We start from the raw sequence: 72,089 nt of genomic DNA on the forward strand, positions 1-72,089 counted from the left end.
TAAAATACAACAACAAGACACTACTTACACAGTAAAAGTACAGCAGTAAAACATTATAATATACAGAACACGATATAACACAGGATTGTCACACAAGACACTGGGGTTCATTTCTTGTGTGAAACCAATAGTTAGCGTTGATTTTATAAGAAAGTATTAATTTTAACCCAAACCATGATCTTTTCCTAAACCATACCAAGTACTTTTAGGTGCCTAGACTTAACCAAACTGCGGCCATAACCTGAAGCTTTATTTTGAATGTCTAAACGTATGTTGAATATTAATCATGGCTAACTTAAATGCAGAATGCAGAAAGATTTAGAAAGCGAGACACTGCCATGGTGGGCTGCCATGTGTGTTACATGCTTTGCCATGATACCAGGTTGAACATGTTGGAGGTCATGCTAGACCATCAAGGATACACACATAGTGTTTTAGTGAGTAAAACTGAATGCAAGCATAACTTATGTTTGCTTACTACCATAGGTCAACATCAACAAACAAACATTTGTGTTCACTGTAACACACAACCAGAGACACCACTACCCAAACAAGTGTTTACTGTGCCAATATACTAACAAGATCAAGAGTCCAAAAATGTAAGATAGCAGCCACATACAAAGTATCAGAGAAACCAAATCACTGTACATGTTTAAGAGCATCTTAAAACCCTTTTTTTTCTAGATCTTATATTTTGCGTTTTTTGTGTGTTTTTTGTTCTTCTCTTAGATTCCTCTTTTCTGTTCTGCCTTCAGTAAAGCACTTTAAAGTGCACTTACTTATATTTCAGGGTTTTGAGTCTGAGTTATCTCTTCTGTTGGTTATTTGTTGCTCTAAAATTAAAATGTTGTCCACTGTTCTACTTTTTCAAATTCAGAGTGTGAGCTGAATGGCTTAAGTATAAAACTAAAGACTTCCGCCTCTTCATCCCACTGTCCCTCTAAACTTGCACATCAACAATAAAAGTATGAAATTGTCCAACATATCGGTTGATGGATCCTCTGATCTGAAAGCAGAGTTAAACAACAGCAATACATTCCCATCAATCCATAATGCCAGCACTGCACTGTGCAGTATTCCACCAGAGTCATCAAACATAAACACACACACACACACACGCAATGATAAATGAAATCTTTATTGGATATGTTGATAATTGTAACTATTGAGTCCTTTTTATTAAAAAAAGTTGCTGTTGTTTAGAGAAATACATAGTTATAACATATTTAATCATGTCAGAGCAGAGTCAGTTTTAAATTTGATTATATAGAGACATTATTAGAAACACAGTTTTCATTTTTCCAAGTGGAACCTTAAACCAAATGCTGTGTGCCTAAACATAACCATAAAAAACATTAATACTTAAGTACACTTGGTACAAATGAATAAGATGAATTAAAAATGTAAATACTCAGGTGACATTACATTTCTTTTCAAACATATATTTTAAATCAGTAATTTATAAATGTCATATCTAGGAGACAGGGTTGCAACTGTTAACTGAGCCAAGGCTGACATGTATGTACACTGTCATGTAACACTACATTGGAATTAGTTTCATTTCTTATATGTATGTGACTCTGTGACATCTAGTTTGAGTTTTAGACCAAATGTGAAGGAATGGAGGATGTTTTGTTTGGTATTTACAATGGATTAGTTCTCTGCTAAAGTAAATGGTCTGTACTTGATTAGCACATTTTTGTCTTTCCAACCACTCAGAAATACACATTGATTCACACACTGATGCCATCTGGAGAAATTTGGGGTTCAGCATCTTGCCCAAGGATACTTCAACATGCAGACTGGGGGCGCTGGGGATTGAACCACTGACCTTCTGATGAGAGCAGCTCTACCCCCTGACTACAGCCGCCACCAGGGATCCATTAGGTTAACAAGACACATGATTCTCTTAGTACTCTCTCAGTAATTTGAAAGAGTTGGAGAGGTTGACTGGCAGTAGTTGGTTCTGTAAAACAAGTCAAGTTAAATTGTGCTTAAAAGGATAATTCAGGTTTATTACAACTTGGACTCGTTTTTTTATAACACAGTCAATAGCTGATATCTGAAAACACTCAACATCACTACAATGTCTGATGGCAGCCAGTCAATCAGACAGGTTAGCAACAAGGCAAGAGTTTATCCAAATCCCCAAACCACTTCATTTTTATTTGGAGGTCAAACTGAAAGTGAGCCAAATAATCCCTCAGTGTACAGGAAACCGTTGGCCTTCCAAATAAGCTATTCTAACCTGAAGGTTTGTTTACAACCTGTCTGATGATCTGACTGCTCATGTTTCTTTTTCCTATCAGACTTATTGTAGTGATGGAACTGTGCTCCCGCATCTTTATTAATATTATTGATAAGAAAAACTACACAAAACTACAAAATAAGACCCATGTTGTGACTCTTCTGGTGTCCAACACACACACTTGCATTAGCATTAATGGCCTTCCACAAAGTATTTTATTTTTCTATACAGCAGCTGGAGCTGTAGCAGTTTTCATCTAGCTGTACATTTGGAGAGTTCGTATGCACAGCACGTACCTGGTGGCAGCGTCACAGAGAAGGCATCCTGTCAAGCAAACATGACAGGCCATGACAGTCACTGCTGGGGCTGATGAATAGTTTATTACCTACCTGCTGTCAAACATCAAATATCCATCTGCTCTTTCACCCACAACCAACTTCAATTCATTTAAACAAGCTGGGTGTTTTTATGTATCTTAATAATTCAGGCTACATGTTTGTTCTTTCATTATTCAAATTGTATCTTCCCTCTCCATCTCCTGTCTCTGATGGATGTTAACTTAATTCTACATTTGTCTGAAAGGTTTTCGGTTTTGACTATTTTTTTTTCCATTTACATATTTAAACATGTGATTCAGGTGATCAATTCCTGCTGCACCAGTTACTCACAGAGTGTGATAGCAGATTTTAAGTTTGGTCCCAGTCAAACAGTTTGATCAAATTTGGATTGCCTTTTAGATACCGGGCTCCAAAAAATATTCATGTTCCACTCCACCTGTAATGTTAAAACATTTTAGAAATCTATAGGTTACAACACAGACGTTGCTTCCATGTTATCTACATTCGTGTGGTTCTTATACTGGATGAAGTTCATAAATATGAATAAAAACATTCAAAAAGACACACATGTTTTGTTTGGAACCTTTTGTGAGTGTGAACCATAGATGTGAACGCTGTCCCCGTTTATATTGTGATGCTGTGCTTCCATCTTCTGGAGGACAGGAGAACAACACCTTCAAATTCGCTTTTGCCCAGTTTGGGTTTGTGATACAGGAATAAAGCTATTCAATATTTCAAGTATGTCTTAAAACAATAGTCAGGTGCCCATATGCACATTTAAACAGTTTCTGCTTGCTCCTGTTCATACTGGTCATTTAAAGACCTCCATAAGATGGTTCCCATGTGAGTGATGGGGGGAAAATCCAAAAATAAATACCACGTTTACCTGGCTGAAGTTAATATGAGGCTGCCTCTGTCAAAATTATACAAATTAAGGGAATATCTGCAGAATATCCTTTTTAGTATAAAATCCCTTATTTGTGTTAAATGCCCTCCACCTCAGCTCAGCAGGGGGAAACACACCCTTAAAAAAAAAAGAATACTTAGAGCAGGAAGAGCATTACAATTAATTGCATTTCATCTCTGTAAATAAAATAAAGCAAAACAACTCAAAACATGACCAGACATGGACAGTCTTCACACCACTAAGGTTTTTGACTGGTAGTTGAATAACATAAGATGTCACCTACAGTTATGGCCAATGTCTCACAATTTTTCTGCCATTTCAAATAATTAAACCATCGAAAACGTAATGGAAAACAAGTAAAATGTTCTATTTGACTTTTTAGTCCTCAACTATGGAGAAAAACAAATGAGAGAACATATTGAGTCTACTGGGAAAAGTGCATGTTGTCATCTCTTCAGTGGTTCAATAAAGTTTTCTCTTTCAAAAGCTATTTTGGGGTCATAGACTGAATGTGCAGAAAGAACTGCCCTTATATCAGTGTTAAACATGAACAAAGAGCCCTAACTGGCAAAACGATGGCTTTAATTAATGGCATTATATAAAAAGGCTTCTGACATAACATCATGAAACTGTTGAGCTACTCTCTGACAGCAAATCCTCAATGTCGGTCCAATGTTATGAAGAGTCATGAAGCAGCCACTGGATGGAGACTTCACCTCACAATCCCATAACATCACTTTCACGTCTGATTCATAGCAAACAAATTGATTCCTTTTTGTAAAAAAAAAAAAAATACAGCAATTTGAGAAAACAGCTGTGAGTCTATTCTATTCATTCATTTCATTTTTTTGTTTGTTTGTTTTTTTGTTTTTGTAATATGTTACAAAACACTGCGAAAATTGTTGTGTAAATCCAGGTTATGTAAAGTTAGCCAGAATCAGCTCGGCTATGTAGTTCCGGTTTATGGGTGAAGGCTACCTTCAAAACAAGAGCACATGACTGACACTGGGACAAAGGGGAAATCCATAACATGAAAAATAAAAACATACCACGCAAACTGTATATCATTCAAGATATTAATTTACCTAACTTGATTTAGTTTAACAGAGTAATAGTAACATTTGTGCCTTAAATTATCACAATTGTAAAAGGAAGGTAAAATTGTGGCTTATAGAAAACACTTTACTTTGAGTGATTGTATTGATCACAGTTTAGGTATTTATCATATTGGTTTGTTGGTAGAGTGACACCTGGACCGAACTCTTATCTATACTGTCTTAGACTTTATATCAAGGACTATGGTGCAAACAAATCTTGGACTTTAGTGTGTTATCATGTTGTTTCTTCAGTATGACTCATTGTCTCATTTTCTATTATTTGGCTCATGTACATTCAATAAATTCTAGATATTTTTAACACATCTAATAACATTTTTAAGAAAATAACAAAGGGTTTTGCAGCTCAAGTGTCTAAATTAATATGTTAAATTCTACACATTTGTCACATTATCAAATACTTTAAGGTTTTACACTATTACAATTATTAGTACCTCTAAACTTAAATGAATTAAATACCAGTGTTGAATTTAAAACTGAACAAGTAAAATTTAGAAACTATTATTCTAATCTGGTGAGCAACTCAGTACAATAGCCTTCACAATAGCCAAATTACTTACTTGCATTATACATGTAAATTTACATTTATTCATTTAGCTGACGCTTTTATCCAAAGCAACTTACAATTGCTATATATGTCAGAGGTTGCACGCCTCTGGAGCATACTAGGGGTTAAGTGTCTTGCTCAAGGACACATTGGAGGATGGGTCACAGTGGGGGATTGAACACCACCAGCAAATAATGCTAAACAAAATAAACGTAGCTTAGTTTCTAAATTTTATAATAAGTGTTGCAATGAGTGTACTTATATTCATTATGTGCACTATTGTTATGGTTTTTCATACAGACTAGATGTGATAGGGATAGTACTTCTGTTGGTTTTACTCTGACAGTTGTGACCGGGTGGTCCCGTGTACAATTCACTTCACACAGGCTTTTTATTTTGAAGGTTGAAACCGGAAGGATTCTGTGTGTGGCTCGACACTGGTCCGGGCAGGCAGCTCCTTTCAGCTGAGAGAACTGCAGAGAAGATGGCGGCGCTACGAGTTGTGGCGTTATCGGGGAGCGGTAGGGCTCTCCTGAGCACGCCGAAAACTATCAAGACCCCGATGGTAGGTCGATAGCTCAAGTAATATATTTACCACTCATGGCAGAGTGTGTTTATAATCAGATCTAACAGTTTAATACAAAAGCGCTGCACCGAGCTACTGTTAGCCTGGCTGCTGTGAGCGGGGTGAGACAAGGTCACTCGTGTTCCCATACATTTTTAGGATGTCGCCAACGACTGTGGCAATAGCTCCTCGGATGTGTGTTCGTTCTTAATATATAGAGGTCGATATGATGTCAATAACTGTTGTAACACACGCAACATATGTCTAAAATCTGGTTAGCCATCGCTATGTGCAGCGAGCTTGCCGGTTAGCTTACTCATGAAACCAACCGGCAGGTGGACAGGTTCAGTAAAATTAAACTTCTTTCTTAGTTAACGGTACAGAGATATGAGTCTACACGCCGGAGTGTGTGAGCGTAGTGTTTGTTATTGTTTCAGTCCGTATATGAGTGACGTTGCGTTCATATTTTTCACAAACACCAGGGGATAAAGTAGGTGAGCTAATCAGCTTGCTAACGAGTTAGCATTTCAAGGACTGTAAGGACTTCCGGTGAAGAAAGCTCTTTTTAGCCCTGTACCCTTCATCTGTTAGCTTACTGTCCTGAGACGTGTATGTGTGTGTGGACCTTTTTATATACAGTCTATGGTGTGGACGCTTAATGGGATTGAGGGAAACAACATGAAGCTATGTAAACTTAATACATGATGTCCTTATGTCATTTTCCAAGTAGCATTGGTTGTGAACTTGTGGCCTGGTTTAGGTACAAATAGAAACTGGTCAGCATTGATTATGTAGACTCCTGTTTGTCTGAGCTTGTTGAGGTTGTTTAAATTTGAACAAAAACTCCATGTACATAGATCACAGCAAATTGTGTCTACTACAGAAAAGTGGCTGATGGTATCGAATTCTTGTAGGGCTTCAATCAACTAAAGATCTTCCTAGTCAACTAGTAGTCGTTACTTCAAGCCATTAGTGGAGTAGTTGTGGCACGTGTATGATGTTAATTTTATTATTTAAATATATGTTTTGGGTGCATCAGAAAATGGTTTGAGGTCGAGGGCTAAGAAGGAATGTTAAAGTAACACTGTGCTACATTACAGAGAAATAGAAACGAGTGTTGAAACATTAAAATATGAATATTACAAGGGGCAGGAAGCGAGCCACCTCTCAATGACAAGCCAGAATGATTCTGAATGTGTCAGAACAGCAAGTCAGGAGACCAAACATTTTCTTAATTTATTTCAATACAGTAGACATCACGCAATTCTTCTTTTAACTTCACTAGAATGTATTCTCGGATTTAACAACACGATGGATGATGTGTAACATTACTTACAAATTAACTCACTCCTCCTCTGCTCGATGGCTCTCCTGTCCCAGCCTGAACCCCCTTTGTCTTCGCCGTCCCCGGAATCAAATTTATGGTCTCAAACCAGATCGTCTGAACTGTCCTCCATCGGTCTTGGAGGCTGTGTTCAGTCTTGGTTCTTGATTACTGGGAGGCTGCTGAGCCCGGTTCCAAACACCAACACCAACACTCCCCTGGTACTTGTAAGCTCCCAGTCCAGGCAGAGACAGCTAATAGGGCCACTAACTGAGCTAATCAGCTAATGGCAGAGCCTACTTTTAGCAGCAGTGCTATGGAAGTAATATATCTTAATTCTTAATGCATCTTTCGTGTTACAAGAAAGGATTTCGAACCATCTTAATTTTGCAACACAGAAAACTCACAATAAGACCTTTATAAGATAGAATAAGATTATAACCTTTAAAAAGAGGTCTGAACATCAGGAGCTTTTTGTTTTCCAACTCTGAAACCAACTATAGGTGCTTTCACACTACCTTATTTTCCGGGATTATTATGCTAATATGCCGGTTCACCGCGCTGGATGACGGGTTTGGAGCTGGAAAGGGGGGTCAGATTTGATCCTCCTCTGAGACAGGAATTTTGGCACTTGGTAGTAACAGAGGCGGAGCGATGTCTGTGAAGATCCATGGAATAGGTGTGACATTTCAATGCTGTTGTGTTACAAGTCAGGATCTTTATTTTTTCACAGTCTAACCAGGAAAGCCGGTTGCGGGATTATGCCGCAATATTTTGTTCAGTATTGCCACTTTCACACTGCCTTATTTTCCCAGATTATTACGCCAATATGCCGGCTCCCTGCGCTGTAAATCCGGTACGGAGCTAGAAAGGGGGTCAGATTTGATCATCCTCTGAGCCTACAATGTTAACAAAGCCGGAACGTTGTCTGTGTGTAAAGCCACAGAACAAGTGTGGCATTTCAACGGTCTAAGCCAGATCGCTACGTGAAGCACACAGAAATGCGGCATATTGGCGGACATTCTTCCTGCGTTTATTGCGGGATCTTTGTGTGACAGCAGTTTCTGTCCACACTAATGCAGAGGAACCAGATGTGCCTTGCACATGAAGAGTGCCACTTAAGGAGATCTCCTTATGTGGCCTTTGTAAGGTTTCCTTGCCTGTGGCTGCTCTGAAGTTGACAGATCACTGCACCCCTGACACTCTGGTTCCTGGGACTGCATAGATTCATCTGAAATCCAATGAAAACAATGGTAATATTTCCATTGTAATTCTAACTGTATGTACAGTATAAGTTGCTGATGGAAATAATCTGAAAGCCAATGTAAGTGGCTTGAGGATGGGGATTAATCAATCTTGCTCTCATATAAACATTTTAAAAAGTGTTCAGGTGGTATACAAATACAGTGGCCCTTCCTGTGTATAAACAGTCTGTGGCATGAAAGACGCATCTGCTTTCCATGGTTTCACTTATGTTTTTTTTTTTTCACCATAAAAATTGGACCAATTACTCCTTTAATGTCTCAGCAAGCCACAGGTAAGTTGCAGCTGGCTCACATTTCACAAATATGGGAAGCTTAGATTGGCTTCCAGATATACTCCAGCTGGTCAAAGAGTTGGGGGGTGTGTGTGTGTGTGTGTGTGTGTGTAATGATATAGGGATGATGTCATGTGACGCCGACTGCCTGGTTACAGAAGCACTAGTGTAGGGCAGTTTCATAAGGACAACCTGCGTGCACACTAAAAGCAAGGGCATTATGATGAACTGCACTTTCTAATAAGAAAAACTGTGTCTGGAGGTAAATTATGACTTGACATGCGAATGTTGTTGGAGCAGCAATTAGAGATTCATGCTTTTCAGTCCTGAACATTACTGTTAAATTGATGGACACAGAGTTAAACATTTTTATAATACTAATAACAATCTTTTAACCTGTCATAAAATAAGCAGGTTGAAGATGTCACATCTTTGAAATCTTATATATACCAACCCAGATTCTAGAGTTTATCAAAGACTACAAGTCTACAAGATTAGGGCTGCTAACCTTTCAGTTATTAGTTTGTTTGTAAGTTTCAGAAAATGGTAAAATTGTGCATCAGTGTCCCAGAATCCAAGGTAATATTTTTAGATTACTGCTTGTTTAGTCCCTCCACTAACCCAGAATGGAAAAAAACAGCAAATACTAACATTTTGGTTGCTAAACAGTGAATTTGTGTCATTTTTGACACAAACAAATCAACTAATAGATTCACCAACTAATGGTTTCAGCCCTAATCTCATTCTTATAACAGAATGTTAATCGGATGTCTTATAATAATCACCTGTACATAGGGCTGGACAATAAAACAATAAGAATAATTTCCGCGATATAATTTTTTTTCAATAACAATATAATAAATATTCAATAAATGTTTGATTTTATTCACTTCATACACGAAATAAGACTTAATTTTTTTTTATTAAGATGTTTATTGGTGTTTGTTGAGGAAAAAGGACTGGAAAAAGCTTGTACTTAATTTTACTCATGCATATTTGTTGACAAAGATTTTATAATTGTTTTGAATTTTCTACCTTAGATTTGTAAAGTGATCCACATCAGGTGTTGCCCATGAAGAAGAGTTTAAACCACAATTAACCTTCAGGTTTCTTCAACTTTCACTCAGGAGCAAAAATCTTCAAACTTGAAAGAAATAACGATTTGATATTTATCGTGATAAATATCGATACGAAAACTTTTTATCGAGAACATTTTTGGCCATGTCGTCCAGCCCTACCTCTACATTATTGCACTGGTATAATTTTAAGAAAGTAACTTACTAGTGTCTTGTTGTGCTCTTGTTCTCTGTAGGCCAACATGTCCTTTGGCAGCCTGCCACGGAGCAAGAAGGTTGCCTTGACAACACTAGGTGTGGTCACAGCTGGTGGGGCGGGGCTCGCTCTGATGCTGCACCAGTCCGTTAAAGCCTCCGACCTGGAGCTTCACCCACCTCAATACCCCTGGAGCCACTCCGGACCTCTGTCTTCTTTAGACCACGCTAGGTGTGTGCACACACGCATTCTCCAGAGTCTGCAGTTATAATCACTGTGAGGAAATGAAAGTTAAACTAGTACTTCAAATGACAGAAGAAATTATTTCACTATTTTGTGACATTTAAAACTATGAAATTAGCTTGTATAGCCTTTCATTAACCTGATGGGCTGACAAGTTAGTTGCACAAAGGAAAAGATTTTACCCAAACAGACAAAAACAGCGCTCTCTTTTCATTTCACCTACATCAGAGTTTTCACTTCTGGAGTTGATGTTATACACATACCTGTCAATGTTTTGACAAAATTCCACTGATCTACAATGTGCTAGCAAAGGCAGGGAAGAAGAAGACTGCCAGCAGAGAAACATTGCTGGGTTTAGCATACGTAAAACCTTAGCATAGCTAATGCAAGGAAATTTGTTGGAGCTCAAGGATATACACAGAGCAGTTTGGTGAGTAACACTGATTGTAAACATAACTTTTGTTTACAAGAAAGCTCCACTGGGCACCTTTTTAAAGTAGTGCGTTATCTTTGCAAGTGTTTTACTGGACATTTTTCACCCTAAGTGTCTCTCCATGCTTTCTTTATCTCTCACTTTCTCCGCCCATGCAGTATTCGTCGTGGTTACCAGGTATATAAGCAGGTGTGTTCAGCCTGCCACAGTATGGAGTACCTGGCATTCAGAAACCTGGTGGGAGTGTCGCACACAGAGGCAGAGGTTAAGACCATTGCTGAAGAGGTAATGATGTGTCTGTGTGAGCATAGGTGTGATAAGGAGTTAGTCAAATTGAGCATATAACACTGGTTTTGTATCTTACTTTATAAATATTTTAAAAGACAGTCATAGGTTTAATTTATTTTTAGAATCAAACTGTTCTACCAACAGGTGATGACACCCGGCTGTATCTGGTGTTTATATTTTTAGGTTTTTGGCCATATTTTAAAGGTGTCTTGTGTGTTGTGTTCAGATTGAAGTAGTGGATGGTCCCGATGAGAGTGGAGAGATGTTCACCCGGCCAGGAAAGCTGTCGGACTACTTCCCAAAGCCTTATCCCAACCCTGAGGCAGCTCGTGCTGCCAACAACGGGGCCCTGCCTCCAGATCTCAGCTACATTGTCAATGCAAGGTAAATCCCGAATAACCTAAAACATATACAGTCTTCAAAGTCATGAAATTTGCATATTCTTGGTGTTCACTTGTTGTGTCCGCTTGCTTTCTTCAGACATGGAGGAGAGGACTACGTGTTCAGCCTGCTGACAGGATACTGTGAACCTCCAGCAGGAGTGTCGGTGAGAGAGGGACTGTACTACAACCCATACTTCCCTGGCCAGGCTATAGGCATGGCTCCGCCCATCTACAACGAGGTGCTGGAGTATGACGACGGTACGTAAAATGCAAAAAACAAAATCTGGACAGTTTAGTTTCTAGTTTGCCAAGATAGGCTGATCTTGTGATTGTAACGATAGTAGCAGGAGAGTTGTGAATATCGCTGTCTTGAGCTGGTGTGCTGGTTCTGAGACCATCTCGTACTCCTCTGCATGTTAGCTTCACAGCAGCAGCAACTGTAGCAACAGAATGCAAACCCTTAACTTAGCTAATGTTAGTCACATTTCTTGATGTGTCGATGTTCCCTTTATATCATTGTATTTGTCATGGTGTTGGATTTCTCCACCATCGCATACCCGACCGTTAAATGTTTAATATGGTGTTGATTAGCCAAAAACAGACTTATATAAACTTAGTTAATTAATATCAAATGCTAATTGTTTGTAAAAAATACTGTGATAGAAGATTTAACCATATTACCCCCACACACTGTGTCCAGGAGAGTGCATTACAGTTTGCTGTAGTAAAAATCGTTGTGCTGATAGTTGTTGTATCTTTTGCCATAGGAACCCCTGCCACCATGAGCCAGGTTGCTAAAGACGTGTGTACTTTCTTGAGGTGGGCTGCCGAGCCGGAGCACGACCAACGTAAACGCATGGGATTGAAGGTTTGTTTCTCTACAAAACCCCTTTTTCATTTGAAAAGAAGCCAGTGTTTTCAGATGTTTAATGACAACACAATTAACCATGCAAGAAATATGCCCAAATTTAATATTGTCTAAAATGATTGAAATCAGTAAATATATTAAGAAATAAATTAAAAAATTTCATGTCTGATCAGACATTTCATGCAAAAGAACAAGATGACTGATGTAGGCCTACTGAACATATTACTGAGAAACAAAAAAAAACGTTCTGAAAAACTGATTTCAGCGAACTGCTTGTGATTAAGTTACCATGTTTGGAATGCATTGGATTATCATTATCAGAGCATATAAACAACACAAGGTAATTTTACCTTGATCATCATAAAACGCATCATTCTAACTCAACAGAAACAACCTAAAACTCTGCAAAACCATCTTTGTTTCACTGTTCCATCAATCACCAACTGTGGTTTGGTCAAAATAAACCCTTAATTCACCACATTTAATATGTGAAAATATTCTTGCTCTACACTGTTTCCCTGCTGCCTCTCTGCCGTTTCTCAGCGTCTTGGTGCAACTGGGTTAGCTCGCTGAATGAGTCTGTCGCTCTGATTGGCTAAATAAAATGACATCTCTCCCCAAAAAGCCAACAGGTGACCCGGTTCATGTCACTGTCTCCACCTTTGCGTCTCTGCTCTGCTAAGTTACACCAAAATGTTAAAGTACAGATTTAAAAAATGGTTATGTCTGAGCTTATCAATACTTTAGTCCTGTGGTCTTTTTAATGCCAGGTTTCAGTACACATCCCTACTTGCCTGATCATACAATTGCATGAGGCATTCCACTTGCCCAAACACAGAGGTTACTTGCCTCAGGCAGATGTCAATGTCGAGCCCTTCATACACAATGGAGCAAGTGGAAACGGGGTGTAAACATGGAGCTTGTTGTGACATTAATTCTCTTCTTCCTCTCTTTCCAGTTGCTGATGGGCTCGGCCATTATCGTCCCTCTGCTCTACTACATGAAGAGACACAGGTGGTCTGTATTGAAGAGCAGGAAGATCGCCTACAGGCCTCCCAAGTAAATGGAAACAAACACACCCCTACCTGGGCTTAAACCTACCAGAGAGGGCTGCGTTCAATGACCCCACAACGCTCACCTCCCAATGATCATGTGGACACAGAACAACTGACTAACACACACACGTCTTTCTAAGAGGGGGTGGAAAAATAAGAGTATAAATACTATGTTTATTCCTACAGAAAAATGCCTTTTTTTTAAGTTGTTGGCGTGGTAGAACTAATTGTGACAAATTTTCCGACACCTGGAATATTGTGGTGCGAGAGTTGTGGCGTTGTTGAACGCGCTTTCCACAAAGTTTTTTTTTTTTTCTTTTTTCTGCATCAAGTCATTGCTGATAGCAGTTCCCGTCTTGACATCTTGTATCAGACACTTTGTCACAATTGACTGATAAGTTGATTGATTGTCCATCTTTATAAGATACTCATAAACAACAGGAGTGCTGAGAAATGGTTGCCCTCAAAGTTTGTAACATCTTGGGTGTTTGTTAATCCATCCTCCCCTGTCTTCTCCACACAGCCACTCAGTGGATCAAATGCAGCCTCTGAACCTCTGTTTTACTGTACAAAATAAATTATCTTAAAGGAAACTATTCTGTGTGGCAGTTTATTTTGTTTGAAGCAGAAGTAAACGACAACTTTTGTAATGCTGCTTATGTCTGACTTGTAGAATCTGCAACTACACTTTGTTTTGTAAATATTCAATAAAGAGGTGAGTGAACAAACTTTCTTATGAGGCTTTAGTTTGTGGACCTCCAGAGGGGAACATCACAAATGTTTTTGTTTATGTTTATTTGACAGGGGCAAACACAATCTATGTACAGTACCAGATATAGCTAAAAGTTTATTCCCATCTGCAGTCCCTGAGGCAATATATTACAATGAAAAAAATTAAATAAATCCCAACACATTTAATAAAAAGCCGACCAAATCAAACCACATATAACAAGCTTAAAAACTGATCCAAACATACCAAACCTCCTAAAACAATAACTTACCATATAAAACACAACATCACAATCCCAATGCAGAAATACACAAACCATGCAGGAATGAGAGGTCTTCAGCTCTCAGCTCCTCCTCTGTGGCTCTGATTGTGTCTGAAAGAGCTGCTATCTCTCTGCTAAGAGACTCAGTCTTTACCTTCATCACCCAACTCTTCTGCTGCTCTTCCTCCCTCACAGCAGTGATCCTGGCTTTCTTTCTCTCGTAGAAACTGGCGAAGCTTCTTAAACTGCTCCTTTATCTGACTCTGTGTGTCGGGCCTGGACCTTAATGTGTTCTGCTGTTTGATCACAGTTTCCTTTAACTTGATCAAAGAGCTTCAGTTCCTCCTGTAAGGGTTTCAGGGATTTCTGGAGCTCCTCTCTGTGATCGTGTGCAGCTTCATAAATGGATCTGAATTTGAATCCAGTGTGTGTTTCTGAATGTAGACAGGCAAGAACACTGGCTGCTGAACCTCAGACACTGCTAAACTACTCCTCCTTTAGTACGATGGTCTCACACAGCTTCTGCATTTGCAAACTGGACACTCCTGTATTTCACTCTTTTCAGATGTGTGACCTCATCTCCCCTGAGCCAAGCCACCCTACAACAGAAACTCATTTTGTAACCATGATCCTACTCTTTTGATTATATATTGCTACCTCTTCACCATGCACCAATTCACATTCCATCTTGTCCTCAAACGTTAATAAAACCCACAGGTACTTGAGCTCTGCAATTCAGACAGCGACCCAAAGTTTAGTATCCACACAGATTATCTATTCCAGAACAGGTTGCACTGCAGTTTATCAATATCAATGAAATTACATTTTATGAATGTATTTCTTACTACTTTGGCTTTATATGTATTTTAGTTTTTATAAATATATATGTTGATAGGGATGCAGTCACTCATCTGGTGTATTTTAAGAAATGGATGGGTTAAGAATAGACTCAACATGTTAATGAGTGAGCTTTACAGGTTTTGGTTGATATATTTTTGAACTCTGGAGAAAGCCAAGTTATCTGTTTTCACCTACTTCTACTTTTTACGCTAAGCTAAGCTAAACCAATCACCACCTTGCCACAACTTTGGACTTAACACACAGACATAAGATTGAAATATATACTGTACATAATATTCATTTTCCCATGTCACTCTCGGAAAGAAAGTGATTAAGTCTATTTCCTAAAATGTTTACATATTCCTTCAACTGCACCAATCACACTGCTGCTGAGTTGAACTGGCCTTCCTTTCTGCCTGTAGTCATCACGTCCTTACATCCATCCTGCCTTTCACTGAGGGATAAATAAACAAGTGTGCTGTTAGTTTAAAGCTGCTTCAGGCCTTCATTAGGAGCTAATCTGGTCCTGAAAAGGTTTTCCTCCCTGCTGCTCCAACCTGCATTCAGACACTACGAGCTTCATCTGCATCACAACACACACAGATTAGGCTAATAGCATTACTGGATCACTATTATTGCCATCATTATCATTATTATTATTATTATTATTAGATTAAACTCAGTCTCAAATGTGTAACAGAGGGACAGCATTTATTACTGTGAAAACTAAACAGATGTTCTACTTTGGTAATTCAGAAGAAAAGGGTGCAATTATGCTTTGTGTTTGTGTGACACTGGTGACAGTTTTTAAAAAGGCTCCTCATCCTAATCTCACACATTCAGTCATCAGTATATCGCATGAGGGAACACTCAGATACACACACACACATTTGCACATGCTCACACACAAACTGCAAAGTTAGCAAATGCTCTCTTTTTGCAGAGTTGTAGCATTTGTCGTGAAACAAGTAAACTAAAAATGTAAATATATGCTGTCCCTCAGTAGAACACACACACACACAGCAGAGATTAGCTGTTGTATGGAACCACGGGGACTCTCATTCACATGGAAAACCACTTCTTAATTCTAATTGGTGGCCAGTGTAAATCCTCCACTCCCATTTAAACCAGCAGTCAGCTGTTTGTATTCCTGCTGCTTCACATGTACCTCAGACTTAACCATCCATTCACGTTGATTTTAGACCACAGGTCCACAGTATAGAAGCTGTAGTAGCATCAAGATTTGTCTTCAAAGAAAATCGACTAATGGAACTGTTTTTTTTTGGAGTGAAATCAGAATAACTTTGTTTTGGTTGTTGTCGGTAATTTTGTTGGCACGCCCGGGGATTTCTGCTGTCAAGCTGTTTATTGATCAGTTAGTCAGATTAATCATTATGGCTTCCATGATGGCTCCTGTGACAGGAGAAAACAGGCCGGCGTTTTCCATCGAGCGGATTCTGGGTGTGGAGCTGAAAAGACCTGGAAACTGCCTGAAACTCCACCGACCCTGGGCAGGTAAGGAGCAAAATGTGTGAATTTTAAGCCTTTTCTTTACAAATTAAGTGAAGAGTCTGTTTCTTATTGATAAAGCACCAACTGTCAGTTTAAAATAAAAATTAGACATCAGTTGAAGTTTAGCAAAATTGTTATTGTAAACATCATGTAGTTTGATATTAATGTTTATATAACAGAGCCCCAGAATATCCTGATTAAATGTATAAAAAATATTTTCAGAGTAAAAGTAATAAGATGTTGAAGTTTGTGGCTCATTTGTGTAATTATATAATTTCTGAGCCAAGTATTTCTATTGATATTGATATTAGCTGCAACATTTACATTAAGAAGTTAACAAGTAAATTGCCTAAAAATATTTCAATTAGCATTTTTATTTTGGACAAATAATAACCAATTCCAGCCATTTTTTCCAGCTGTTAATATTAATAACCATAGTATGCAAACAAACACTCAAACTCTTACTTGTTCTTTTCAAAAAATTTTTAATGATTGATAAGGAAAAAAGCTAAACAAAAATAGGTAACCATAATAGGTAATTTTCCATACAAATAGTTTTTCTTTTTCTTATTAAACTGATCACTGTTAAGTTAACCATCAATGTTAATATTATTCCATTTAAATATATTACATGTTATGAAATAGAGGCCTATTAATATGTGTAAAATCTTTTGTTTGGTCCAAAGGTCCTGCATTTGGTTTAATGCTCTGAGAACAAATTGATTATTTGTCATGTTTTAATTATGAAAGGTTTATAATATGTGATCTTCTTCTATTATGTTTGTCATCCAGAGATTGAAGCAGAGAAGGAGAACAGAGGAAAAAGTATGTTCTCTCAACAACAACAACAACAACAACATCCTCATCATCCTCAGCAGCTGAACTCTCCCAGGCCGACATCAAGTTGGTATATTGGACGCAGACCACGAACTGCCTTCACTAACAGCCAGGTAATCACTGAATCTGTCAATTCGTCATTCAGACAAATAGACCTGAAGAAAGGACTCTCTGTCATAAAGTTGAGGACATCCAGCATAAAGGTACAACACTGAAAGCAAATACAGGTTTGTCTTTAGTCTGTTAATGTCTTTGTGTGTTTGTGTTTGTGTTTGTGTGTGTGTCCTGCAGGTGAATGTGCTAGAGACAGTGTTTCGGGTGAACTGCTATCCAGGTATCCAGCTGAGGGAGCATCTGGCAGGGAGACTCAACCTGGACGAGGACCGCATACAGGTTCAGACAGAACACACAGAGAATTTAATGAATTTAATATAGCTCTTCTGCTTCTGCTGCTGTTACTACTTTTAACTTCTTCATAACCCACTGGGTGGGTGTCTGTCTAAACTCAGTGACCCTAATTTTAAATTTCAACTTTCCAAAGATGAATATGTCGTGCTGATTTTAGGAGAAATGTGTGTAAAGTCATTCACAAGACATGCAGAATATTTCCAGCCATAAAACTACATATTCCACCAGGACATATGTTTAGTGTTTGTAGTCCCATTTCACTCACTCATGTCGTCTAATGATGCCTTTAAAGAAGAACTCCACCGATTTTACACCTCAAGGTCTGTTTACAGGTCTACTGCCACTAACAGGTCGATAAAGGGTGTGTGTGCAGCACCCTACCAGCCACAAAGCTTAGTCAGCAAGCTTAATAAATTATTTATAGATAATATTTATATATACCTATATAGTTTTAACTTTTTAAGTATTTTAATATTACTTACTTCTTGATTTTACTTCTATCTAATACATGTAAGTAGGTCTAAAAAAGGAGCAGAAGACAGTAGCCTCGTATGAAAGCATGTTGTACGTAATGACAAGTAGCTATTATACTGTTAGCTCTGCCACCTTAATTTTCCTCTCTCTCTCTCTCTCTCTCTCTCAGATCTGGTTTCAGAACCGGCGGGCCAAGCTGAGGCGTTCCCTCAGAGAAACCCGTCTTCAGCTGGTTCAGACAGCCGTGGCTGATCTTGGGGTCAGACATGAGGTCATAGGTCAACTGAAGCAGGATGCCGCCCAGCAGCTCGCCTCTCATCTCCAGCTGGAGGTGGAGGAAGGGGAGGAGTGATTCTGATGACCTCGTCCTGTTTCTGATGTCAGGACTGGCTGTTTACATGAACATTGATTCATCAGCTTCTGACAGCTTCTGTATTTCTTCTTCCTTCCACATATCATGAAAAAACACAACTGTGGACAACAAATTGTGACAAATAAAAGTCACAGTTTGCTTACAAACCACTAGTAACACAGTGTTTATTGGCGCATCAATGTTTTTTGGATATTTGACATCTGTGCTTTTTGGTTATCAGGATTTAATGCTTACACGAGGTAACACAAAACAGGTTCCTCTATCCAGCATACTGAGGAAGTATGTCTTGCAAGTTGTGAGATTCGCTTTGGATAAGTTTGTTAAACGCTCTGTAATGTTCAAGTGTCTTATTATGTGAATAGGTTTCTGTTTTCTGAACTGTACAAAGTCTAATTAAAGCTAATTAAAGTATTTGAATCTTCTGTCTGTTCCTTGGATGACTTCACCACAAACCCCGCAGTAGACAAAGTATTCACATCCTTTTCTGAAGTAAAAGTAATTCTACACTTTACTCTGTTGTAAAGTAAAAGTACTGCTCTGAAAATGTTTCTTAAGTAAATGTATGTTAAGTATCAGGAATATGCACTTAAAGTGTTAAAAGTAAAAGTACTCAATGCAGAAAAATGTACCTGTGACTGTAGGGACTTTCCAGTATATTATATCATGAGATTATTATTGTTCATACATTCATGTAAAAGCATCTTTTACTGCTGTAGCTTATTTTGAACTATTTTGTAACAGACTTCAACTAATAATTATTGTCATTATTATATAATCTGCTGATTATTTTTGCCATTGATCGATTGACTGTTCGTGAAAGTTCTGAAAATAGTGAGAAATGCCGTCGCATTTACCCAGAGCTTCATAATGTTTGTTTTGTCCAACCAACAGTCCAAACCTCAACACTAACACCACATTCAGATAATTCAAATAAATTAAAAGTAAAAGCAGCAAATCTTCACATTTGTGAAGCTGGAACCATAAAATATTTTGCATGAAAAATGACTTAACAATCAAAATTGCCAAATAACTTTTTGTCAACCACTTGTTCATTTCAGCTGTACTTGCATAAACTGTTGGGTAGTTCATCTGCATCACAACACACGCAGATTAGGCTAATAGCATTACTGGATCACTATTATTGCCATCATTATCATTATTATTATTATTATTATTAGATTAAACTCAGTCTCAAATGTGTAACAGAGGGACAGTATTTATTACTGTGAAAACTAAACAGATGTTCTACTTTGGTAATTCAGAAGAAAAGGGTGCAATTATGCTTTGTGTTTGTGTGACACAGGCTGATACACATTCAGTATCAGTACTCTTCATAGATTTTGTAAAGTTTGTAAAGTAACTACTAAAGCTGTTAGATAAATGTAGTGAAGTAACAAGTACAATATCTCCCTTTGAGAAGTACCTCAAACTTGTACTGAAGGACAATACTTGAGTAAATCTAATCATTGTTATATACACAGGTTATTACTGGTCAGTGAGAAAATAAGCAAAGTATTCACCCAAACTTTGAATAGTTTCAGACAATCAGCACTCATCTTAAGTCATCATTTTGATTTTCATTTATTTATAAAACTGAACATTAATAAACACGTGCAGGTGAACTTAAAAATATACCGTGTTAATGTGAAACTGTGTGTTATTTTTACTTTGTCAAAAAAAAAAGAAGAAGAAAACAAAATTACGCGGCCGACGCTGATTGGTCCAGCCGTGCCTCGTGTGTGTCCCGGAAGTGAAAGCCGAGGACTAATGTAAGTCTGGAGTGTAGGAATCTGTCGGTAACATTTGTGTTCAGCGGTGGTGTTTTCTGGTGTAGAAAATGGACACGTTAAATAAACTGAAGCAGTTTGACGCTTATCCCAAAACTCTGGAGGATTTCCGAGTGAAGACGTGGGGAGGAGCGACCGGTGAGAGGCTTTAATTAGTCAGAGAGCAGCAGCCATTCAGACACACAGGTTGTTAGCTGCTGCGGCTAACAACAAGGCTAACTGAACAATTTCTCCTTTAAATCATTAAAATATAGAAAACACATCAAGTTACAGTCTTAACGTTATCCATATACCTCTAAGGAAACCCCAACAGCAGCAGAATAGACACCGTTAATATTTACAATTCAATAGTTAACAGCAAAACGGCGAGGCTAGTGATGAAAATTCACAAATATACATAAACAAGAGATGTTTTTTCAAAGAAATGTATGTGCTGTCATTTAATTTTGAGGTGATTTTGCAGCATGTTTTCTGTACCAGTTGTTTTTCGACATTAGAAAAGCTGTATCAAATATATACATTACACTACATTAACGTTAGACTGTCTGAATTGTGCAAGTTGGCAACTCTGGAAGCCATAACTATAACTAACTATATAAATATAGTATAGGTATATTATATAGTAGAGCTGCAGCTATTAATCTATTAGTTGTCAACTACTGAATTAATCACGAACTATTTTGATAATCGAGTAATTGCTTTTTTAAAGAAAGAAATGTCCAAATTCTCTGGTTCAAGCTTCTCAAATGCAAAACATGTTCTGTTTTTTTTCCTCCCGTATGACAGTAAACTTAATATATATTTGGGTTGTGGACAAAACAGAACATTTGAGGACGCCACCTTGGGCTTTGGGAAACACTGATGGACATTTTTCCATCATTTTTATAGACCAAACAACTAATCGATTAATCGTGAAAATTATCAACAGATTAATTGATAATGAAAATAATCGTTATTTGCAACCCTAATATATAATATATTAATAATAAAGACAATATACATAATAATAATGAATACATTGTTATGAATGGTATGTGCAGTATATGCAATATACACACTATACAGTAGAAAATACAATGATCTTAAATATATAATAGAAATGGAAGAGAATACTGTGATATAGTACAATGATAAAAACACAGTAATTACAAAATATAGCTGGAATATAGTGTTTTTAAATAGTGACACAAGAAATATAATGCTATGACAATAGTGTTAGAAATGTTACTAACATAGTATTTTAAGCTATCATGCTGTTGAAACTTGCTTGTTGTGTAGTGCATCACAGTGAACATGACCTGTTTTATGTACATGAGTAATTGAGTTAGCCTGTTGATGATTTGACTAGAGCTTAAAGGCTTAATCGTTTAGTCGATCAGTGTCGTTTCAGTCATTCATTTTTGCAAAGATGCCAAACTGTTGCTGGCTGTTTTTATAAATTGTATAGACAAAGCTATCAATCGATAATGAAATAACTGTTAGTTGCAGCCCTGGATTTGATACAAGCCTGCCTAAAGACGGATTTGGTTGTCAGTTAATTTACAGGAAGAGTGACAACTTGATCTTATGTTTGTCTCATTAGTATGTAACCTTCAGGAAGCCTTTCACTTGGTGCTCAAATGATTATTCAAACAGTTGATCAAAATAAAACTAATCTACACACATCTTTTTTGCAATTTATTTCCAGCTTCTCAAATGTATAGATTTGCTGCTTTTCCTTTTTGAATTGTTGATTTTGTTTATGTGTCCATCCTTTACTGTTGAACATCATAGAACAGTGGGTTTTGGGTGGGCAGGAGTCATTTTCAACATTAACACTCCGTCCTGAATGAATTAGTATCTTAATTAAGTTTGCTGACGGTATGATCCTTGCCCAATAATATTATGAGAAGTCACTCACATGATAGTGTCTTTAACAAGGTGAAAAAATTAATCTATTGCATCTCTGAAAATGTTTCTTGCATTTGATTATAAAACAAAAACAACACTAGAAGAGGATTTCTAACATACACACTTCCTCTGTGTCTCTGCAGTCACCATCATCAGCGGTGTCATCATGTTAATTCTGTTCGTCTCTGAGCTGCAATACTATCTCACTAAAGAGGTGAGTTCATTCACATCACCTGATTATGGTTCTCACCCTGGGGGCTGCGAGACAATTTCATGGTTACAAGCAGCATAGAAGGAGGAACAGCTCTCAGTGATTTTAACCCTTTAATGACATTCATCACAGGGGACAAGAAGTCAAAAACACACTACATACTCTGTTATTATACATGTTAACAGGCCCAGTCACCTTAGTAATGTATTTTTATCTGTTATTCTTTAAGGCCTAAAGCAGACATGTTGAATGTTTCTTCAGATTATTCTGTGGGGGTCACGACTCTGAAAGGTTGAAATTCCCTGCTCTGGTGGGCAGAAGGCTCCAGGTGGTCACTCCACTGTAGCCTTTCCAGGCGGGCCAGCCCAAATTTCATACAGCCTCATTTACTGATTATACAATACGATGTTTTGTCCACTAGCTACTAAACTTGAAAAGTCTTTAAAAGCATTGACTTCAGTTCCCTCAAATAAGGCGTTAGAAGGTAATAAATTAAAGAGGCCCTGAATATTTTTTTCTTGCCTTCTGTAGATAGTTCAGTACTTTAGTAACCTGTAGCAAACACTGTCACTATGGCTAGCCACAGTAGCATATTATTTTTTTTATTGATTACTCCATCAGTTTTCTGACACTTACCTGGGTTCAGGTTGCGATAATTATATTCCCAGGAATTATTTGTAAAATTACAGACAAAAATGTAAGATAAATGTCAATAAATTAATTTACTTAATGAATAATTGTAAGCCATATGCCCTTATTGAATTGCGTTTGTGGCAATAAAAAGGTCTTAAATTTATTAAACTTAGTGAACACTGCAGAAACCCTGTACCACTTACCTGTTTGAACAGACCAAACAATCTTAACAATGTCTACTTACCAGCTCGTTCCCAAGCTTTAGACCATATCACCTTTCATTAGCAGAAGGAGTTTGCGCAGTTGTCACGGATCACTTTTAAGACTCCTCATCAAGGTCAACTTACAGGCCAACATAGACAAGAAGTCCCAAGTGTGTTTGTATTTTCAGTCGATCAAAGTCACAGATTGGTGAACTATCCAAAATGAATTAATTATGAAAATAATAAAGACTGCCTTGGGTTAACATTAAGCAGCATCCTGTGCGTATCCTGTCAGTCCGGTCTGATTAGTTCGACTATACAAACAGTGAAACTTCTATATGCTGAAGGCTCAGAGTTATAACTGTTAATCACAACTGTAACACTAGTTTTCACCATTGTGTTTCTCATAGTTGTTAATCATGATAACTGTATGTATAATGTACATGTTTTTAGTCACCTTTAAAGTTACAAGATAATGCACCTCGTCCTGTTTCCCTAAATAGTTTCAGTTAAATGTCTTCAGTGTTTGTGTTTTGGCGTGCTGTTCGCTGCAGGTTCACCCTGAGCTGTACGTCGACACGTCGCGGGGAGACAAACTGAAAATCAACATCGACGTCATTTTTCCTCACATGCCCTGCGCGTGTAAGTAGCACTGCTGTTATCTTGCTGCCTTAGCAAGGAGCTTCAGGCCGATGTGCTGTCACGCTAATGATTATAAACACCCCCCCGGCTTACCCCATTCATCTTTTTTCCCCTGCTCAGATCTCAGTATAGATGCGATGGACGTGGCCGGTGAGCAACAATTGGACGTTGAACATAATCTGTTCAAACAGCGGCTGGACAAAGACCTCAAACCTGTCACCCAAGAGGCTGATAAACATGGTAAACTTAGACTTACACTCTGACATATTACCTCATGACACTGATCGACAGTTCTTGACTGGTATTCAGGCCAAAAATGGCGCTCCATTCACAAATCGAAACGGCAACAAAAGTGCAAGGGGCTACACTGATATGTTACAGGTTATCTGTGAATAGAGGAAAATATGACCCAGGGAGGGATGTTTGAGCAACACATCCATGAGGTCAAAACACTGCACAGCATTTTATAAGAGTAAGACAGGCAGCAGCAGTTTGCTCCTCTTCCTTAGTGCTTGTGAGGTTAGCAGACATTAAACACTACAAGGTTCTCACTGGAAAGTTTGGGTGCACATTCTTGACTTTCCTTTTTGATTGTGCGTTAACAGATATCACTGGAATACATGACAAGAAACGTAAGTTTTTTGCTGGGCAGCCCTGCGTTTTTTTGCCAGAGCCTCTGCGACGGGAATTTCTGAATCGTTTGTTGGTGGTGGAGGAGGAGGAGGAGGATGATGATGATGATGATAATGATGATGGTGATGGTGATGATTGTGTTGGGGGGTTTTTTGTGTGTAGAACTTGGTAAAGCTGACGATGGTGAAGTGTTTGACCCCAGTACACTGGACCCAAACAGATGTGAGAGCTGCTATGGAGCTGAGACTGAAGACCTCAAGTAAGACACCAGCACACACAGGCCTTTTCTGTCTTTGTGTTTTCTGTATAATCTTGTATTTACATCCCTTGGTGTTTGTGCAGATGCTGTAACACTTGTGATGATGTGCGAGAGGCGTACCGGCGTCGAGGCTGGGCGTTCAAGAACGCCGACACCATCGAGCAGTGTAAGAGGGAGGGCTTCACACAGAAGATGCAGGAGCAGAAGAATGAAGGCTGTCAGGTTTACGGCTTCTTGGAGGTCAATAAGGTACTCCAATTCTTACCTGTGAATTATTGTTGGTATCACAAAAATGTCAGTTTTTCAACAAAGAGCAACAACCTTGTTTTTCATTCAGTGTGATTTGGGGGAAAATAAAAAGTTCAGAGCAACATGTGAAAATATAAAAATTCAATGACATGTAATACTTTAGCCAATACTAGGAACTCCTCTGATAATAGTACTTTAGATCAAGCTGCAAAATTAAAGTGGTATAATTTTATGATTTGTTCAAACAACTCATAGACAAACAAACACACGTTTAAACTCTTCCTCAGACTGTCATTGCTACTCAAAATGAAATTCTTTCTGTTAAATTTGAGAGTAAAGGGGATATATTTTGAGAACAAGGATGTCATATGTGAATAAAATTGTAATTTGAAGAAAAAGATAAGCTTTATACCTGTCACTGGAAAGGGACTTCAGTCCAAAATATATATCATATCTTGCAAGGAAAAATAGTGTCAAAACTGTCATATATGAACTATATTAAGGATTGCTTAATAACATACAACACTTTGTTCTTAAAATACAGTAACCTTCTGATAACTATGAATTGAACAGTGAATTTTTGCAATGTTTTTGACTTTTTTTCTCAAAATTTGATATGATATATTAGTTTTTCTTTCCTGACAGTGGCCCTAATACTATATTGATTGGATTATTTGTATTTACCCTCTCATCCTCTTTGTGTCTCAGGTGGCAGGAAATTTCCACTTCGCTCCAGGAAAAAGTTTCCAGCAGTCTCATGTCCACGGTAAGACCTGCTGTTTATCCACTCTCTTCATACACACAAACACACTGAACCATTCAAAGGCTTTTAAACACCCTGCGGTAGATTCCTGTAGCAGACAACGTACTCTGGATATTTGTTCTATAATTAAACGCCAGCCTTTCTACATGTTTCTAACTTATACAGTGGTAGCCATTTTAAAACTACCTTTAGGTCTTTGTTGGAAGTTTTTTTTATAGGTGAAGACGCACTACACAGCTGTCATGTTGGGAGATCAGGCACAGTAGTCCAGGGTAGTCGCACTGTATTTCATCTCTATACAGTGTGTCTTTGAGTGAGACTCCAGTTAAAGACTGAAATCACAACATGTTATAAAAACTGCTCTTTATTGACAAGTAGCCAACTGACATAATGACTAACTTGCAGCTCTACAGCAAAAGTCTTGCACAAAATCACAGCTGCAGCAAGCTGTACCAACTCCAAATTTGTTTGGGGTTAGTGAGGAAAAGTGTTTAGACAGGTGTTAATGTGTCAGGGAAACTGAAACTAAATAAATAAAACAAAATAAAGGGTGTTCAGAAACGTTTGACTGGTAAGTGTGTTGATCAGTCTCTGTTCATTTATCAATTCATCATCCCTCATCATAGATCCAACATCCACACCCATCACATCCATTAACAAAATCATTGCATGTTGAAATTTTCCAGCAACAATTCATGTGTGATTTTCATTCAACATGTTTCAATGCTTGTGAACTAGAAATTACATTTTGTCAGTATTTTTATTTAAAACATCCATGGTAGTTTAGGGGTAAGAGGTTATCGCAGTATAACATCTCAGAAAATATCACAGTTCACATTATAATTATTGTCATCATGAGTTACAATGACCCTTAAATAAATGAAATACTCATGCTTTCTTAAAATTTCACAAAACATTATGTCCTGACAAAAGTTGTAAAAAGTTTACCTTTTGAAAATAAATAAATAGATGCGCAGGTGAGATTGCTTTTTTTTCTTCCAATACCGTTAAGAACCGTTAACTGTGAATCCACTGCAACCCCATTATGGTTGAATCCTAAAGGTGTTGTTTTAGGGCACACAGTATTGTTTTGAGCGTCTGTTTAGCTCTCTGTTGTACAGTTTGACTCGCACAGGTGAAGGTTGGACACCAGCTCACAGATGCTTTATTCACTCTGTTGAGGTTGCGTTGTTAGACATATCTTCAAACCCAGCATGTTGGACTTATTATTAACTCACCAGGTGATCTGGTACAGATTTGTACAAATGCTTTGGCGCAGATGTCTGATTTGATTGAGTCCTGTGATGAAAGCTCAAGTCCTCTGTGTGCAGGTCCAAGTAATCAATATTCAAGTACCAGTCTAGTCGCATGTTCATTTAAAATCAGATCTCTTGCTTAAATATGCACCACCAGTGCTGGAATTAGTTGTTGTGTTTTTCACCCTTTGAGGATTAATGCAGCCGTCTAGACTGGGTGTTTATTAATTTATTTAGTTAGTTCATTATTTTTTGCCCACTTCTATGTTTGCTTCTATGTTTTCTGTGACCTTGAACACTGGGACGATGAATGGATGTCACATGACACCATGTCATTCCTTTCATTTTTCAAACAACGCAGGAGAGTTTGACTGATACAAGGTTTCTAAATCTGATGCCAGTGTTATATGATTGATGTAGTATTCTGTAAGTGTAAAATCAACTATTTTAATCAAAGTCTGTCATGATTAGATTTCTATGGCTCTATTCTTACACCAAAACTAAATTCATACAATTGTTTTTCCGAAGATGACAAATAAAATCAGTCCCTTTAGAGTATCTGCTCTGACTGGCACATTTTTGTGTTTTCTTATTTACTACAAAAAGAACATTATCACTAAATCACTTGATTATGCATTAGTCTAACTCCATTTTTTTGCATTTCCTCATTCCTCTGCATTTCTCTACATTTTTATTTCTTTCATCCTTTAACTTCTGTTGTCAACTTTTGCTCTGCCATCATTGTGTGTCACTTTTGGTCTTTGACTGGACTGTTCTGTTTTCCCTGCCTGCTAAAACTTTCCCTCATCTGCAAATTAAAGAGCAGGAAATTAACAGTATCCATCCATCAAATGCTTAAATGAATCGTCTCTAACAGCCACTTCAGCAGGAAAAGCGCCACAATTTATGTGCTGCTTCTAATTTGAACAAACAGTAGTTGGCTTCTAAAATGGAAAACGTGGTCAGTAAGTTAGATTCCTGTTCAGGTCTGAACTGAACATACTGTGATGTGGTGCCAACCTGGTTGGTTGATAACATATTACAAGTGGCTTAAGTCTGAGCTGCACTTACCAGTGTTGCTGTTAGTTTCCTACCCTGAGAATCCTCTGATCTCTGGCTCTGGGTTGGGAGATAAATTAATCGGATTGAACTTATTTAAATTATGTTGTTTGGCGTTACATTTCAATGCTTGGCTGCAGAAACAAGAGACAAGAATCACTCATGCTGAGTATTTCACTAAATGCGGTTGAAATAAATCGGCCATATTCTGGTCCCAAACCCCCTTTTAGTCTGGACTGACCTTAAAGTGTTGAACACTGCATCATGCGTTTGGGGCTGCACGATTAACCCGACAGAAGTTATACAGACTATTTTCTAAAGCTCTTTTTCTTTGGCACAGAAAAAAAATAATCCTCCTCAATGAGATATTCTGCGAAACCTCTGGATTGTAAATCAATTCATAAATTGGACTTGGAAATCAACCAAAACATGAGCACAGAAGCCTGAGGGAAGTTTGTCCTCCATAAAATTAGATTTGTAAAAAACATATTGAGCATAGAAAATATGAAACATTTTGTCAGTGTTGTGCAGCCCCTACCGGCACCCTCCCACCCATTAACATAACATGGTTTGTTGTCTACCTGCATCATTATAGTGACTCTTCTCTCTTCTTTCTGCAGTGCACGCTGTGGAAAGTAAGTCCATCTTTATTTGCAGTTTTATTTTATAAATACCTCTAATAAGAGCCTCATTAAAGTACAGTAACTTTTTATTGATATATGGGAAAGTACTAATGGGAATATTTTGTAAAATTAAATGAAAATGACTTGGTTTAAAAACGTTGAATTTAAGTACAGGATCATACTCGCTGTAGAAAATCCAGTTTCCACGTCAGAAGAAAATCTCTGGTCATTTGTTAAATTTACAATTCTGATGTGATCATATTCACAAGACACACCCATAAATTACTTAACACATAGTAACATAAAACCAGTTAATATACCTAAATATTATTGTGGTATCTTCAGCATGTAATTTGGCATAAAGGGCTTGTTCCAGTTCCGACTTTTCTCTCACATGACCTTCTGCACATTAGCCTTGGATCTCACTGTAGCACTGTTCTGCATCTGCAGACGTATTCAGAACTTTTGATTGTGTCAGTCACAGTGTGAAATTCACACCATTGACCAAACCAGAACTGTCTTGTTAGAAAATAAATGTGTCTCCGTTTAGAGGCTCATATACTTTTAATTATTAATAAAAAAAACTAAAGTTTTATCCTGAACAGACTGAACACCTGCTTTGTAATTGTGTTTTTGTAGTACTTTCCAACAGAAAACAAAAAAATAAATAAAATAAATCTGCTGTTAGCTATATTTACTATATTAGCTGACACTTTTACCCACTTACTGTACGTATTTAGTCAGACATCAAATCTGAAGTCTTTGATTGGGGTTATTTAGCCAGTTTTACATTTACATTTATTCATTTAGCTGACGCTTTTATCCAAAGCGGCTTACAATTGCTATTTATATCAGCATAGGGGTTAAGTGTCTTGCTCAGGGACACAGTGGTGGATGGGTCACAGTGGGGGATTGAACCCAGATCTCTCACACCAAAGGCAGGCATCTTATCTATTGTGCCATCACCACCCCATCAGTTTTAGCATTTTTAGAAATGTAGTTAATATTAGGTATGTGGACAGGTTTGCAGCCAATCAGATTTTAGATAGTGGGAAGAAACACTTCATATTAACACTTGCTTACACAGTATACTTAAAAAGCTTACACTATTTAATGTGAAGGAATAATATCATAAAATGTCAGCATGCTCAGGCATTTCTGAATTTACTGAAGGATTCAAAAGCAAACCAAATACTTTGTGACTGTTTATAAATACAACCAGCAACATTTAAGGGATGTCAGATGTCACCATAGTACCCTGAGAAAAGATGTTACTGATATCAACTTGTGTGTGACTTTTGGCTTTGGATTATTTGCTTCCTTTCATCTACAAACTGATCTGACCGAATCAATATGCAGTAATCAATCACAACCAATCATCAATAACTCACATTTCTGACAGATCCTTTTTCTTTACTAAATCTATTTGAAGTTAAGTGATGTGTTTTGTTTGTGTTTGCAGTTCATGACCTGCAGAGTTTCGGCTTAGACAACGTAAGTAGCACAACTGATTTTCTGTATCTAAGTTTGTGTTACTTTACGATTTCAAAAATATTAAAGATTATAGATTTGTATGAATTTTTTCTTTGCTTACTTAAAGATATTGTTTCTTTTTTTTGTTGTTAGTTTGTATAATTTAAAAAAATTTCAAACCTTGAATTGACTGTCATATTCAAGACTATATATAGTAATGCTATATAAACACTTCACATTATATAGTAATACTATATAAACACTCAATATAGGGCTGGGCCGTTATCGCAATACCCTCAATAGCAATATAATACATTTTCAATATATCATCAAACATTTGGTTTAATTCATTTGAATCATGAACAAATTAGCACTTCATTTTCTATAAAATATTATTTTGTTGAGGAAAAGGGACTAAAATAAGATTTTACTTAACTTCACTCATGTATTTGTTGAAAAACAGGTTTTATCATAATAGTTTATAATGTTATACCTCAGATTTGTTAAGTGGTCCGCTGTTTGGCATCAATTGTTTGTCGCGTTGACCGTAAAGAAGAGTTTAACCACACAATTAACCATCTGGTTTCTTCAATTTTCACTCAAGAACAAAAATCAGCCTTTAAACTTGAAAGAAATAATGATTTGATATATATCGTGATAATCATCTATATCGAATCATATGAACTGTTTTATCGTGATAACATGTTTGGCCATGTTGCCCAGCCCTAACTCAATATTATGTGTCTCTTATTATAAATACTAAGGAAAGACTTTAGAGTACAAGCAGTTATGTGATCTTATTTTGTGTTGGGCGTCTGATACCATGATCTTTCACAAACAGCTGGGAATGAAGACATTTTTAATAGACAAAGGTTGCTAAAGTCTGTAAACTTCTAATCTCTGTTATGCTCCAGATAAACATGACCCATCTGATAAAGCACCTGTCGTTTGGTAAAGATTACCCCGGCATCGTTAACCCTCTGGACGAGACAGATGTCACAGCGCCACAAGGTCAGTAATATAATGGTTTTACTGTTTTCACTAAGCAGCAGTGTAACACTAATGTTTGGTTTTCTTGAAATACATCTGAAAATACATGCATTTGATCTAAAGGTTACCATTCCATCATGTTAATGCTTAGTTCAAAATTTTACCTCTTTTGCTTGAAAACCCTACCATGACCTACATTTTCCTCATCTGCTTGTTTATGTGGACGTTCATGCAGTGCCCATAACTTATGACCATGTGGACTGTCCCTGTCTACCACACATGAGCAACAAGAAAGCGCTTTTATTAGCTACACATAACTGCATCTGTCATAATCAATGCATAATTTCACGGGATGCTGTAAACATGGCATTTGCTGTCGTAGGAGTGCACTAACTCAAACTGAAGTGGCCACCAGTTAAACCACAGTTGTTTCCGATTAATGTGGAGCACTGGAAGAAGCGGTTACTGGTTCAGCTTCTGGTTACCTGTTAAGAATTTTAACCCAAATAGAAACAAGAGATTTGAACATTAAGGCAAAATCCCACTTGTGGTTTCACTCAGTTTCATAAGAAGACCAATGTGATGATTACACAAACAAAGCGTGCTGTGTGTGCAGGTGGAATTTTCCTGCAAGAAATAAGCATCAGAAAGTGCAACACATCCACTCTAAAAGAACATCTGACGAATCCGAACTTTTTATTGACAAAACTAGGCTGTCGGTTGAGAGAGTGGCGACATCGAGCAGACAGAGAGCTGTAGTTGTAATTCCTGGAAGAGTCCCATAGCTGTACAGTTGTGTGGAGGTTGTTACTCGTCAGCAGCGGATGCCCATACCAATGGCCATGAAGGTGCCAAATGTACCCCCGCTCTGCATCATGGTCTTCCCTACTCCTCCCATCAGCTCCCTGCCACGCATGCCGATCCTACAGACAGAAGAGACGGCTTTTATTTAGTGTCAACTGATTTGGGAAGACAGTTTACAAGCTGTTCCCTCAGGAAAGTGACCATCAGTCTCCAGTTTGAATGTTGGACTCAACTGTAGGTTGAAATGTAGACTTGTAATCTAACATGTAAATAACAGAGTCAGGTGGTGTATTGTTTAAACTTTTAGGATACCAGTACCAAAACCAGTACCCTTACAGTGATACTGATACCAAGAGTACTTCATTCGATACCTTGCATAAAATGCCACCTGTTGAAGCCATAGTACTTGATTGGTAGCCTATTATTATTTTTATTGTTGTTATGGACAAGCAAGGCTCTTTCTGCTGTTCTTGTTCTCTATTTTCTTCTCGTTTCAAATAACTGTTACATAAAAGTATTGGGAAACTGTATCAGATCCTCCTCATCCTAATTAGTTCATCCTCACGGGTAGTATTATACGGGAAAAGACTGCAGCTTGCGAATTCTTTTATATTTGAATGAGAGGAGGAGTGAAATAGTTTTTAGGTAATTTTTTGATACGTGTGTTGAAAGTAAACAACAGAAAAAACTTTCGATGAATTGAAAGATCTCCGCGAGTGTTTTTTCCTTTAGTGGTGAGTCACAAACCTCCAAAAATGACAGTCACAAGTATAAAATGAGAATGGAGTCTGTTTAAACAAGTCACCATGAGTAAAATCAGCTAATTGTTGCTGTGCTACAATAGTGTTTAATTGATGTGATGGAACGCAGTGATCGATTAGTGACAAGTGATGTGAATAGCAAATAAAATGTGCAGAGAAGTGTTAAATGATACCAGAAGATGAAACCAATGCAAAGCCAAGCTTGTGATGATAAACTTGCAACAGTGAAACATGCCTGAGACCGCAGCTGAAGGTAAGCGGCTGTTAAAATCACGCATTGATTTGGCGCGTGCAGACTTTAGACTCTCTTTCGTGTGTTGTTTGCATGTTTGGCTTCAAGCAAAACCATACAAATAGTAATATTTTTCCGCGATCTGGTTACAAAAAGAATAGAATGAAGTACTGGTTTGATTGGATTCTACTCGATACTGGGCTGTTTCGGTCGATACCCATCCCTAGTGTCAGGTAACTCTGAGTCGATATGGCTGATCCATAACAGTACACACTTTGAACTACTGGAGAGTGCCATTTATGACCATTACTGGTGGATACTAAGAAACAAATAAGTACTCCTGAATGAATCGAAACTTGAAAGCCTGTTGCACCAGTGATACGCAAGTTCTATCTTAAGTTAAGGTGCAAAGTCCACACTAAACAACACGTTGAAACTAATTAGTTTGAGAATTAAGCTGTGTCGATGTTTGGTTGCACCACCGTCGTAAGGTTCATCTTAGCTACTCTGGCGTAAAGTCCATACTAATCAAAATATTGAAAACAGAAAGTTACTTATTATTATAAAGAGGCTAACTGCTAAAAGTAACAACAAAACACCAACAAAAATGTAAACAAGGACAAAGAATTATGATTAGGTGATAACTATGAAACCTTAATGTACAGCTAGTCCAACAGTGACAGAGTGGTAATACACTGTAACATTACCTGTAACGTACCGTATAACGGGCATATGAAATTGTAACATAACTTTTAAACGCATAGGAGCCATTATACATGGGGGCACATGTCCCCCTATTTCAAAATCTGTGCTAAGCTTCAAAGTCCAATCGGGTGGCTGCTGAGAGGAAGGCTCACATTATTCTGCTTTTTAAAAGACGCCGTTTTACAGTAAAGTTACTGAGAGGAAAAAAGTTGTGCCAGTTTTTTTTTTATTTGACAGAAAATGTAGAATAAATCACCCACCAGCCCCCAAAGTGACCTGACAGTTTAGAATAATGAACAGGGTGAAAATGACAAATTAGTTATTTAAAAGGCTGGCTGTGGCTATCAGCATCATGGATATAACAGTTGCGTTTAGGGGAAATGATTTTTCATGTGTATGATATGCCAATATTTTAGTCTGAATGTTTGGGGGGCAGTTATGATTGATTGGTCCGTTGAACAGCTCACAATGGCCCCCGGACTGTAACAACTGATCTTAACGGAAAGTTAAAGTTACGGTTTCATCAGTTGCTTTTTCTATAAAGTCAGAATAGTTTGGGGGCACACTAAGTTCAGAGTTACCTGAGACAGGAGAAAGTGCCAAACATGGCACCAGCAGCCATTCCTACTGCAAACCCCATCATGAAGCCCATCTTGACCCGGTCAAAACAGCTGGGCTGGGTCTGGCCATATGGACCTACAGCCACTGGCATCTGGAGGGGGAAGACAGACTCAAGACAGGTTAGAGATGAAATCGATGGAGCAGTAGGCGGTTAATATTTTCAAAGTGACACACAGTATGATCTGATAGCATGAGGAACAAAATAGCCAGACCACATCCTGATACAGTATGGCTTATGATCTACTCTGTTCACATGTGTGACTACTACCAAAAACGTGACTATGTGAAGAAGCAGTGCTACTTCATAGTCACGGAAGCTGTAGCCTAATTCATGTTACTTCAAGGGCCCTTGGTTCACTGTGTGGCAAGTGGTTTGTGGTAATAATAAGTTTGGAAAAGATAAAGGCCTTAAGCTGGATCATGCTTGATTACCTGATCTTGAGGTTAACGTTCTAGCTAAAAGTACAGCTGCTATTAGTGCCTACACTTTAAAGTACCACTGCCAAGTCTGTTTAAAGAGACTGCAAGACATTTATTTTTGTTTTCTGGTGTGTTGCTTCTATTTCGTTTGTGCGTTGTGGAAGATTAGTGCAGCACTACATCAGCCACACATTGAAATCAAGCACTTTTTACTTGGTCTTTTTTCCATGTGAACTTACTGGAAGCCTGCCAATAGTTAGTATGTAGTATGGATTTGGGTACACTCAATGTGTAATGCTTTAAACATCACGTTTGAAAACACATTTTTTGAGTTTTCTAAAAGTCAGACATTTGACCTTTATATCTATCTTGCTAACAACGGTAATTCTTTTACCAGCATGTCATGTTTCTACTGTCCACTTAAATCTACCAGCGGTGCCTTAAATACAGACGACTGGTAGTTAAGCTGCTGGTTGACACTGGCCTTAACGTTAATGATTAAGTTGTGTTGCTAAGCCATGAAGTGTTAAGCTAAGCTAAGCTAAGCTAACCGCAGAGAGCACACTTATGTTCACGTTTGCAGACAAAATAACAAGCGGGTTGTTTAACTACAGTCGTTAAATTGTAACTATATAATACCATACAGAAACGTTATTTCTGTTAACATTTCACTATTTATCCCACCAGATCTTTTGTTGTGCTAGCTTAGCATGCTAACTAGCGTGCTAACGTCACCTGTGGCCTTGACAAGTAAACACGGCACGTTTTCTGCCACAAATGGTGTCTTTCATCAACACATTCTTGAAAATCCGTCTAAAATTGACCCTTACCTTGAACTATCTGTTTAAAATAAGGTTCGTTTTCTGGTTCCTAAATTGGAGGACTGTCGTATTTTTGAGCGCAGGTGCGTTTAAATCATAGACTGTATATAAGAAGGTTTCAGCAGACCTCCATAACCAGATAGAGGAAAGAGAAAGGGAAGCAATTAAAGAGGAGAAATAGCGCGCAGGAGAAAATGAACAGCGCCACCCGAGGTTTATTTCAGTCAGTGTTATAGATTTTAACAGTGGTGGACAGGAGCTAAGTACATTCAATTTGAGGTACTTTACTTGAGTATTTTCTTTTCATGCCAATTTCTTTTTCTACTCTGCTACATCTCAGAGGGAGATATTGAACTTTTTACTTCACTACATTTATCTGACAGCTTTATCAGTTATTTTGCAAATGAACATTTTTACACAAAACATATGTAGAGCTTATAAAATATGATGTTTTGTTATAAATTAAACTACCCAACAATTTATACAAGTACAGCTGAAACTATTAAGTTGGCAACTCTTCTGATTCATTTAGTCATTTTTCATGCAAGAATATCTCATGGTTCCAGCTTTACTGTTGTGAAGACCTGCTTTTGCTTTTATTTTAATTATTTGAATGTGGTGTAAATAATGTTGAGGTTTGGACTGTTGGATGGACAAAACGAGCATTATGAAGGTGTCATCTTTGGCTCTGGGTAACTGTGACGGCATTTCTCACTATTTTCAGAAATCATAATCAGCAGACGAATTCACAATCAAAATAATTATTAGTTGCAGTTTGATACAAACTAGTTCATAATGAGCTTCATCTTAACAACTACAGCAGGAAAATATTGCTTTTACATGAATGCATGAGAAAAAATAATCTCGTAAGATAATATATAATATTAAATATTATATTAAAAAACATTTTGATCTTGAGTGTCTTCTGTGCGTCTGCATTCATATTTCAGTATAATTTCCTTTCTCTTCCCACAGCATCAATGATGTACCAGTACTTTGTGAAAATTGTTCCCACCATATATGTGAAAACTGATGGAGAGGTGAGTCCATAATTGTATTAAGTTTATTTTACATGAGGTCTGAAGATTTTGATCCTCTTCTTTTTGAAACATTGTCTTTAGTAGTTTATTCAGCATTTAAATGAGACTTGTTGTGTACCATGAAGCAAACATTCATTTATCTTTGGTGTTTGAGTTTCCCCAAAATACTCCATCTATCCTAACACAGTATTTTGTTGTCATTATTTTTTTGCAGGTAGTAAAAACAAACCAGTTCTCAGTCACCAGGCATGAGAAAGTGGCCAACGGACTTATAGGAGACCAGGGCCTGCCAGGCGTGTTTGTTTTATATGAGCTGTCACCCATGATGGTTAAATTCACAGAGAAACACAGGTAGGAGACAATTGAGGTACTCTCATAATAAAAAGCTGCCAGTTACAGCACTGCTAAAACTTTTTTTTTACACATTAAGCATGTGCAGATGGCTTAGCAGTGTACTTATCCAGCAATATGGTAACTGTGTTGTTGAAACTGTATAATACAGGAATAATGCATGAGCTGTATCTGTACGCGAGCTGGTTCTGATCGTGTTGTTGTCAGAAATCAAAAGAACCACTGTTGGTGGTCGATCCTGCAAGACATTTGGATCAGGCTGCCTGGTACCTTTTGAGTTTCTGATTCTTGTGATCAGCAACGGCATGTATTGTGGTCCAATTCACAATATCTCGGATCTTGTGGCTTCTCATAGATCATACCAGCTCTAATTGCAAAAAAGCTTTGTTGAAACTATCACAATGTAATTTTACGAACTAGTAGAGAGAGTGCAATGAATTGGTCAGACTGACAAGTTGACAATTAAAGACCCGCTCAGTATGTATCTTGGTCACAAATTAAATAAACCCAACAACAAATCTAAGGTATCTCTTTCAAGATTGTGTTTATGTTTTTAAAAAAACAACTATGGGCTGATATATCGTTATCAGATTATTTAAATTCCCAAATATTAAAATCCAGTACCGGGCCGCGGCGGTCTATAGTTCAAGACATCCTTATTTGTAACATGGAGATGTAATGATTCAAGCAGTTTTTAAAAAGGACGGGGTGTTTTAGGTTTGAATACTTCAAGTGTCTGATTCATACGGCTTTAGGAACAATTTTGCAATAACATGATTTAGAAAAAATAACCAGATACTACATTAATAATTAAAATAATAGTTTTAAAAAGGGTAATAAAAGAATAAGTACATTTAAATTGCCAGTCTGTCACATCTTTAAGGAGGATTTTACTGACAGTTATGTCAGTTAAGAAAGAATACAAGTTTCTCTAAATGTTAATAACCAGAACACTCTCTCTCTCTTCAGATCATTCACACACTTCTTAACAGGAGTTTGTGCCATTATTGGAGGTGTATTTACAGGTTAGTCCCTCAATTTGACGATGTCATTTGACACTGTGTGTTACCTGATAATATATCGCAGACTGAAATTATATGGATATGAATAGAAATTTAGTGTGGATGAAATCTGACTCTCTTCTTCTGTTCTTTTTCTTCCCCTCTTCTGTTACTTCTCTTTCATGCAGTGGCCGGTCTGATCGATTCGCTCATTTACCACTCAGCTCGGGTTATTCAGAAGAAGATCGAGCTGGGCAAGGCGTCCTAACAGTGCCCCCTGCTGGCTTCCACGGTGCAACACAGACCAAGACACGGACACGGAGATAGAAAGAAAAGGGACAGACAAACGGACAGGAGTAGAAGTTTGGAAACAGAATCAAGCAGTTTGTTTTCCTTCAGTCTTTCTGTCAGATTGAGTGAAAGAAATACAGAGAGATGTTTTGAATCAGCCAAGTTTTTAATTCCTCTGTCTCTCTTTTCGTTGTGACAAAGCACTGGAGAGGAACTTGTGGGCTTTTTCTGAATTTTGCTCTCCACTGTTAAATTCGTTGCCAACAGGACAGAGTCAGAATCAGACACTGACCAGAGACTTTGAGACTGAACTCCAGCAGAGACGAGGACACCAGGCTCCAGAAGTTCCTTCATGGGGAACAGGAACTTCCCTCCCTCCCTCCTGTTTATGACCTGCTTCAGCGCCGTTCAGTGCTCTAAACACTACACTGAATGCTCGTCAGAGGATCTATGCTCAAGCGTTTGTTCCAGAGGGGTGAGGATGAGAGGGCAATGAGACATTTTAAAGGAATTTGTCACCCACATGTTTAATTTTCCCATCAGTTACTGACCCCATGTAAACCTGGACTGCTTGATTGGACTCGCCTTTCTTAATGCAGCATCACAGAAATGTTTTCTAATGAGTACAAGAAAATTACATTGTGATATCAATGTAACAGATGTATTGAGATCACAGAGTGATTGGTTTGGCTGTAGGTTTAATGATGTCTGATGATATATTTCATACTTTTCTTTTTTTTCAGCAAATCCCATGAAAAAAGACAACAATAATGTATTTAATATAAGTATTCTAATGATCCAAAGCCTGATATATTTAATTCTTCTGGGCCACACAGTGAGCCACACTGTTGCACTGGGTGAGCACACACACTGGATTTTTTTTTGTCTCAATCCCACACACACTACTGTGCTGCTTGAAATGCTCACTAGAGCACCAAAAAGTAGTCACCAACAAATATACTATTTTGTCGTTGTTTGAGTAACTTTTGATAAAAAACTACAGCTGTTTAAGGGGAAAAATCCTGAGCCACCTTTAAAGATCTGTGGTTCAGTAGGAACAAGTGAGCTTGGGTCTTGGAGAGCCACAGACATGATGGAGACGTCAGAAAGTAGAGCGAAGGACTAACGCATTGTTGGTTCTGGTCTTTTCATGGGATTTATTGACACTAAGAACAATACAGTATTGTCTGCCTTCTAGTTCTCTCCACACGCACACTGTCTGTTTTTTAGACAAATCAGGAATTTAGTGTTTAAGTGTTTAAATGTATTAACCTTAAATAAAATTCCACTCCTTCAGATAAACCCACGTTCAATGCCAAGCAGGATCTGAAAGGAGTATTAGAATACAAGTTTGCCAAACAAGTCACTTGTTTTGATATTGTTGAAATCTCTCGCTCTAATCGCTCTGTTCTCTGTGAATGTGAGAAAGAAGTCATCCGGTACTTCAGGCATCAAGTTGTGAGTAGTTGCAACGAAACATTTTGGGTGACAAGTTCCCTTAAAGACTTGCTGTATTCAAAATGCGTGAGACCAGCTGATTTTCATTTGAAACAGCTAAAACGACAGCACTTTGCAGGCATATTTTTTAGCCCTCGCTTGTTTTAAAGCTACTATGTGTAGGATTTTGTAAGTTGAGACAATCCCAATGGAGGTTGGTGCAGCCTGGTTTGCATTGGATCTGTGGGTGGTGGTGCATGTTAGTCTATCCTGATAATCGAACAGAATTTTGTTTACGTCATTATTGACGTGTTCCTGTCTGATCCAGGATTCAAGTCCAGCTCGTCAACACAAACTTATGCAGATCGTACACATAGTAGCTTTAAAAAGAAGTTGCTTTTAAGACTAAATAAATGACTAAATGACTTGAACCATGAAGGACTACCTGCAGAGTGCCAAATTCTTTCAGTGTTGTAAGTGTTATGGCAAAACCAACATGTGGCTCAGTTTCTTTTGTCCCCCAGCTTTCTTTATCTCAGAATATAAAAATGAACCTTGACCAGAAAAATCAATGTAGCTTTTCCGACTGTGCTCTGCTTTTCTTTCTCCCCTTTCCTCGGCATCCATCCTCAGTGACCAACACCTCATGTTTTAAATTGTTTGCTACTAGAAAATGTATGCAAATTCAGGCACAGTTTTTGGGAAAGTTGCCTCCCTTATTGACAAAATGACCCTTTTCCTGACTTTTCCCTCAACGTGATCATGCAGCTATTTGGAAATGAACACTTCACATGATTTTGCCTTTTTTTTTGTTTAACCTTCAGAGTGTAAATACTGTACAGACACATCCACCACTGCCTCAGAGAAGGGAGGGAAACTAAACCGTATATAACTCCCAACAGATGAAGTGTTATGCTGCACTGTGTCAAGTGTTAAAATGCACTCAGATTAGGTGAGATTCATTTTTAATATAGGGAAAAGGGCTGCTTCTATTCTGCCTATTTCATTCTTTCATTCGCTGGGATAAGAGAACACCCTGTTAGACTGCTGTCAAACAACATGCTTATGTTTTTGTATTTTAGTTTTGTATTTTGTCTGTGGTTGTAAGGAATGTTAATAGGACCATAACACAAGCAGTTGCTTAAGATGATGCTCCTCCCCCTGTGGTCCTGTGAGGTCTCAAAAGTGTTATTCTCATCCAGAAACTCATTCAGATAATGACAGGGCCGGCAGGGAGGCAGCAGGAAGCTCCCGACCACAAGAACACAGCGTGTAAATGTTGGGTTGATTCTGACCATATGAGACCCAGATGTTTCTGCTGGTTTGATCTTTGCCTGTTGTTTGCCTCTGTTTATTTTGACCGTCCTGAGTGTTAGATAGACAGAAACAGACTCAGCAAGGTGAGAATGTTGCTTTAAAAGGAATTTGTCTGAAAAGACCACAATGGTGGTTTCACATGTTTTTGCCCATTAACCACAAATCAGGCAGTGTATATCACAACCTTCCAGTTTTATTTTAATATAATATCCGATATTTACAGATTGGAACTTGGTTCATGAGTCGACTGCCTAATAATTCACAGTTTTTGTTCAGAAGTTCCAGATCCTGAAGGCTCCTCTTTCACCTGCAATACACAATATCAGTCTGTCTAATATTCAAATGCTACAGGTGCTTTGCTTTTTACTGGGAAACAAATAGGGCTGAACACTATTTTCTTGATGCATCAATACATTAATTCTAATCACTTTGTCATTTGATATAGTATAAAATGTCTGATTGAAAAAACCCTCAAAGGGTTCCCAGAGCCCAAGGTGACACCTTCATTTGTCTTTTTCCGGCCAGCTGTCCAAAACCCAACCATGTTTGGTTTACGAGAGCAGCAAATCTTCACATTTGAGAAGCTGGAATGAGAGAATGCTTGGCATTTTTGCTTGAAAAGTGTTATTATCAAAATAGTTAATTTTCAGTTGATCCATTCTGATTGGTTATCCAAAACAGCAATAACAGGTTTCAGGTGACACTTTCAGTTTGACTAAAGGCAAGTGAAGAGGTTGTCCATTAAATAATTGGTGCTTGGTCTTTCTGAATAAACCACCAGTTTAGCCAATTTAAATCACCTGTGCGTTTTGATGATGTTTGATTTAATCTATGTGGTGCTCTTTTCTTTGTGTGAAGGAAGTCATGATGTTGCTCTCAGTTCTTCTGTTTCTGTCCTAACAAACTAGAACCACGAATGTATCAGCTCCTGCAGGTTGGAGGATTTTAATCCCAGTAATGGTGTAGATTTCTTAAAATATGTCATAGTTTATTGCTTTAAGGACAAAATCAACCTTGCAACATTGACCAAAACTTCATTTTATGGTTTGAACAAAACTGAACTTCTGTTTGGCTCTTCTCTAGATTCACTAAGTTGATAGACAAATACAGTATGTAATAGTAGATATAGTTAACGTCATGATGAAGTTCAGTGATGTTCAGAGTGAGTCTGAGACTGAAGCCTGTGTGACTGTTGCAGCTAACAGCAACATGAAAAAGAGTATTATGACTGCAAAAAGACACAAAACGTCTGGTATTTCTTCTCTGTGTCTGTGTTTAAATAACTTCTGAAATCAGATACCGTGATGATACAGTTTGATCATGAAAGTTCCTGATGATTCAGTTGTTGATGGTTGATTGTTGCATCTTTTAACATCTAAATCAGGAGCAGGGGTTATGTGTATGTATGTGTGTTCTGATGCAAGTTGCCGTGTGTGTGGGAGAGTGTGAATCAGTGTGAATGAGTGTGACAGAGAAATGTATTTATATTTGGATTGTCCTCAAACCGTTTTTAAAATGACATAAAATAAATGTTGAATACACCTTCAAGTTTGCCTCTTCATTATTTTGGTTTGATGTTAAAAATCAATATTTTTTTAATTTTATCAACTTACATTAGTACATCAGATTTACAGTAGTAGTCACAGTAGTTAAATATAGTAGTTTACAGTAGTTAAATATATTCTTAGTTGATTAACAATGAGAGCTGAGCCATCAGGGACACTGTTCTGCTTGATGTTTTGGGTTGATTTCAGTTTTTCATAACAACAAAACTGGATTCACACAAATATAGTAACATTGTCCCTCGTGCCAGAAAGACACAAAGCGTCACCGGTGAAAGGACCACATTAAATCCCAGCAGGAAGCACAACAGATTGATCAATATAGTTAGTGAATATACAGTGTCCACAAGAGTAAAAGTAAAAAGAAACAGTAAATTAACAGCGAAACATCAACGGCAGTCATGTTTTTGCTGCTTTATCCACATAATCTTATATTTCCAAATCAGGTTGCTGAACAGAAAAACAACAAAGCATTTCACAACAAAGACAAATCACTCTGTCCCTGCTGCTGAAGTGAGCTAAATGATGCACCCCAGAGTTCAGGTGTGGCTCCTGGCTGACCTCTGACCTCGCTGGCCAAACTGACACCTGTATGTCTTTTCAGAGGGAGATGTAAACGAACAGATTTCTCACTGAGTCATCTGAAGCAGAAGATACATTTCTCTTCATTCTACACAAATCAGATTGAACAGGAAATCTATAAAAACAAGGGCAGCAAATTTTTATGCACATGCACAAGGGCAGCAAATTTTATGTTACTGTTGTTTTTTTCCTGCAACATCTAACAGTTACATCTGTTAGCCAGTAGATGGCGACCATGTGCTTCAAACAATATCAAAGTTCTTGCCGTGAGAGAGTAGAGCATCTGAATGAAATTACAGCCAGCTTGAGTAACTTCCTGTGGGTGTGAGTCAGAGCCACGCAAGACTGAGCAGTCCAGCATCAGAGTCCACAGAAAATAGTTTGATACTGGAAATATAATTATCTGTCTGGGTCGTGTGTGTGTGTGTGTGTGCGTTAGGCTTACTGGATTAGTATCACTGATGAATCGAAATGTAAGCAGCCTTTTAATGATGTTCCATAAGCTGATCATATACATCCAAAAATGTTAGAGGTAAATACAACTGTCAAGTAAAGTAAAATGGTTTTATCAACATTTCTCTCCGACATGTGAAGTAGTATAAAATGACCAAACTGAGTAAATGCACTTAGTTACTTTGTCATTTACGCCCACCAAGCAGTCCCATTCATCATCATTTGTCAGTCAATATGGTTGAAAAACCTGTGAAGAGATTTCAGTGAAATGTGGTGGAACATTCAGCCATGAGCCAAGGAACAAAGTACAAGCTTTGGAGCAGATCCAGAAACTTTTAGAGGGATCTTTTAATATTGTGAAACAGGACTTTTTTGCTGTTTTCTCATGAACCATTGCTCTCACTTGAATGGGAATCTTCCACATGTATCTAATAATCATTTCTCACTTCTGAAGGATAAATGTTTTCTGTTATTAAAAAGGCTAAAAGGGGGTGGGGGGTCTTTGTTGTTTTACTTTTAGGAAAAAGTCCAAACCTATTATTCTGTACAGGTGCATTTCTTCTGAGGGGCCCGAGGTCAGGATCAAGCACAGTGCAATGTCCATGGTGCTGTTGAGAAGATTTGGTGCCTTGCTTAAAAAAAGAGAAGCACTGACAGCTAACTAATCATAGCTCAAGGATTATTGCAAGGCATAGGTTATAATTTTAAGATTCAAAGAGGAGGTTTTTTTTTCAAATGTATTGTGTTACGTTGAATAATGGTTAAGGTTGGGTTTCAGGGTCTGTTTTTTAGATTTAGAGTGCAGGGTTAATGGGTTTTGGGTAATGATTAAAGGTCTCTAGTTTGGAGTTAGGGTTAGGCTTGAGGTGTCGGTTTCTGTGTTTATTTCTAGGGTTTTTGGTTTAAAATGTGTTGGGTCTAGAGTTAGGGTTAAGATTTAATTAAAGGTTTAGGATTCTGGTTTATTCAGAGGGCACAGGATTTAGACTTTAGGTTATGGTTAGGGTCACGACTTTAACTTGAGGTTTAAGAAAAACTTGAGATTTGGTTTGTATTCAGTTTAAAGTTCAATATCTTTGGTGAACTGCAACTTCTTCATGTTCCAGCCCACTAACATGGCTGCTCTTGAGATGTTGAGTATCTATCCTTGCTAACGAAGCTCGTACTTACATTTTGTGATGTACCTGGGAATGTTACACACGCTTCACTGCTAAGGCAACAAGTTATCATGTAGGGTAGCAAATTTAGCTCTTGTTGTTTTGATACTTATCATGGCTGACTCACAGGCCACAGCAAATAATATAAGAGAAGCATAAGAACTGTTAACTACTAAAAAGAAAAGATGAGATGGTGTCATTAGTAAAGTCAGTTTATGTGTGGGGAATGGGAACATTTGAGAGAAACATGATGAAGAAACCAAACCACAGCACATGGAGAGATCCTTGTTGGCTGAGATGGAAGCTCTTATACGGTCTGAGCAGCACTAGGCCCAGGTACTCACAGCTACACTAATGTGACAGCTCCACCCACACAAACCGCAAGATAAGGACAATGAGCAGCGGCATTCAAAGAGGCCACATGGCTGTAAAACAGACCTCATTTCTACCTGCTAGTAACAAGTGATCTATATCTGTACGTGTTATCTAGATCAGAATAAACACATTTTGTAAACTCTGCCTCTTCCTGCTGTCAAAACACTACCGATGAGCACTTCCTCTGTACAGTTCAAATAAGTACAGCTCAAACGGCAGCATTGCTTCCCTTGACCAAAGACGCGTGATGTGAAATTTGCATATTTGAGATCCAGTCACAGTTCAGGCAGGATGAGAACTCATATTGATACCAGGTGTAAATGTAAAAACCCCAAGATCAGATGAGGTCGGGCTAGCTGTTTCCCTCCTGTTTCCAGTCTAAGCTAAACAGCTGCTGGCTTTAGCTGCCTGTTTATTGCAAACACGAATATAGTATCAATCAGAGCCAAGAAGGTTGAGGACCACATCTAGATTATGTCATGTCATCACATGGTTCAAATGTGTTTATTTGGAGGACACAGACTCTCTCTCTCTCAAGGAGAAGTCAGGATAGTTATCTCACTCTTGTGTGATTGATTATTTGTTTTGGTGTGACACACAACTGGACAACAACAAAACCGAGAATACGTAATCATGACAGACATCTTCCTTTTAACCCAACATATCCACCACCTCACACACTATCCCACACTACAGCAGACATATGCACCCATATATGGCTGTCACTTCACACGCAGTCGAGCTTCATAAACACACACAGGCATTTTTCTTTAACCTTAACCATTCATTGAGAGTATTTAGACCTCACAAGTGCCGTTACAGTTGGTACACACACATACACTCAATGAAAGTACTCCACAGATTGATGAGTAATGGGTCAGACAAAGTTTGTCTTTCTGTATACGTTTTGTGGTTTGTGATAATTGCAGTCGTGTGTTGCAGTCAGCTGCGGTCAGACTGAAGTGAAGGAGGCTGTTAATGATTAAAAGCCAAACTTTTCTGTTGCCAGTTTTTTATCTTTGGGATTCAGAGGCAATAACGGAAAAACCTGTTGGCTTGTTAAATTGAAGTAAAGTCAGATTTTTACTGATCCGTGGAACATTACATTGATACCAGAGCAAAGTTCCTTGTGTGTTGTTGTGATTACTGGCAGTACCAGAAGTTATCTGGTGTATCTGCATCAAAACATTGAAAAGTTTCTTGGCCCTGTCCATTTAAGATGTAGGCTTTACACTGGGATGACCGAGAAAAATAGCATTTCTAGACTCTGAGGATGTTTTACAAACATACAACCTTCATGGTTTTGAATTCATAATACAAAGAGTAATAATTTACCTTGAGTAATAATTTACCAAGTTTGGATACCCATGAAGGTCTATAGGCATAATCTGATAATTTTCATTTCCTTTAGTGCTTGGGTTATTACAAAATAAATCAGAAACCAGTTCATAGACCTCGGATTGTCCAGAATATTGCACAACATTTAAAGATATAGAGAACAGAAACACACAGCAGATGTTTTGTGAAAAAGTAAAACCACACCCTCCTAGAGTCTCTAACATCCTGTAAATGTTCTCATTACATCAACTACGATGCCTCCTTCTGTTTATGGAAGAGATATTCACATCTGTTTTAATGCTTTGGTATTATTTGGAAAGAGTAATTTCTGATCCTGGAAGCATCCCTCCTTCTTCCAGAAGGCTGACGTACTTACTGGCACTCGCGTATAAACAACAGAGATAACATACAACATTTTCAACTCCCTCTAATCTCTCTTACTCTGAGACTTTCTTTCTTTCTCCAGAGCTTTTCTCCATCATCCATCTTCATTAACTGGCACAGTGGGAGGTTTGTCTGCAGTCCTACATCATCCTACATATCAAGTTAGTGTCTGTATCAATAATAAAGCGAAGGAAATCCCTAGAAGAGTTGCTTTTGTGGTATGGTCAACGTAATACCACACTCTTCACTTGCTGTATTCAGTTTACAGCAGCAGGAATTCCCTGCTCTGATGGGAACAACACTAATAAGACCAAAGTCATAATAAACTGCTAATGGCCATTTGAGTAGAAATAGTTATCTTCTGTCCTCACTGTGAATGTAGGTGTACAACTATGCGGCAAGATGAACATACCTTTGTAGATTTAAATTCAGTGGTACTGATGACAAATCAGAAAAAGATGCAATACTATAATAGGAGTTAGGCCAAAGATATTGCAACCAAACCACAAGGTTGTAGCTGTACTAGCAGCTCTGTGAGGCTGTATATAGGCTAAACAGGTAATGTGTTTACCATGTTTACCATTTTGATCTTAGGCCCCATCCGCACTACTGCGTTTTTGTTTTAAAACTGAGATCCTTTGCTACGTTTGCACCTCCTGTCCACACTAAAACGGTGAAAACGAAGACCTAAAACGGAGAAGCTTTGTTTTCAGACTCCGGAGAGTGTTTTAGTGCGGACAGGCAAAAACGCAGACCCTCACGTTTGGCTCTCTGATTGGGTCTCGCAAAGCAGATAAACAATGCTACTGACAGAGTTTTTCATTTGGTATTTTTATTAAAATATTTTGTACTATGCAAATAACACTTGTAGCTACTGTGCATGTTGCCGTTTACTTTGCAATGACTTCCAGTCATTTTTCCGCTGCCAGTCGCTTTTAACTCCCATGTTACATTCAGAAACAGTCCCACCTCGTTATTTGTCCATGCAAAATAAACATAGATGGAGATCAATTCTAAATCGCAGGTTAAACGCTGGTGTGGACGGAGATCATATTCATTTTAAAACTCTGTTTTTAAACAAAAATGGAGGGGTGTTGATAGGGCCTTAGTTTAGTGTGCTAGCATGCTGGCATCTGCTAATTAACACATGTAAAGCTGAGGCTGATGGGAATGTCATTAGGTTTGCAAATCAGGGGATTACAAATTTCAAATCATCCTGAGGCGGGATGAATGGGAGGTAGGTAGGTTGATTTATTTTGTCACAATTTAACAGGTTACATTGTGAAATTGAGTTTGTAACTCCCTTATGCTAAATAGCAGACAATATACATTAATTTAGAAGCAATTATAAAAATGGTAAACAGAAATAAACTATATTCAATGGAGCAGTGCTGAGGATGAATGTGTGTATTCATGGCAATCCATCAATAATAGTATAATAGTTAATGAGACATTTCATTCAAAACCACAAATGTGAGCCTCGAGGAAAACCCATTAGCATTCACCCTCTGGATACCATGGATATACCCTATATGGACAAAAGTATTGAGACACCTACACATTACTTTTATGATATCCCATCCCAACCTTTGCAGCTATAACAGCTTCCACTCTTGTTTAAAGGCTTTCTACAAGATTTTGTAGTTTGTTTGTTGGAATTTTTGCCCATTCTTTTAAAAGAGCCTTTGTGAGGTCCAACACTGATGTAGGGTGAGAGGGCCTAGCTCACAATCTCTGTTCTGGTTAATCCCAAAGGCGTTGGATAGGCTTAAGGTCAGGACTCAGCCAGTCAAGTTCTTCCACACCAAACTGGGAAACCATTCCTTTATTGATGGACATTGTCATATAACAGGAAAAGGCCAAACACAAACTGTGAACTATTTTCTAAAATTGTATGCTGTAGCATTAAGATTTCCCAAAGTTCACACCATGAAGAAACAGCCCCTCCCAAATTTTTTTTGTCTATTTAACGTATGGAAAAAATATAATAATAATAGTTGTTGAGATATTTCAATCTGAATAAAAGTGTTGGGCCGACTGACTGAGAGACCATCATTGCTATCCATAGAGCCATCATCACTATGAGCTAAAAGAAACTAAAAAGCTCAGTAGAGCTGCAGAATTGGTGGGAATCCTCTGTGGCTTTGTCAGTAGAAAAAACCCTTTCACATTACACCGGACATCTGCTTCAGTGTTTATATAGCACATATTAATTATTGGAGATTTAAGGAATATTTCATTATACCCAAACAATATAACATATGCAGTAGTTTATTAGAACTTATAGCTTTGAACTACCCACTCAAGAAATATGACACCTTTCTGAGGCTTAAAAGGATTACATACTTTCCCTTCATGTCAGCTAAGCGTGTGTGTGTGTGTTTGTGTGTGTGTGTGTGTTGGTGCTGTATTCACACACTCATCCACCTACTTCCTGTCTCTGGATTATGATGCCATCAATGCGAGCCGCTGCTCTATCAGCTGGGATTTACCAGCTACGGATGTTAGCTTTGGGATTTGCACACACTGTGGACCCCTATACACAAACACACACACACACACATACACTCACTCTCTGGCTTGCTTGTAGAAAAAGGAAAAGGCGTAGTCAGTTGTTGGTTTGTGAAAGTAGAACAGTGAGCAGCACTGGGTTCATTACTCATAAATACGTTTTAACTTACTTGAAAGTAATCTCACTGCCAGTAATCAGATAGTTTCTCCTTATCTTCTCCTCTTATCTAAACTGGGTGCGTCTTTCCCCGGTTCAGTAAGTTGTGAACTTCCCAAACATTTAATCTAATTTGGTGATTTGGAGGTCCAAAGATGTTCAGACAGTAAGGGTAAGACAGGTCTACGTTTGGTTTGATTTCTTTGAGGTCCATGAAACCGATAACCGTTGTTTCTATGGAATTTAAATTATTATGTTTCAGTGTGAAGCAGGTCCTAACTACAGATTTAAATATAGTGATTTTAATGCTGTAAACAGTTACATGCAACCCAAAAATGTCCAGCTCAGTGCTTACAGGGAGGTTTTCTAGTCTGACCAAATCATTACAGTGGAAGTTAAGCTTTAGTGCAGTGTAGAAAAGCAGTGGGTGATCATGTTTGATGTACTCTTAATTGATCTACATTAAGAATATTTTTTATGACACTGTATGACACCCCAAACAAAACCACTTTATGCACCAACATGTCTTGGCTATTTCCTCACAGTTGAGGATCAGATGCAGAATTTGGCTTAAAATAAATTTTAAAGAGACACATAAGCTAGTTTTATATCGTTGGAGACATCAGCTGCGCTAACATAATGTGTGTGATCATGTGCACAGTACAAAATAAATAAGTCAAATTAAAACAATAATTGATGGGACACATTAAACACAGTGGAGGTACATTTGAAGAAAAAACAGGAAACAGGAGAGGACTGGGATGATTTTGGACAGGATGACTGAGCGAGTAACTTCCTGTAGTGATTTCCTCTGCCAACAAGATGCAGACAGTTTTGTGTAATAACCGTACTTCCCTCAGAGAGTGGACAGCTGAATTTGACTCATCATTTTGTCTGAAGGTGGTAAATTCCCTCCGGATTAAAAAATGGAAAACATCAAACATGAAGCAAAACGTCCACCATAATTCTATTCAGATTTTTTCAGGCATTAGTCTGTCTCTGACCCACAGTGACTCACACTGAGGTTGTTCTGTGCTTCATATGCTCATGGAAATCAGATAATCAGTAGAAATCTCCAAAACTCAGCTTAATCAAGCACAGTGGTTGTTTGGAACAGTTTAGCTTGTGTCCTTCCTTCCAGGCAGCCACTGGTTGATGATACATCACAGCTGGTGGTTAGTTGGCACTTCTTTGAAAATGTTTTTAGACTGTAACAGAAGCAATGACTTACCTCCTGTTTGACAACTTAATTAGATTTTCTGATAACATGGCTCATTAGCGAACCACTTATCAATTCTCAGGCATTAGAGCATCCTTGAGTTCTCGATGCTCATTACCACATAACCAAATCAACTAAATGTTCAATATGATGGATTTTAAGACTGTCGTCATGTTGTACTGAAATTAATTAACGTCATGGATGCCTTAATGAAGGAAATAAATATAAGACTAAGGGGTAAAACATATTAGCGGCATACAGCAAACATCCTCGCCCACCGTTTTCTATATAAGCCCATAGGACATGCCAATGTCCTTTTCACAGGGGATGACACCCATAAGTCAGGTTTCTATCCAAATGTGGCACAGCTTTTGGGAGTGGGTTCATCGAGATAAACAGTCAGTGCTGCTAGTTCTCCAGCCGGATGCCATTAAACCACTGCAGAAAAAGAGGGCTAAACAAGATGGCATGATTAAAAAAGCACCAGTCAGACCTCACATGGGGGGAAAGAATGTGGAAACCATGATGAAAAAAATTATATTTATGTCACCTCATTGCTGCACACAGATCTAATGTTTGCGTCTGCAGCAGTCGCTCAGCCCGTAAGAACTTGGCTTGGAACTAAGTGGCAGCCCCACTGGCTCTAACATCTCTCCATGTGTATGTGCATAAGGTCCTGTTTGTGCATGTGCATGTGTGTATTTCAGACCTGTGTGCATAATAACAACAATAATAAAAGAGTGAAAAAACATTTAATTTCCCCTTGCTGGATTAATAAAATATGCCTTCTTCATCTTCTTCTCCTTTTCACATGTTCATGTACATCATGATTTGATGCATTTTGCTTTTATCGATACTTTTCAACCTCAGCCAAGCATTAAAACTTGTTTTTTCTTTGCGCAAACTGAAAATGAACATAATAGATAATATTAATAATAATGGATGGAAACACACTTATAGATGCATCCATTTTTCTCTATGGGCATCAAATTAAAAAAATCCTAAACGATGCAGTTGGTGTGTTTTGCTGTTAAAAGTGGCCCTGTGAAGCTATAATATTCATTACATACCAGAAAACAAAATGCTGATACATTTTGACCACTTGGGTATAAATGTATGAACTATGTATATACTATAGTATGAAACGTCGCCAAAAATTTGGTATTCATCCTCTGGGGATAATGACTGTCTAAACTGTATGTGTAAACCCGAAAAGACCAAAGACCAACAGATTGGTTACCATCCTTAAAGCTGCATCACCAGTGGGCCTCAAAACATACTGTAGCTTTGGAAAATAGCTGGCAGTATAATGTAAAGTAGATTAGGTAAAGGTATTGTAGTTAATTGGCAAAACATTCAAAACTCCAGCTATTGTCCTTTTAAAACTTGTTTTTATTTATTGTTTTTCTCTGTCTGAAGTCTGAAACTACTATTTAACTCAGTTGATCCTAACCAGGCTGCCAGGAGACATGATTAGCCTGACAAATAGACCAGAGAAATACATTTGTCTTACATTTTGTGGACTATTTTCTCATTTGTTGATTTTTCCTGGAACACTGCTTTGTTTTCAGGCTCATAAGTCAAAATGTTGGGAACCGCTGCTGCAAGTTTGGTGCTCCAGCTTCACTTCCCTTGTTCTTTAATTTTTGTGAAGCTCTTTGATGCAAACCTGGTTGCTCTTTAGAGTTGTATAATTGAAGCTGACTTAATTTTTGATTTCAAAACATTTAGTCTAACATTATGTCGCTGTTTATAGAGTGTTTCAAGACTTGAATCTGCAACACTGTCTTCTTCAGTTCAGTTTGAGAAGGATGCCAGGTTGACAGGTCACCAAAACTGTCTAGCTAACAAGTTACCTTGTCAGTCATGTGTCTGTTTACAATCTCTAGTTTGCTTGTAAAATATTTATTATGATCAAATCAACAAGCCAAAAAGAAACATACAGCTCTGAACTCCAACATGCATACTGCTGAGTCTGAGCTTTATTTCATAACATCACCACAAGCTGTTTTATATTTACAGATGATGAATTGAGAGTCACCCCTCACTGTTGTATTCCTCATGTTCATTAGTTGTTTTGTTTTGGAGGAACTAAAGGCAGCAGACGACTCTGCAGTGAGTCAGTCCAGCATCTGCAGCTCTGAGGAGGGAAGTTCAGGCAATCATTTTGCAGTTCTTCATTCAATGTCCTTTAAATATCAAGGATTGTGTCTGTACAAGTATCTGTCTGACTGTGGTCAGACTGCTGACAAATCTGTTTTTGATAAATCTTTGGCACAACAGGGTGTTTCCAGAAAAGTCTCAAAGACATCCCTATGTCCAAGTCACTTTTCACCTCTTTATGTGAAAATTGTCCAGATTGAAGTCTTACCTTAAAGTCAATGTCTGCTCCTGTGGAGTCTGAAGACAGACATGTTGTACCTCTGTCTCATGTTTTTTCCAGTAGCTTATTTTCACACACCAGTGATGAGCTACACTTGAAGATCCCTCACCTTCTTCCCACACATGAACACATTCAATTGTGTCCACTGATTGGCGTGATATGGACCAAAGTCTCTGAGGAACGTTTCCAACACTTTGTTGAAAGTATTCCACAAAGAATTAAGGCAGTTCTGAAGGCAAAAGGGGGACCGACCTGGTACTAGCAAGGTGTACCTAATAAAGTGGCCGGTGAGTGTACGTGTGTATGCATGTGTACTTAATGCATACATCTGCATGTATGTGAGAAACTTCAGCTGGCTGAGCAACAGTCTCAGCTTCATTTCATTATTTCACCAAAACAGGAAGTGAATTAAAGTGTGTACATGTACATTTTTGCCTGTGAATGTAATTACCTTCATGCTTATGTGTTAACTATAGTGTGTGTGTGTGTGAGAGAGAGACAGAGAAAGAGAACTTTAAAGGTGGACCTCCCCTTTAAATCCCTCCAGCTGAAAAACTCTCAGCATTTTTCTTTCTCTCCACGTGCCTTGTAGATGCCACGTCAGCTGTGTCAGCCTGACTCTGCAGTGTGTGTGTGTGTGTGTTTAAAGAGCTCTGTATAAGGCTGCCTGCAGCAGCAGGGAGCAGTCAGAGTCCATATTTTATCATCAGACTCTGGAGTTTGGATGCAGATGTGAGTTTAAAATTTCTTTAAAGCTGCACTGAAGCTCTTCACAGGCTCAGAATGTCACTTAAGCCCCCGTCCACTGAGCGTTTCAGTTTACAGGCTCTGTGGTTTCCTGCAGGAAAAACATTGGAGTCAAATAAAAACTGCATTCAACAACTTGGATGTTGCTCTTACTGAAAACTGAACTCAAACACATTGACGTCAATGTGTTTCCTGACGCATTTTAGAGAAGAGATGCCTGAAGCATGAGCCTGCTCGTGTTAAGTTGAGAAGAAATTATTATGTTTATCAAACATAACTTTATCGCTTCAGGGTAGAAGCAGAGGCGCTACACACAGCAAAGGTCGCATATTTAATTAGGGAAGAAGCTTTTTATACCACCATCTAAGAAATGTGTCACATTCTGCCTGATTCAGCTTAGCTGGTGACTGATTAATGAATCATCCCAGTTTGCTATTCAACTTCATTGTTGATTAATCTGTTTATTATTTTCTCAATGAATAGATTAGTTGTTTGGTCTATAAAATGTGTTTCTCAAAGCCCAAGATGACATCTTCAAATGTCTTGTTTGTCCACAACCCAAAAATATTCAGTTTACTGTCATAGGGGATGAAATAAACCAGAAAAATGCACTGTTAAAATGCAGGTTTATCCAGGGTAATTTAATTCTAGATTGGTATTATGTTACAGTTCCTTTAAATTAAGTCCATAATTATTGTTACGCTCCACCTTAGGGCAAAGAGAGTGCAAGGAGTGGCAATCTTTCTCACAATAAACAACCTTTTTTCACTTTGTCTGTGGTTCAGTTCTGAAGGAGATCCCTCCCTTTAAAAAATTTAAGTTTAACAGTAAATAACAAGAACTGATAGAGGAGCTGCCACTTTGCCTAGATGTGCTTAGAACTGAAAATATTTAATATACTGCTAGATCTAGTTGCTCTAGCATGTTAACTACATTACCATGAAACGCATACAGATAAAAATCGAGAGACTTCTATCAAACCCGTTGAGATACTTTTAAAGAGCATAAAATTAATTCATGGACATATAATAACTGTGTCTGTGTGCACTATGACTCATGTGCAGTCTCTAATCCATTGTGTGCATCACATGATAGATTACCATTTGTCTTGCAGGCTAGCCAGGCATCGCACGTGGTGTCTAGCATCATGCAACCTATCTTCATGTTAGCCTTGTATTTAGCCCAGTTTGCAACTGTGTTTCTAAACTGTAAAGTGAATAGGTTTACCCAAGGTGTACTGTATGCTGTAAGGTAAATGTAAGGGTGAATGTAATATTTGAGAGGTTTATGTTGAATTCATGTACTTGAGGTAAAGGCCTACTGTGAGTTGCACTGTTATGTCTGCAGTTGTGATGAGTTAATGAAAATGTAGACATTGTAGAGCAGGAACTATAGTAAAGTACAGACATGGGGACTTGAGTTTGACACTCGAGTCCGACTTAAGTTGCACACACAGTGACTTCAGACTCGACTTCAGACTCCACTCGGACTCGAGGTGCGGGACTCGTGAACAATGTTTATTTTTAGGAAACGTCTGATGAGCGTGCTGTTATTCCACTCCCTGCATTACATATAACCTGCCTACGTAACACGTAGAATGAGCTGCGCACGGCCACATGTTAGAGAGGACAACAAACACCGGCAGCTGCTGAGCCATTCATCATAAACTTTGGATTTAAACCTTCATACAACTGGAACCAAACAAAGAAGCGCTGAATGCAAATTAGGTTAGTAACCTGAGGTTAGTGAACATGTTTAGCTCAGCATCGGCCATGTAACGTTAGCTTGCTTCTTGCTTTAGCTACGACCTACAGGTGATTAGGTCCTACTGTTGTTCGTTATGAAAGATGAATGAGCATTTACAGTGCCTTGCGAAAGTATTCGGCCCCCTTAAACTTTTCGACCTTTTGCCACATTTCAGGCTTCAAACATAAAGATATAAAACTGTAATTTTTTGTGAAGAATCAACAACAAGTGGGACACAATTATGAAGTGGAACGAAATTTATTGGATATTTCAAACCTTTTTAACAAATAAAAAACTGAAAAATTGGGCGTGCAAAATTATTCAGCCCCTTTACTTTCAGTGCAGCAAACTCTCTCCAGAAGTTCAGTGAGGATCTCTGAATGATCCAATGTTGACCTAAATGACTAATGATGATAAATAGAATCCACCTGTGTGAAATCAAGTCTCCGTATAAATGCACCTGCTCTGTGATAGTCTCAGAGGTCCGTTTAAAGTGCAGAGAGCATCATGAAGAACAAGGAACACACCAGGCAGGTCCGAGATACTGTTGTAGAGAAGTTTAAAGCCAGATTTGGATATAAAAAGATTTCCCAAGCTTTAAACATCCCAAGGAGCACTGTGCAAGCAATAATATTGAAATGGAAGGAGTATCAGACCACTGCAAATCTACAAAGACCCGGCCGTCCCTCTAAACTTTCAGCTCATACAAGGAGAAGACTGATCAGAGATGCAGCCAAGAGGCCCATGATCACTCTGGATGAACTGCAGAGATCTACAGCTGAGGTGGGAGACTCTGTCCATAGGACAACAATCAGTCGTATACTGCACAAATCTGGCCTTTATGGAAGAGTGGCAAGAAGAAAGCCATTTCTTAAAGATATCCATAAAAAGTCTCATTTAAAGTTTGCCACAAGCCACCTGGGAGACACACCAAACATGTGGAAGAAGGTGCTCTTCACCCTGAACACACCATCCCCTCTGTCAAACATGGTGGTGGCAGCATCTTGGTTTGGGCCTGCTTTTCTTCAGCAGGGACAGGGAAGATGGTTAAAATTGATGGGAAGATGGATGGAACCAAATACAGGACCATTCTGGAAGAAAACCTGATGGAGTCTGCAAAAGACCTGAGATTGGGACGGAGATTTGTCTTCCAACAATGATCCAAAACATAAAGCAAAATCTACACTGGAATGGTTCACAAATAAACTTATCCAGGTGTTAGAATGGCCAAGTCAAAGTCCAGACCTGAATCCAATCGAGAATCTGTGGAAAGAACTGAAAACTGCTGTTCACAAACGCTCTCCATCCAACCTCACTGAGCTCGAGCTGTTTCAGTCTCTCGATGTGCAAAACTGATATAGACGTACCCCAAGCGACTTACAGCTGTAATCGCAGCAAAAGGTGGCGCTACAAAGTATTAACTTAAGGGGGCTGAATAATTTTGCACGCCCAGTTTTTCAGTTTTTTATTTGTTAAAAAAGTTTGAAATATCCAATAAATTTCGTTCCACTTCATGATTGTGTCCCACTTGTTGTTGGTTCTTCACAAAAAATTACAGTTTTAAATCTTTATGTTTGAAGCCTGCAATGTGGCAAAAGGTCAAAGTTCAAGGGGGCCGAATACTTTCGCAAGGCACTGTATATACTTACCAAACTTATGGTGGTTGTTTAACTTATTTTGTATATACTGTATATTCAGTGTTTTGTCTTTAGGGGTTTCTGATTATCTGTTTGGCCAGTTGATGGTTTTGTAAGTCCACTTGCTGTAACTATGTGGAACTGTAATACAATTAAGACTATTGTTGGACATACCAATTATATAAATAAATACCAATTACTCACTGGACTTCTTGATTTGATGTCTGGTTAATTCTAACACGTGTGTGCATTATTTTCACTCATTTCAATACACTTATTGTTGACATTAGTTTGTTGAAATGAGTATTATTTGGGGTGGATTTGTCTTGCCTACTTTAGCTATCAGACATGTAAGCCACAGCAAATCTCCTCACTGAATCTAGATTAGAAAACCTAAAACCGGCTATCTAAATCTAAAGAACCTTTGCACTATCCCTAAGGTGATGGGCAGCGGGGGTTACACAGGTGAATTAAGATAAGAGACAAGATGTCCTCTTAAACCAGTCACTGGTGGAAGCGAAGAGACAGCCGGTGGATGATGAAACCTCCACTGGTTGAGTCTCCCAGGACAAGCTGACAGTCTTGGTAGTGATAGGGAGGTGGAGTATGGCATATGTATTTTATTATGTATTAATTTGAACATATTTTGATTTTATTTGCTTTTAATTAGAGTTAAATTCTATTATTTTATGTATTTTTATTATTTTGTTTCATTTCATTTTTATTTAGGAGCCCTTTTTTCAACTTTGCTAGATTAAGATTACTGACATCTACAGTTTATTCATGACTATTTTAGACATTAGTTTAAGATATGTCAAATTAAATTCTGATTCTGGAGTTTTTTCTTTTTGCCATTAAGTTTTATGCTGCTCTAAAACATTAGTGCTATACCCAAATCCAGATTTCCACATTTGTTTATTTGATTTTTATTTGATTACTCAACGTCATTCTGTTCTCAATTCTTCACAATCAAAGATATCCTAATTATATTTTGTTGAAAGTGAAGCTGAGGTATCCTGCAGTTACTAGTGAACATCTCTTTTATGTAACCTAAAAGATCAGTAGAGGAAATATCTTCACTGATATCTAGAGAGCAGTGTCAGGTGTTAAACCTGTGACGAACTCTGACAAATCAATTTTTTATTTTTGTCTCCAGAGTTCGCAGCACGGTGCAGCAGCCAACACATTCCTGCCTGAAATAGAGCGAGTGCTGGATTTCATCGACCTGACCTGCTCAGTTGCATTACACAGATCGTATCCTCGGTGATGACATAGTAGCACATTTATTCTTGGAGAGGACTGGGCGCACCGAACGAGGTACGCCACGGCAGCATGCATATGGGTGGGGCCAGCTGCTGAAGGACTGCCAGACAACCGGTGGCGTCTGCGCCACCTCTGCTGAAACACATGGTCAGGAGTGAGGGAGTGCAGCCTGGAATCTCTGGGACAAAAGTGATTTAAGCTGCACTCCCTGTTAAATAAATCGACTCGACGTTTGAAAGCACCGTTTGCTTTCCGCTTTGTGAGTAGGAAAAATCTTTCTAGTCTTTCTTGAAAATGACAAAAGGCCACCTTTAAAAATAAATGGTGGAATGGGGTTGTTTGTTCATTGGTTGGAGTTATTCTATCATCCTTTCTTTCCAAAGTGGATATGATGTTAAACAGGTATAGAATTACTCTGTAGGCAAACAGAGTTTGGGCTCAGTATCAGTCTGTGAACACTTCGTCATGTTGCCTGGGGAGAAAACTCCCGCCAACCAGCTGTCCAAAAAGAGTGTTGCTGCTTTTGATTCTCAGAAGATCACCCAGTGAACATGAAGGAGGAGGAGGGATATAGGTTGGCGGGGGGTTCGTCAGGTTCTTGGGTTCAGTCCCGGTCATGGAGAGAGAGGGAACAGCAGGAATGTGTGTGTGTGTGTGTGGCAGCAACTGGTTGCCAAATATGGCGAGGAGAGATGAGCATCCAAACACACAATGTGTGAGAGTGTGTGCTGGAAAAAGTTGTTCTTGTACAGCTGATGTTCAACACACAAACTAAGAAAAGCAGACTTGTGTTCAAATCTACATTTCAATAACAGTTGGGTAGTCAGGACACTGAAGTGTCCCTCAGATGTCAGGTCAGGGCAGAAAGGAGGCTAAATAAATCCTGGACAAGTAAATGGCACTTTGTCACAGAGAAGTTGTGTTCTGTACTAGTTATTAACAGTATTGTTCTCACAATAATTAAAGGATACGTTCAAATGTTTGTCAATAATAATTGCTTAAATGAACACTGACAGTTTTGCTTGCTGCAGTCATTTCTCCTGTCTATGCTGGCCCTTATAAGCTCCAATGTAAGTAATCCACAGTCCTCATTCTGTGCAATATATATTTGCACAAAACAAAGACTGTAAATTTAGTCCCTATTCTCTAACATTGAATCTGGAATTGTCTCTCTTCACGGTCAGTATGAACATACATTACACGTCATTTGGTAGGTTTTATTGCATAAAGCAACAACATCAGGAGCATTTGGGGCTGCTGACTCACTCCAACATCTCTGTTTCTCACTACAGTTTCATCTTGCTCTGTAATCACTAAGCCATGGACACTTTTTAGCGATCAATTGAATCTGGAGAACCTCATTTGACTTTAAACACATCATTTGTTTATGGAGCGTGTTGGTAACACCACATGGTAGGAAGCACAAAGGTTACCTTCAAAGGAAAAAAACACTTGAGGGTTTCCAGCTTTGTGGCCAGCTGCACAGGCTGGCAGCTACCAACTTATGAAATCCTCTTCCTAAACAAAGTTTTACTCTCACTGGAACTTGATTATCAGTAGGTTCTTTAAACAGTCAAATTTTATTTCAGCTGACTTTATTTTATTTTTATTACTGCATTATTGCAAAATCAGTCACCTGATGAAAAAGAAAGAAGAAAAAGCTGCAACTGCAGACATGGAATCTCACTCTCTCTCACGCTTACTGTCTTTATTTGTTTCGGTTTTCCTTTGAAGAAGAATAACAGGGAAGCTGTGTCTAATGTGTTGGATAGGCTCAGATAACTGTCTGGTGTCTGGTGCTGAATGCAGAAGTGATGCAGCATGCTGAGGGTGCATGCAGCTACAGAACAATCGGCTAAAATGCTCAGTATTAATATTTTTTGTTAGGATCACGATGAAACAGTTTATTTCTGCATTCCCTCTCTCTCTGTCTCTTTCTTCTTGTAGTCCTAAAAATAAAGTTCTCTTGTAACACCACTCCACCACACTAACCCTGATCTCCCGCCCTGTTTCCACTCCTCCTCCTCCTCCTGGTTCGTTCCTGAAGTTCCTAGAATCTTCCACAGTTCCAGTTTCAGGGAACGTCAAGAAGCTGCCAGTTCCAAAAACTGTGGTTGGCCTAAGACAACATCTTGTTCTTTCTGTCTCTCCACATGTAGTTCACATGTGAGATCATCTGCTGCTGAACACTCTGTCTGTATGTCCATCTGCTTCTCTGATTGGTTCACTGCATATCTGTCCAGCTGCCTTACAGGCTGAAAATAGACCTTTCTGTATCTACAGTATGTGCACTCAGTAGCATCATGGTTAAAATCCAATTAAACATCTATTACAGGAAGGTTAATCAAATAGTTAAAAACAGAAAAATAAGATGATCTGTTTCTGTTCTACACAAAGTGGTTTTAAAGCTGCATTGTTTTTATAGTAACAATTAAGTAAAAAGGGTGACTTCTAATAACAAACTCACAGAGAATTATCTCCCATCTCCAGTTCTCTTCAGCTCTTCTAAACGTTTTTCAGTCTTTTAGCTTTTATTGTATGTTTCAGTTGCTTCCAGCAGCAGCAGTTTTCAGCAAACAAGCTCTGATAATCCCATTGTACGCTGCCTGTTCAGCACCAAACAGCAGAAAGACACAGAGATGAGCTGGTGCAGAATTTAGCACCTAACCTGCCAGATATTTCACTTTCAGTTGGTGAAGACCAAACCAGAGGTAAAAGGAGAGTCAATATTGTGTGTACATTTGTTGGGTGGCCAGAAACATGCCGCCAAATTGTCCTATGTGTGCCATTTGTAAATAAGCAGCTGTTTTCTGAGTTGTTAGTTATATGAGCTTCGATAATGGTAATAATTTTGATAATAATGATAGTGATAATGTGTCAGTGTGACGGTAGCCAGAGGGCTTTGCAGTGAGTAAACGTCTTTGCCCGATTCCTTAAGAGACACACTGGCGACGGACTCTAGTGCACATGGCTTTTAGCCTTCTCATTCCTCCCGTACCCGAGATTGCCGATCCAAGTCAGGACTGTGCATTAGCACAACCTCAGGGGAAAACCACATCAGCTTGATGCGCTGCCCCTGCTGGTCAAAGTGGATTCTTAAAATATTTTAAATTCTTAAAATAATGCTCACCAAGTGAACAACTTTATGAACAAATCCTTACCCGTATACTTATTGTGTCATTCTAACATACATTTTTAACGTAGAGCATGACTGTTTATTTTTATGTAAATATTAAATACTAGTAGGAGCACTAATAAGTATTAGCTCTTACTAGTATTTATTAGGGCTCCTATGTATTTTCAGTTGTAGTTCTCGTGCTGTATTTGATGCTTTGTTGATGCTTGTATGTTGTTCCTCAAATGTAAGTCGCTTTGGATAAAAGCGTCTGCCAAGTGAGTAAATGTAAACTTTGTATTATTTGCCATAAATCTTTAGCTACGAATTGTGTTGTATAGCAACTGTATGATGGGTAAGTTTCGGGAAAGCCACAACAGTTTATTTTAGATCCAAACTGATTATTCCCAGGGATGCACCACATCCTAAAATATATGTACATATTGTAGTTGGAGACCTTACTGTTTACTTTAAAGACACATCAAGTAAAAACTGGCTCAACTCACCCGGCTCTCTCCTACTCTTCAAAAAGTTCTATCAATGTCTTTCCAAACCAGAGGATTCACTCTTCCGAACTACAGCACAGAAAAGTTTCACATCAAGTTTAACAATAAATGGATCCTGAGACAAAATGTTCCCAAACTGAAACGTGCCAGGAGTCATGACATTAAAACGTTGTGGACCTACTGTCCTAAATAAAGTAATAACCAACCGGAAAAACAGACATGTGATGAGACACTGAAGGAGACAAAAAAAATTGTCTCCACAGGGCTGAACGGGTGTTCGATCACACAAAGGAGCATCTGTGACTGTGTATTCAGAGGCCTGCAGGGGATTAACTTCAGCTCAATAGGACAGTGTGTTTTGTTTATGCCTGTGTACAATATTGGCTAAGTGACAATAGTAGCAGTGTAACTGAATTTACTGAACTGTACCATAAGTGGGGCAGGCCGGTGGCTCAGCAGGCAGGGACAACTCACTCTGAGCCAGCGGCGGTTCGGGGCTCACTGTTGGCTTCTGTCCTGTGTCACCCGCTTTATTCTTACAGAATTAAGTGTGAAATGTCATGAAAATAATCTCAAAGGAAAAAAGGTCTGATTATGCCACAAAAGAAAGTTGTATCGGGCAAATTTAAATGTCAGAGCACTTTTACAGTCAAGATGGTTGTTGTTTTTATTGTGCTGACACACACACACACACACTCATTTTCCCTTTTCTTTGCCTGTTCGTCTCTGGTGGCTAACGTTACTCATGCACTCTACATATCCATACAGACACAGAGAGCTCCACAGTGAATGAATCCAGTCGGCTGTTGGGTTTTAACCCAGGACCTTCATGCTGTGCTAAGGCCTTGCTCAGATTGATGTTAGCACTATGTGGAAAACCATAACCTCCTCATTAATTTCAGAAGTGGCCATATTCGGACAAGAGGGCGGAGCTAGCTAGCTAGCTTGATTAGTAAGGTGCATCTGTAATTTACGTTAACTGTGATATTAGGCTGTGTTATATTGGTTAGCAGGCTTAAAACAAAAAGTACTTACCAGAAAAAACTAACAGAGTGTCTTTTGGTAAAACTGAACGCTGACATTTTAGGCAACCAAAATGTTACACTTGCCTTTCATGAACTGAAAACACACTTTGAAAGTTTTTCATGACTAGTTAAATACACAGTGCAGTGGATACGATTCACCTCTGTCCTGATTGACAAGTCGACGTGGTCAATCAACTCCAAAGCATGCTCTACTTAATCGTCTCTTTTACTCTAAATGGAACCATAATTAACTAAATGATCATGCTGTATTGAAGAAGATTTGAAACTAGTGACTGAGAACATAAACTCATTAGGAGAAGTAGGGTCATTTTCTCATAGACTCAAATGCAGTCTGACTTCTTTTTGCAACCATTGGAGTCACCCCCCTGATGGCCATCTGAACTTCCACATTGGCTTCACTTTTCAGACCAGGAGTCTAAAGAACTGTTTATAGTCCAGACCGGAGCTGTGCTATATCATTCAGAAAGAGAGACAGTAGGAGGAAGACGGTTCTTCACACCTCTCTGCTGACATGAATGGTGTTTTTGCAGGGTGTCCTGTACGTATGGTTTGCGGTCTGCATGCAACAACTTCTCAACACTTGCGACATGCAGCGTCCAGAACATCCTATACTTTCTATTATTAAGCAGAAAGCGGAAGAGAGAGGAGGCCTCTTCCTCCCATTCGTCCTGTTGCATGAATGAGCGGGTTCCTGTCGGACTGAATGGAGAAGTGGTGCATGTGCTTGCGTGAAGTGTGCAGACAGATCGCTTATCGTTCATGATTTTCATTCATTCAATAAATGTGTATGAATGTGAGTTTGTCATTTAACCCAAGTGAGGCATAGATCTTTTAGCTCCAGTACAAAGTTCAGAAAATTTGTACAACACTCAAAATTCTGTAGGTTTATGACCAAAACTATATGTTTGCACAAGGACAAAACATAAATGAGCATTTATCTCACAAGATTAATCAAACTGTGAATACGCACGCTTCTGTTCTTCCATTTTCTGCAGCCGGCTAAGCAAAGTAGCCAATAAATCCTTCACCTCAGCAACGCCCTCCAGGTCTTCCTAGGTGATCCCGGATCGTTCCTACACAAGATGGAATATGTAATCCCTCCAGCATATTCTGGGTCTGCCCCATAGTTTCCTCACAACTGGGTGTGTGTTGAATACCTCCAAAGGCAGGCGTCCAGCAGGCCTCCTGATCAGATGTTCAACGGAATGTGCAGGGACTTTCGTGATCTCTTAAGTTTGTTTCTAGTGCCAACATAAGGTGAAAATTAATATTTGTCCAAGACCATGGCTTATGATCAAATAGCTGCATAATTAATGGCATACTCACATAAGCTGTATTTTGTTTATTGCTAATTAGCAAATGTTAGAATGCTTACATGCTAATCAAATGTTTACCATGCTAAACATTACCTGCTAAACATCAGTATATTAAAATTGTCATTGTGTGTATGTTAGCATACTGATCTTACCATCACAGGGCCAGTAGCATGGCTGTAGACTCAAAGTCTTGTATGCATGTTTTTTGTGTCTATAAACATTGTCTGTACATCTGGACCATCTAAACCAGGTAAAACCTCTGACTTGAGACTAACGGGCCATTAACTGGCACATTCAAATCTTCCGTTGCCCAATTCACTTTGACATTACAGCAATCTAGCCTTGTCTTTTGCAACAGTGACATTTAAGTTTCAGCAGAAGTGATGTGGATAAAGATCTAACTGGTGTGTATCAAAAGGCTTATAGTAAAATTCACTGAGTCTGTCTGACTGCACAGCTGCCTCCCATCCAAAGATCTCTACCATGATGTCTAAAGGCCCTGATGTTGTAGACTGTTCCTTATCAGATCTGTAATATTCATGTTCTCCACATGAAAGATGACTTATACAGCAAAAAAGCAGATTATCATAAACATGCAGAACACAGACTCAACTCAAGCGCTGATTGATAACTGATGATGTACTGTGTAGTAGTTGCAGTAAAGGACAAGACAATAAGGAGAGGGAGAGAGAAATGCAGGATGACATGCAAAACTCCCGGCTGGACATGAACTGGGGATATTAATGTAATCTTCTGCAATTCTGTGTTTTGAAATTCAACACTAGATATGGTGAGAAATCATATTAATGCCAAATTTAAGGTCAAACATCTTTTTTTACTGCTTGATCTTATACAGATATTATACTTCCTCTTTTAGCTGAAACTTGAAATGCTTCCTGGCAAACGGTGTTTCACCAGTATGAATGTGTCTTTCTTTGTGTATATAAGCATATGCATCCTTCTGCTCTTTTGGCTACTACTGTTATGTAACAGCAGTTATAGCAGTAGTAATATTTAGTGGATAACTGCACAATCTTTTGTCAGTTTCAACAGCAGGACTCATGACACTGGCATCATGTCTGCTGTCACTGATTAGCTTTTTTGTTACAGATCCAACTGTTTGTCTTTATCACTATTCTCTCACTCTTTCATAGCTTCATTGTTGTCTAAGTGCCCAAATTTGAGGTACTAGGCAGCAAGAAATAGGAACAGAAATACAGACAGGCTGAGCAAAGCAGGGTCATTTACACAAAATTTTCTGGTCAATGAATAGGTGGCAGGTTTACACGCCAGGGGCTGTGCTGTAGGTCTCTGGAGGACAGGCGACGAATGATCAGTAGAGTTCAATAATAGATGCAGGGGTTGGAGAAAAGAGGGCAGGTGTCAACGTGACACAAAAACAGGGGAACATGAATGTTAGTAATAATTGTCATAGCGATCCATCTAATAGCTGTCCAGCTGCTCCAGTCGGTGCCATTAAAACATTGCAGAAAAAGAAGAGGACATGATGTCATTTAAAGCTCAAACTATGGAAAACCATGGTGGAAATGTGACGCTGAGGAAAAAGACTAGATCAATAATGTCAGTAGGATACACTGTATCTGGGGAATATCAGTGTCTGTGCCAAAGTACAGTTCAATCCATCAAGTACATTTTAAGATCAATTCAGGGATCACCAAAGTCAGTAGGATTCAACCACTGAATGTATATCTAAGGCAATTTAGTATTAATCCAATGAGATATTTCAGTCTGGACCAAAGTGGTGGATCAACTGACTGAGCGACAGACAATGCAGAAGAATGTTCTCCATCACTTGTTGGGAGCAGGGAGTATTTATGGCTAGTAGTTACTGTTACTATCTGTTGTTACAGATTACACCACTAAAACCAATTTACCACTAACTGACAGTTGATTACATGTTACATAGCAACAGCAAGACTGCCAAAAATGCATCAGTGTGATGGGAATCAAGCTGCATGGAGGCTTTGTGTTTGTGCCTTGATTTTATTTTTTTTTTAGGCCTCCAGACTGATCGTCCCATGAGGCCGCCATTGTTGCCATCTTGGTTACTATGGTTACAGGTGTAGCTGAGAGATCAGCCCGCATTTACCTGCTCATACACACACACACAGTAGTCAGTTCGCTCTGTTGTCCCACGCACCATCCAATCAACATACAAGGTTTAGGTTTAGCTTCATTTATTTTCTTTACCATGGATTGCTATTCTGTTTGTTTGTGGGGGGGTTGTGAGTATGTGGGTGTGTGTGTATTTGTTCATGTCAGTGGAAAGGGTTGTTGTTTCTGAAGAAAAACCACTTTCTCTAACGTTTCTCCACTTAAAGAGAAGTCAGGAGTTTCAGTAACTGTGAGACCAAAGAGGTTACAGTGTGTGTGTGTGTGTGTGTGGTGGGTACAGGCAGGAGGAAGTGGGGTGTGTGTGTGGAGTCAAGTGATAGTCTGTGTTTGTGTATGATCAGATGCTCTGTGTTCCATTATACTTATCAATTATTCTTATCAATTAGGCTGATTCTGGTGTGTGTGTGTGTGTGTGTGTGTGGTGTGTGTGTGTGTGTGTGTGTGTGTGTGTGTGTGTGTCAGGACAGCAGTATGTTGTTGCTGATAGCACTTTGGGGATGAACAGTGTGTTTCTGTTTTCCATTGATTGCCAATCAGGATTCACTTATCTGTCCTGACACAGCAGGCAACCGATTATACACACACACACACACACACACACACACACACACACACACACACACACACACACACAAGCAACTGATTTCCTCTCTGTTGAAACACAACGGTAGCAAACAGACATATTAAACTTTCCTGCAGCAGGAGGTTAAAAATCAACCAATTTGCCGATATCTGATGATGTCGTTATTACAGTAAAACTGCGAGTAATGTTTTTAAAAACTCAGTTTTCTTCTTTCTAGTTTCCAGCCGTTGTCCTATAAATTGTAAATTTTTCATTTACAAATAGAAAGGTAAAGGATGGAAAGCTGTGTGCATTTATTTTGTACAATGTATCTAACAAAGACAGGAGGAGTAGTGTCCGTTATTAAAAAATGCGTTAAGATTTCAGAGTTAACATGTGTAAAGAATACAACATAAAAAGATGAATATAATAAGTTCATTCCACATTTCCCCCAGCCAGCATGTCAAAGTGTCTTTGGGCAAGATGTTGAACTCTAAATTGTGAAGTGCTTTGAGTGGTAGAAAGGAGCTATACTAGTACATTTCATTAGTTATTTACTAGAGATGCACCGAATGTTTGGCCACTGAAATTAATCGACCAAAAATAGCATACAAAAGCACTTTCTGTGTTCGGCCTGATAAGTCAAAAGACCGAAGAATCTTTACCAAACAATTACGTCGGCACTGTGGAAGCATTTTAAAGTGTCCGAGAAAGACGCAAAAATCGTCACTTGCAGACACAGTTCTGCTGAATTGTCTCCTAGCACATCCACTCCATCTATGGCTGACTTCTTAGAAAAGGCAACAAATGGTCTGACCCGCTTTGAGTGTTTGTATCACTCGTTTATGATAAGGCAATTAAGCTAGCCGCGCCTAAATTTGACTTGATGAATTTAGCGCAAGGATACACATGTGAAATTTTTTTTCAAAATAAGGTGTCTATACAGGATGGAAATAAGATTAAATGGATTATATTCACAGAAAGTATATAACATATTACATTTGTACATTAAAAGTAAATGGACCCATGTAATTTACTTAACCAGACCCTCTCGGGCCTCGGACCCACTCACCATAGTCTCGCCAAATCCTGTGGGAAACACTGAGTAAAAAGCCCATTTTGACCATTTAATTTATGCAATGGAGAGAAAATTACCAAAAAACATGAAAAAAATGTGAATTTACTGGTTCAGTGTTGAGGTATTCGGCAAATTTATTTATTATATTCAGTTTTGGCTTTGGGCCAAGAATTTTCATATTGGTGCATCGCTACCATTTACTGAAGTTCACGAATCACACAGTCAATACATAAATAGTAAATTTGTTAGGGACTATTTTAAGCCATGGATTGACACACATTTGGAGCTCTAGTGACTATTTCCGGCACCAGGACAGTGTGGGTAGGGACTGAGTCAAAATAAACTCCTGTTCCTGGTAATGAAGAAACATGTTACCCAGTGCAACAGTGTGCCTCAATGTTTCATAGTTTTTGGACAACAATGGAGCTCTGAGGCTCTGAGGAATAAAATATATCAGGCTTTGGACAGAGACATTTCTTGTCCGGAGGATCATTGTTGATTTTGGTCTTTTCACAGGATTAGCTGGTTAGAAAAATATTTAATGTCACCAGTTATTAAGTCAAACCATCACATTGCTCTGCCATTTTTTTAAACTTACCCTTGTAGCCTAATTATCAGCATTCAACCATTTTTCATAACATAACGCATTCGCTACTTCTAAACCTGAAACATTATAGCTTCATGTCTAATGATACTAAAACTAACCAGGACCACAAAAAGTGTAATCCAGTCTCAAGGTCTAAAATTGTACTCGATCCTCCTGATTTGACCGCTTGTGTAACAAGAAAACAAAATACCTTGTGTACCAACAGCATGGTAAAACAATGGACACTAGTAAACATATGTAATGCTTCTGTCACATCAACTCAAAATGTACGACTCCAGAATTGGTTATGTGAGTGAGAAAAGGACTGTGAATTGACAATACAACACCATATTCCATTAAATTTGGGGTTTTACCTTGAATGATTTTATCTGAAGTGAGGTGTCCATATTTAAATAAAATCAATTGTAGGTGGTGGTGAAACAGTTTTTAAAATCTTGGGAAACAAAAAAAATTAATATAAAATCTTAGGAGAAAAATTCTGATGTTTAGCCTATTTGTGAAGTTTAGTTGTCTGTGAAATTCCAAAGTCACAAGCTGTGTTTCCATTAACGTCGAAATGTCCTTTGTCGAAAAAGAGTAATTGTGCGAAATGGGAGATGGAAACACTTTTGCCGATAAGTTCTGACTTAGCGAACATGTAACTCACGACTAACTCACAGCTGTTTCCGTTGTCGGCGTCTTCCTGGATATTGTCATAACGCGCGAGACATGGCTGGTAGCAACGTGCCCACTTAAAACACATGTTTGAGGACCTCTCTCCATTTTTTTCTGATCCATGGCCCTCAGGTCCATGCAACTGGTTTTGATTCCGGTTTGCAACCCATTCTTCTTGTTTATTTCAGCCATGCGTTCTGACGTAACCACGCTTGTTTTGTGACATTTCAAAAGTTTGCTTGACAATTGGATGGAAACATGGCTACAGTTTGATTGACAAGCTTCGCCACACATATTGTATCATAATCGTCGTTTAGTATAAAAAGGTAAAGAATGTTGATATTTTTGTGTACTAACTGCTAAAATAATATACTGCATACTGTATAGAATTAGTATGTAGTATGAATTTGGGATTAAGTTTGGGCAAAATAAGTGAAAACACCTGTGTGGGTGGACCACAGGGCCTTTAAAATGGCTTACCTGAATCCAAATGAAACAGGCGCTGTGGTGTGTGTGCCAACATGTAAAAGCTCTAAAAAAGATTAAATGTGGGTGCCTAAAGTTGTATAACCCTTGGTGGTTTGATTTTGCCCTTCCTTATATTGACCTTTTTCTAGCTCAATAATTGTTGGCTACAACTCATCCTCATCGAGAATCTCCACAACCTTCTGCTGTTTATCAGCTCAGATTCATCACCGTATGTGCTGCCTCCTGCCTACATTTAGAAGGGTCCCCTCACTTACTGCTGCAGTCAAATAGAGTCATATGTACAACATTGGTGATGCCGTGTAAATTCCAACATCCAGGCATACCTCCACACTCAGCTCCAACCTGGGCAGAGGTCTAATCAGACAGAGTAACTGAAAACACCTGTGTGTGTGTGTGTGTGTGTGTGTGTGTGTGTGTGTGTGTGTGTGTGTGCAGGGCGTACAATCAATGTGTCTCCAGCAGAACAAATTTTATGTTTAAGAAGACCTTGGGGCCTTTGGTTTTTACAAGGACAACAGTACATGTGCACACACACGCAAACACCTACATACACAGCCATGGAGAAAGTGCAGCAGGATGCACTTTTACATGTTCCTGGCAAAGCTGTGGTCACTCCCTTTGATGATTACCACCAAGCATGCTGAACCACACACTCACACACACACACACGCAGACGCCACATGAAGGCTGTTCCCAGAAGGAATGCTCCATGGCTGCCTGCCTGTTTTCCTCCTCCTTCTCCCAGCAGCTGACTGAGGTCAGACTGACGCTCTCTTCCATTAAAATCCTTGGAGGAAAAACTCCACCCGAAGCCACTTAAGCGCTTTAAAAACCAGCTGCTGGTGGTCTTCCTTAGAGTTTTGGCTCTGTGTGGTGTTTTTGTCGTCTTTTTCCTGGCCATGATGTCAAGTCCAGATATTTTCCAGTATGGTGGCAGACAAAAATTTCTATGTATTGTTTCTATGAAACAATAGTAATTGTTAGGATTTGGACTCTCGATAAAGGTTCAACGTTCACAAGTTGTGATGAAAGCTGGTGTTTTTTAAAATTACACTGCCCATGTAATTTTTCACTTATATTTTCTGTTTTATTTTTTGTCCGTCTTCATGGTGCTAAGATGCAGACTCACAAATGACTCCATTTATGAATAACCAAAGAAAAGCGTAAAAGTGCATTCAGATTCATCACAAGGAAACTTTCTGTCTGTCCAAAAAAGTTTGTACTATTGTTCCTGTTTAAATGTCCAAACTAGAAATGGGAGATTCGACTCTTTTTACTGACTCCAGTTTGTAAGAGTAACTTATTAAAGACAGTCAGGTTTTCACTTGAACACACCAAGTCACCCAGAGCTTGGTGAATCCTCCACTGGCCCCAGTGCCTATTAGCATGCGCACCAGAGACTTCTACCAGCTGAGAACTTCTGGATGGAATTGAATAGATCAGAGGTCACTAATAGGCGGACCGCGGTCCGGATCCGGACCCAGCCGCCGTCCTCTCCGGACCGCCGACCTACAGCACATTTATTATTGAGACTTATTACCTCGTGACGGAGCGTTTCTATTTTAACCCGCGCAGCTTTTCTAGCATTTACTGTACTGGTTTAGAGGACCAGGAAACTCACAGACCAATCGCATGTGCTCCAATCGTCTCATGTGACGCTGCTCAGGCAATCAAATCTGTGCATACCGATGCTTGCGAGTCGAGTCCGCGAGATTCACCAGAGATACAGATTTTTACATGTACATTCCTCCCACGGGCAGTTCAAAACCAGAATATCTCATAGATCTCCAATATGCTAGCTGGAGCTCACGTTTCTCACTGAACAACAGAAAGTAGGAAAGTGGTAGCTCTGTAAGAGGAAATGAAAGAGAAGAGGAGGCATTACAGCTGTTCATTTGTTATGATGTGTTGAGTGTTTATTATAAAATTGGTTAAGACTACACTTCATCACTTCAAGCTACACTTTTTATTACATTTATTCTAAAAATTAAGCACTTTAGTTTACTTAAATTTAGAATTTAGAATTTGAATAGTT

General features: G+C 38.5%; 4 protein-coding genes across 7 annotated transcripts; 3 read left to right on the plus strand and 1 right to left on the minus strand.

The window, feature by feature from the left end:
* Positions 1–5,571: 5,571 nt before the first annotated feature.
* On the plus strand, positions 5,572–13,716 carry LOC119886411 (cytochrome c1, heme protein, mitochondrial). The gene is made up of 7 exons (XM_038697115.1): positions 5,572–5,720; positions 9,894–10,084; positions 10,688–10,814; positions 11,044–11,201; positions 11,298–11,458; positions 11,968–12,068; positions 13,027–13,716. The coding sequence occupies exons 1-7, from the start codon at positions 5,640–5,642 to the stop codon at positions 13,129–13,131; spliced, it is 924 nt and encodes a 307-aa protein (XP_038553043.1). The 5' UTR covers positions 5,572–5,639; the 3' UTR covers positions 13,132–13,716.
* A 2,595-nt stretch (positions 13,717–16,311) lies between these two features.
* On the plus strand, positions 16,312–18,631 carry hesx1 (HESX homeobox 1). The gene is made up of 4 exons (XM_038698012.1): positions 16,312–16,470; positions 17,260–17,417; positions 17,596–17,697; positions 18,356–18,631. Exons 1-4 carry the CDS (start codon positions 16,350–16,352, stop codon positions 18,536–18,538), a joined length of 564 nt encoding a protein of 187 aa, XP_038553940.1. The 5' UTR covers positions 16,312–16,349; the 3' UTR covers positions 18,539–18,631.
* A 1,678-nt stretch (positions 18,632–20,309) lies between these two features.
* Positions 20,310–41,348, plus strand: ergic3 (ERGIC and golgi 3). Of its 4 annotated transcripts, XM_038695808.1 has the most exons (15): positions 20,310–20,484; positions 22,380–22,450; positions 23,838–23,925; positions 24,046–24,165; positions 24,531–24,557; positions 24,721–24,817; positions 24,901–25,066; positions 25,775–25,832; positions 28,765–28,779; positions 30,230–30,261; positions 31,155–31,251; positions 36,570–36,634; positions 36,849–36,985; positions 37,955–38,010; positions 38,175–41,348. In XM_038695808.1, the coding sequence occupies exons 1-15, from the start codon at positions 20,397–20,399 to the stop codon at positions 38,252–38,254; spliced, it is 1,197 nt and encodes a 398-aa protein (XP_038551736.1). In that variant the 5' UTR covers positions 20,310–20,396; the 3' UTR covers positions 38,255–41,348. The 4 variants fall into 4 exon arrangements, with proteins under 4 accessions (XP_038551736.1, XP_038551737.1, XP_038551738.1 ...); XM_038695809.1 differs by lacking the exon at positions 28,765–28,779; XM_038695810.1 differs by lacking the exon at positions 24,531–24,557.
* On the minus strand, positions 31,903–35,761 carry romo1 (reactive oxygen species modulator 1). The gene is made up of 3 exons (XM_038695812.1): positions 35,604–35,761; positions 34,314–34,444; positions 31,903–32,153 (listed from the first exon to the last, which is right to left on the minus strand). The coding sequence occupies exons 2-3, from the start codon at positions 34,442–34,444 to the stop codon at positions 32,045–32,047; spliced, it is 240 nt and encodes a 79-aa protein (XP_038551740.1). The 5' UTR covers positions 35,604–35,761; the 3' UTR covers positions 31,903–32,044.
* Positions 41,349–72,089: the final 30,741 nt, after the last annotated feature.

The sequence above is a fragment of the Micropterus salmoides genome, unplaced genomic scaffold, assembly GCF_014851395.1.
Source record: "Micropterus salmoides isolate LMB-PRFRI ecotype aquatic unplaced genomic scaffold, ASM1485139v1 Ms_hic_scaffold_4, whole genome shotgun sequence".
Taxonomy (NCBI): Eukaryota; Metazoa; Chordata; class Actinopteri; order Centrarchiformes; family Centrarchidae; genus Micropterus; species Micropterus salmoides.

What these genes read in the sequence shown, in the direction of transcription:
- hesx1 (XM_038698012.1), top strand. Translation starts at nt 16,350, where the DNA reads ATGGCTTCCATGATGGCTCCTGTGACAGGAGAAAACAGGCCGGCGTTT. An exon ending in ACTCCACCGACCCTGGGCAG is followed by an intron (nt 16,471 to 17,259) that starts GTAAGGAGCAAA and finishes TTTGTCATCCAG; the next exon opens with AGATTGAAGCAGAGAAGGAG. An exon ending in TGGACGAGGACCGCATACAG is followed by an intron (nt 17,698 to 18,355) that starts GTTCAGACAGAA and finishes TCTCTCTCTCAG; the next exon opens with ATCTGGTTTCAGAACCGGCG.
- LOC119886411 (XM_038697115.1), top strand. Translation starts at nt 5,640, where the DNA reads ATGGCGGCGCTACGAGTTGTGGCGTTATCGGGGAGCGGTAGGGCTCTC. An exon ending in AAACTATCAAGACCCCGATG is followed by an intron (nt 5,721 to 9,893) that starts GTAGGTCGATAG and finishes TGTTCTCTGTAG; the next exon opens with GCCAACATGTCCTTTGGCAG. An exon ending in GTAAACGCATGGGATTGAAG is followed by an intron (nt 12,069 to 13,026) that starts GTTTGTTTCTCT and finishes CTCTCTTTCCAG; the next exon opens with TTGCTGATGGGCTCGGCCAT.
- ergic3 (XM_038695808.1), top strand. Translation starts at nt 20,397, where the DNA reads ATGGACACGTTAAATAAACTGAAGCAGTTTGACGCTTATCCCAAAACT. An exon ending in AAATTCACAGAGAAACACAG is followed by an intron (nt 36,986 to 37,954) that starts GTAGGAGACAAT and finishes CTCTCTCTTCAG; the next exon opens with ATCATTCACACACTTCTTAA. An exon ending in TATTGGAGGTGTATTTACAG is followed by an intron (nt 38,011 to 38,174) that starts GTTAGTCCCTCA and finishes TCTTTCATGCAG; the next exon opens with TGGCCGGTCTGATCGATTCG.
- romo1 (XM_038695812.1), bottom strand. Translation starts at nt 34,444, where the DNA reads ATGCCAGTGGCTGTAGGTCCATATGGCCAGACCCAGCCCAGCTGTTTT. An exon ending in GGCACTTTCTCCTGTCTCAG is followed by an intron (nt 32,154 to 34,313) that starts GTAACTCTGAAC and finishes TTCTGTCTGTAG; the next exon opens with GATCGGCATGCGTGGCAGGG.